Source organism: Phyllobates terribilis, unplaced genomic scaffold (genome assembly GCF_046119375.1).
Source record: "Phyllobates terribilis strain yellow unplaced genomic scaffold, ASM4611937v1 Scaffold_140__1_contigs__length_4765195, whole genome shotgun sequence".
NCBI lineage: Eukaryota > Metazoa > Chordata > Amphibia > Anura > Dendrobatidae > Phyllobates > Phyllobates terribilis.
This window is the reverse complement of record NW_027362900.1, coordinates 1,252,526-1,324,614: the sequence shown is the minus strand read 5'-3', so window position 1 is coordinate 1,324,614 and position 72,089 is coordinate 1,252,526.

The window sequence follows — 72,089 nt, the reverse complement described above, 5'->3', positions numbered from 1 at the left end:
CAACACTAAGCGTCAGCACACTGTGATTTGCAGATCTGTAAGATGCGTCCTTTGTGCTGTGAAAATACACAGCTGTGATATCTCACCAAATATTCATAGTGGGAACTTAAAATTATGTTTTTCTGCCATGATTAAGGATGGTTTGGATGTATGAAACATGTTGACCTTTTATTTCTATCTTTGTGGAATTAAGGCTGCATGAACCAGTCACCAACCATTATCTGTATATGTACAAATATTAAGTGCTACTGAGTGCTGTAGGAAAAACTTAGAATAGTGAGGTGATTTGATAGTCCTGCCACAAATAATCTGTTTCTACTGCACAATTAAAATCTCTGATAGTGGGAATGAACCTGATTGCCTGCAGTAGTGCACTCCTGAGAGCTGGTGCAGCAGAGAAAATGTCTTGGACATGAGAGTGGGAGGTCCTGATTATGGAGGATGTTAATATTAGCTCATTGGAGTGTAGATATGGTAGAGATGCAGGACTGTGCAGCAGTGTGGAGAGGTTTGTGGATGAGTGTAATGACTGGTACAGGGTGGAGGCACCAGTGTAACTGCTGGACAGAAATATGAGACTGACTGCTGCATTAAGGATAATGAGAAATACATTTAGTGAGAAGAAGAGCAATTAGTGAGTTACAAGTATTTGTGAATTCAAGACAAAAAGGAATCAGAGCAACAGTAACAGATTTTACTTTTTTTTAATTAATAATGAGATGAATAAAATCGTGAACATTATCAATAGACTAAATCAAAGTCAGGAAGATAGCCGAGGTCAGATACCAGGTGATCAGTAAATGACAAGTCAGACGAGCAGTATGAATACCGCGGAGCCCGATGACAGAGGCGTTACTGAAACTTGTCCAGGTTGACCAGTCAGAAGGCCACAGGTAGATGGTGAAGGTCCTTCTATACAGCTCCAGCAGTGATGATGGATCTGCTGGACTTCAGGGCGCTGGATGCTTAGGTGTCCCGTCTTTTAGATGGTTTTAGGGCAACAGTGACAGCATGCAAATGCGCGAGCAGCCCTGGATAATCCACGCCGGCAGGATGATAAGATCCGGCGGAAGATGGAACCTATGAGAAGAGAAATAAATATAATGTAAGTGATGGGACTCCATATTACATGATAATGCTGTGCAGTCACTGTGGCCGGACGGCAGAGGAATATTATCATACAGAGGTCAGGGGTCATTGTCAGCAATCATACATGTAACAATCCCATCACTGACAGATGACATCTACTCCACATGAATTATTCTCACTGACATCACACAACATGGAGTTGATTCTCACACTTACCTCGTCTCTTTTTCCCATTTTTTCCATTTTCTGAGTTTTGTTGCTCCATACTCAGATTTATTGCCGATTTTCTTTCTTCATGAGATGGAAATTCTGATGAAAAATTAAGAAAAAAAATCAGTAACAATATATTCTTATAGGATCTGCTTTGTCATAATATGGATAACATAAGAGACCTATAGTATTGTATAAAACCATGTGGGAATATTTGAGCCTTGAAGTCAACATTCACATTGCTGGTGCTGTAGACATGTACATACCTGGCAATGGGGACGAGGGTGGCAAGATGGTAACAGCATCGTCTGTATTACATACAGGAACAGATACTTTCTGCCTGTTTGAAGAAGAAAAACATGTAAATCTCAAGTAAACTCCGTATAAAAGGGGTTGTCTCACTAGAAGAACACCGACTATAAGGCCTAGTAGGACATATGACTGTCATAGTGGGGAAGGTCTTCTGCTCAAGACTACCTTTTATAGAGAGCTGAGAGGAAAACAACTACCAAGAATGGCCGGCATTTCATACTACATCTCTCCTACAGTGAGGGCAGCACTAAAAGTGCATGACCGGCCACAATTATGGGCTGTTATCTCCAACAATTCCGAAAGCTGAAAGCACAATGACCCATAACCATGGGGCGGTGGATGCTGCATTTGATATTATGGTATTTATGTCCTATATTTAGTGTTGTGCACATATATCAGCCTGGAGCTCCCAGTAATGACCCCATAATCTACTCACATTTCTGAGATGTTTGTGTTGGATTCTGGTGTACACTCTGGAGGGGCCTTGGGATCCTCGTTGTTCACCATCCCGTTAGTGGTGGTAGAGTGCTAAATGTGGATAACAATAAGTTATTAAATATACATACTTTTTAATTTTATAGATCCTTTTTTTGTACATATTTTGGATTTATCGATCACATACTTACTTTAGAAAGCCTCTCAGAAGATGATGATGCAAATATTCGGAAGATAAAGTTCTCATCGTCCTCACTTGTGCCCTCCTTATCCTCTGAGACCAGATGGTTGTTTTCATCAGAGTTATCTACAAGACATAGGTAAGGAAGGATTGTTAGAGGGTGTCAGTATAACACAGTCGCTATATCTCACTAGGTTACTAGATGATGCAACGTAATATACAGAATACATGAAAAAAAACTCCTGTACAAAATTAGGGAAATAGGGATACAGTACGAACCCATGGTCAACATAGCTGAGATCCATGAAACATGGATAACATAGTAGACCAGAAAAACCATGTGGAAATATTTGAGCCTTGAAGTCAACATTCACATTGTTGGTGCTGTAGACATGTACATACCTGGCAATGGGGACGAGGGTGGCAAGATGGTAACAGCATCGTCTGTATTACATACAGGAACAGATTCTTTCTGCCTGTTTGAAGAAGAAAAACATGTAAATTGTAAGTAAACACAGTATAAAATGAGTTGTCTCACTATAAGAACACTGACTATAAGGCCTAATAGGACATATGACCGTCATAGTGGGGAAGGTTTTCTGCTCCAAACTACCGTATATTCCGGCGTATAAGACGACCTGGTGTATAAGACGACCCCCCTACTTTCCTGTTAAAATATAGAGTTTAGGATATATTCACCGTATAAGACTACCCCTTTTCCAACGCATACCAAACACCAGTAAAAATAAAAAAAAAACAGATTTGAATTTAACAGGGTTCTTTTTTAATTTAAATTCTTATGACATGCAGGTATATAGCAGGAAAACTGTCACTCATAAACATATTAAAATAGGGGGGACCCCACGTCATTTTTTGGGGGGGTCCCCCATTCTAATAGCTAGTAAAGGCTAGGTATTCAGCTGGGGGCTGATATTAGTAGCCTGGGAAGCTCCGTGGGTATTACCCCCTTCCCAGACTTCAAACATCTGCCCCAGCCGTCTGCTTAACCTCCGCTAGAGGCTATAATGATGGTGGATCCCACGCCAATTTTCTTTTTAAAAAATCCTTTATTTTAACACTAAATGACAATTGAGGGGTTAATAAAGATGCAGTCCCTAAATTATTATTAATTTTGTAATTAATTTTTCCCAAAAATGTTGACGTGGGCTTCGCCATATTTTTGTGTCCAGCCAGGTACAGCAGGCAGGAACGGGCTGCCCCCAACCACCAGCTGCCTATTTGTACCTGGCCGGACACAACAATATAGGGAAGCCCTTTTTTTTTTAATTATTTCATGAAATAATTTAAAAAAAAAAGACGTGGGGCTTCGCCCTATTTTTGTGTCCAGCCAGGTACAACTAGGCAGCTGGGGGCTGGAATCTGCAGCGCAGGGAGGCCCAAGCTTTCTGCCCCCCCCCCCCCCCGCTGCAAATTGCAGTCCGCAGCCACCCCGGAAAATGGCGCGTTCATAGAAGCGCCATCTTCTGGCGCTGTACCCAACTCATCCAGGGCCCTGGTGCGGTGGCTCACTGGGTAATAAAGGGGTTAAGGCCAGCTTGGCATTATCAGCTGGCCCTAAGCCCGAAATTCATGGGGTCACGCCAATATTAGACATGACCGCCATGAATTTCTAGTAAAGTATTTAAAAAAACACAACACCCAGAAAAAAGTCCTTTAATTGAAATAAACACACAATTTTTTAATGTTCTAAATTAAACCATACTTACCATCACGCCCATTCCAGCTGAAGCCAACGATCTCCTGCAATAAAAGTAAAATAATAAAGCAACCTCATCCTTACCTCTCCATGGTTCCCAGGACCGGTCCAGCTCTGCTACATTCACATGACAGGCTGCACCGCAGCAGAACGCTGCCGTTCAGCTTGCCATGCCGCACACACTGAGAAGCGCAGGCATGCTTGTGCTCCTCAGTGTCTGACTGTGACGGCATAAAGATGAGCCGAGATCATGTCCAATGAACTCAGCTCACCTCATACACGTCACTGACAGTGTGGGAAAATTCTCCTGCTCCCCGCATGCGCAGTAGAAGTTTCCCACGCTGTCAGTGACGGACGTCCAGGAGGTGAGCTGAGTTCATTGTCGGCTCATCTTTATGCCGTCACAGCCAGACACTGCAGAGCGCAAGCATGCCTGCCCTTCTCAGTGTCTGCGGGATGACAGGCTGGATGGCGGCGTTCTGCTGCGGTCCAGCCTGTCATCTCGATGTAGCAGAGCTGAAGCTGTCCTGAGAACCATGGAAAGGTAAGGATGAAGTTGCTTTATTATTTTTCTTTTATTGCAGGGGATCGTTGGCTTCAGCTGGAATGGGCGTGATGGTAAGTATGGTTTAATTTAGAACAATAAAGAATTGTGTCTTTATTTCAATTAAAGGACTTTATTCTGGGTGTTTGTGTTTTTTTTAACTTTGACTATGGGGTTAGTAATGGGGGTGTCTTATAGACGCCTCTCCATTACTAACCTGGGCTTGATGTCAGCTGGCATTATAAGCTGACTTGAACCCCAGCCCTATTACCCCCTGCCACCGCTACAGGGCAGTGGGAAGAGCGAGGCTAAGTGCCAGAATTGGCGCATCCTATGGATGCGCCATTTCTGGGGCGGCTGACGGCTGGTGTTTCTAGCCTGGGAGGGGGCCAATATTCTTGGCACCCTTCCTGGGCTATTAATATCAGCCCCCAGCTGTCTGCCTAGCCTTTGCTAGCTATTAAATTAGGGGGGACCCCACGTCATTTTTTTTGGGGGGTCCCCCATTTTAATAGCTAGTAAAGGCTATGTATTCAGCTGGGGGCTGATATTAGTAGCCTGGGAAGCTCCGTGGGTATTACCCCCTTCCCAGGCTTCAAACATCTGCCCCAGCCGTCTGCTTAACCTCCGCTAGAGACTAAAATTAGGGGGATCCCACGCCAATTTTTTTTTCAATAAATCCTTTATTTTAACACTAAATGACAAGTACAGTAATCAACACTGTCACTGTACTTCATATATATGTGACTGACATGTTTCTATCTATCTAATCTATGTGTGATGCTCTATCTTTCTGTTATAAATTGTCGGGTACAGATGCTGAAATGCCGGCCGGCTTTTTTAAAGAGACGGTGCATGAAAACACTATTATTTGTTTTAATAAATCCTTTACACTAAATGACAAGTACAGTAAGCAACACTGTCACTGTACTTCATATATATGTGACTGACATGTTTCTATCTATCTAATCTATGTGTGAAGCTCTATTCTTTCTAAATTGTCGGGTGCCGGCTTATGCCGCTGCTGAATTGCCGGCTTTTCATATATTGTCACAGAAGCGATGCGAACTTCCCTGCTCCGGACACAGCGCAGCGCTTCTGTGACAAGTGAAAGCTGTCGGCACAGAAGCCCTGCGCTGTGTCCGGAGCTGGGAATACGCAGCGATGTGTCAGTTTCAGCACAGAAGCGCTGACTGTCTGGACCTACCGCCGCCGTATTTTAACTCCCTCCACCTTATATTAACTCCGACATGGCAGGGATACGGCCACGGCAGCTTATTAACACCCCCAGAGTATCCCCGCATGTCAATTTCTGAAAGTTCAAAAGCATTACCGGCGTATAAGACGACCCCAGACTAGACAGAAGATTTTTCAGTCTTCAAAAGTCGTCTTATACACCGGAATATACGGTAATTGATTTTCTATAATATATATAATTTACCTTGACATCACTACCCACCTAACTAAAATATTTGACCTCTCTCTTTCTTCAGGTATCTTTCCCTCCTCACTTAAACATGCCATCATAACCCTTTTACTGAAAAAGCCATCCCTGGACCAGAACTGCACTGCTAACTACAGACCGGTCTCTAATCTTCCCTTCATCTCTAAACTCCAGGAACGCCTGGTCCATTCCCGCCTAATCCGCTATCTCTCAGATAACTCTCTTCTTGACCCTTTACAATCCGGTTTCCGCTCCTCACACTCTCCTGAAATTGCCCTCACTAAAGTCTCTAATGATCTACTAACAGCTAAATATAATGGTCACTACTCCCTGCTGTTTCTCCTGGATCTCTCTTTTGACACTGTAGATCATCAGCTCCTCCTCACTATGCTCCGCTGTATAGGCCTCAAGGACACCGCTCCCTCCTGGTTCTTCTCCTACCTCTGACCGCTCCTTCACGGTATCTTTTGCCGGCTCTTCTTCCTCTAATCTTCCTCTTACTATCGGGGTTCCACAAGGATCAGTCCTAGGTCCGCTCCTCTTCTCCTTGTATACAGCTCCTATTGGACAAACCATCAGCAGATTTGATTTCCAGTACCATCTCAATGCTGATGACACCCAACTATACGCCTCTTCACCTGACATCACCCCCACTCTAATACAAAATACCAGTGATTGTCTGTCTGCTGTCTCCAACATCATGTCTTCCCTCTATCTGAAACTGAATCTCTCCAAAACTGAACTCCTTGTTTTTTCTCTCTCTACTAACCTACCTATACCTGACTTTTCAATTTTCTTGGGTTGCGCCACCATAACCCCCAAGCAGCAAGCTCGATGTCTTGGAGTCATATTTGACACACAACTTTCCTTTATCCCCCATGTACAATCATGTAATGCAGGTGCGGGAATACAACGCACAGAGACACAAGGCGAGAACAGTCTGAGATGAAAATAAACAATTTTATGCAACAGGTATTCTGAACAAGGGATTAGTAACAAGGGTAATGAACAGTAATTCAATATATCAGCAAAAGGCAAAATCTCTCAAAATAAGACGCAGTCTCTCAAAGTAAGGTGAAGCCTCTCAAAGTAAGGTGAAGTCTCTTAAGTAAGGTGCAGTCTCTTTAGTAGGGTGAAGTCTCTTAAGTAAGGTGAAGTCTCTTAAGTAAGGTGCAGTCTCTTTAGTACGGTGAAGTCTCTTAAGTAAGGCGAAGTCTCTTAAGTAAGGCGAAGTCTCTTAAGTAGGGTGATGCCCCCAGTCATGGGAGACACCACGTAAGTTCTTTAACTGTACATTTGGCCCTAGCGGGGGTCACCGGTTATTCCCGCTAGGCCGTGAGTCTCTTCCGCATAAATTCAATTAGATCACGTTGTGCTCCTTTAGTCCCAACCGTTCCCCTCCCAACCTGAGTATCTAAACCCAATTGTCCCCGGTACTGTGGGTGAACAGTGGAAGTGACGGCCCTGTTCACGTATGCAGCCCCTCCGCTTCCACTGGCGTGACTTTCCTGGGGCAACCGTCTCTCAACTCCTCTCTGCTTGGCTGTTGGAGGCAGTCTCTCGAGCCTTGGATAGGGGGGTCCAGGCCTCGTCTGTCGGCGGGCGACGTAGGGTTCCGCGAACTCACTCAGCACCGCAATTAGGTTCCTAGTCTCCTCAGCAGGCACAGCACTCAGGTAACATCCGCGAGATATCCGGAGCTCTTTTACCGGTGCCCGGCTGTGGCACCTGACAGGCCTCTGGCTTAGGCCTGTCACGCGGGGTTTCTCAGGACACAGGGAACACATCTGCTCCTTTCTGCTGCTTGGCGCCAAAGACCCCTCAGGTTTGGCGCGCTGGCCTCTTATTTTCCGGAACTCCTTCCTGGAAGTCACCTGATCAGGTCCAGTGTCTGAACTTGCTCTCCCTGCAACTTCCCTTGCATATCTTGGTTCCGCTTGACTGCGTCTGGCCAGTAGATGGCAGTCTCTTTCCATCCTTGAAATATCATGTAGAAGTTCTTTTACAAGCTCTCTTGACTGGGCTACAATCACTCACTCACTCATGTCACCTGCACCTTAAAAACATCTCCAGAACCCCACATTTTCTCACCTTTGATACTGCAAAAACTCTTACTGTCGCTCTTATTCACTCTCGTCTGGACTACTGCAACTCTCTTCTAATCGGTCTCCCTCTAAACAAACTCTCTCCTCTCCAATCCATTCTGAATGCAGCAGCCAGGGTCGTATTTCTATCAGGCCGCTTCACCAACGCCTCTAACCAGTGCCAGTCATTGCACTGGTTACCCATTCACCACAGAATACAATACAAACTCATCTCTCTCACCCATAAAGCCCTCCACAGTTCTGCACCACCCTATATCTCATCTCTCATTTCTGTCTATCACCCCTCCCGTGCCCTCCGTTCTGCAACTGATCTAAAACTGATATCCTTCTAAATCCCAACCTCGCAGGGGGAGGGGATTTTACCACCTACCTCCACCCTTTCTGGGATAAATTCCATACTGGAAATATTTTTCAAAATGCACAATATACATCTCTACATTATCTGCTAGAGGAGGTAGGCATAGTGGACCTATGGAGAATACGGCACCCTGATGTCAGACAATATTCCTGTTACTTCGCCTCCCATCATTCTTTGTCAAGAATAGACCAAGCTATTGGCTTTGAATCAATCATACCCTATATTAAATCGGTGAGGTATCTGCCAAGGAGTGTCTCTGACCACTCGCCTATACAGGTACAACTGCAGATGGGTGCTGTGAGGTCTCCGGGGGAATATACATGGCACATCAATCCTTTTTGGCTGCAACTAATTGGTCCTACTCTTAGCTCTAGAATCTTAGAATATTTTCGTTTTAATGATGGGTCGTCATCTACGAGATTTATATGGGATGCTATGAAAGCATATGTACGGGGAATATGCATAGGGGAGATCAATAAGATAAAATCCAAAATAAAGGAGTTAACCCAAAAATTGCAACAGAATGTTGGCGAAAAGGAGGCACAAGTAGAATGAAATGGGAAAATGCACAGAAAATATTGCCTGATCATTTGCTATCATTAGCTTCTCAGAAACAACTGTTTGTTAAGCAAAGATACTTTATAAAGCAAGGGTCTCAAACTCGGCTGGGTAGATGGGTCGCATTCTTTGCATGACAAAATGACATTTTTAGTGATATCATTTTTTTTTCTATACACCTTTTGAATTTGTCCTCATCTTATATTAACCCCTTTACAGCCCATGACATACTAATACGCGTCTGTGCCCTGGGCTTTAAGAGCCTGACCCGTATTAGTACGTCATGGCGATCGTGCGCGCACACAGGCTGTGCGGGTGCGATCGCCGCCGGGTGTCAGCTCCCAGCACATTAACCCCCGCAAAGCTGCGATCGAAGTCGATCGCAGCATTGCGGTGGCAAGGGGAGGTGATCGCAATACTCACCTCCTCTTCCGGCCTCCAGCGCTGTCTGCCGCGGCTTCCCGGGTGTTGCCATGATGACCCGATGTCGTCATGACAACATCCGGGTCACCAGACAGCAGGAAGATTGTTTGGTCATGCGCAGTGCATTACCGAACAATCTTCTCTCTGTGCAGCGCTGACTGCCTGCATGGCTCAGGGATGGTGCTCCATCCCTATGCTATGCAGGCGATCAGAATAAAAAAAGTGAAAGTCCCAGAGTGGGACAAAGTAAAAAAGTGTAAAACCTCTCAGAAAGTGAAAAACAATTTGTTAAAAAATTGTAAAAATATTTAAAAAAAAATAAAAAAAGAATCCACCAAAAATAAAAATATAATGTACCCATCAATAAATATTATTATGAAAAAAAAAAAAAAAACAATAAAAGTACACATATTTAGTATCGCCGCGTCCGGAATGACCTGACCTATAAAACTGTCCCACTAGTTAACCCCTTCATTGAACACGGTAAAAAAAAAAAAAAAACGTAACAAGAAACAATGCTTTATCATCATACCGCCAAACAAAAAATGGAATAACACGCGATCAAAAAGATGAATATAAATAAAAATGGTATCACTGAAAACGTAATCTTGTCCCGCAAAAAACAAGCCACCATACAGCTCCATAATCCGAGAATTCAAAAAGTTATAGCCCTCAGAATAAAGCGATGCAAAAAAATAATTTTTTCTATAAAATGTCTTTTATTGTGTAAAAGCGCCAAAACATAGAAAAACGATATAAATGTGGTACCACTGTAAACGTACTGTCCCGAAGAATAAAGCTACCTTATCAATTTTACCACACGCGGAGTAGAATAAAAAAAAAACAAAAAAAAAACAATTCCTGAATTGTAGGTTTTTGTTTATTCTGCCTCCCAAAAGCTGGAATAGAAAGCGATCAAAATATATCACGTGCCTGAAAATGGCACCAATAAAAACGTCAGCTTGTCCCGCAAAAAAAAATCCATCACATGACTCTGTCGGCCAAAATATGGAAAAATTATAGCTCTCAAAATATGGCGATGCAAAAACTAGATTTTACAAAATATGTGTCTCTTAGTGTGTGACAGCTGTCAATCATAAAAACCCGATATCATTCTGGTATCTCTGTAGTCGCACCGACCCGAAGAATAAGGTCGTCTAATCACTTATACCGCACGAGTAACAGCGTAAAAAATTAACACTAGGGCTGGGGTTGGGGTTAGGGTTGTGCTAATGTTAGGGTTGGGGTCAGGGTTGGGCTAGGGTAGGGTTAGGGTTGGGGGTAAGGGTTGTTTTTTTCTTATTAAAAAAAAAAAAGAAAAAAAGATGACGATATGGCAACTAGTGTTGAACACAAGTGCTCGCTACTTGAGTTTGCATCGGGTACTCGGGTATGCATTGAGTATCCCGGTTGCTCGAGTCTCCGCCCCACATGCTTCGCAGCCAAAATAACCTCGCGGGGATTGCCTGCCATGCTCGAGCGATCCCCGCATGTTTTTTTGGGGGTGTCTAATAACCGTGAAACATGCGGGAGGGGACTCGAGCATTTCACTTGAGCACCTGTGATACATGGTGCATACCTGAGTACCCGATGCAAACTCAAATAGCGAGCACTTGCGCTCAAGACTAATGACAACTTATTCAATATGATGACCTAATGTCATCAAATTTTGTGTCGTACCTCTGGGTTCAAAATGTTCACTATACCCCTTGATAAAATCCTCGAGGGGTGTAGTTTCCAAAATGGGGTCACTTGTGGGGGGTTTCAACTATTTAGGCACATCAGGGGCTCTTCAAACGCGACATGGCGTCCGCTATCGATTCCAGACAATTTTGCGTTCAAAAAGTCACACAGTGCTCCTTCCCTTCTGAACTCTGCCGTGCGCCCAAACACTGTATTTTCCTGACATATGGGGTATTGGCGTACTCAGGAGAAATTGCACAAAAGTTTTTGGGGTCCATTTTCTCCTCTTACCCTTGTGAAAATAAAAAAATTGGGGCTAAAACATCATTGTTGTGGAAAAAGTTTGATTTTTTTTATATTCACGGCTCCATGTTATAAACTTCTGTAAAGGACTTGGGGGTTCAAGGTGCTCACCACACATCTAGATAAGTTCCCTGAGGGGTCTAGTTTCCAAAATGGTGTCACTTGTGGGGGGTTTCTACTGTTTAGGCACATCAGGGGCACATCCGCTAATTATTCAAGCAAATTTTACAATCAAAAAGTCAAATGGTGCTCCTTCCCTTCCGAACCCTGCCGCGCGCCCAAACAGTGGTTTGCCCCCACATATGGGGTATCTGCTAACTCAAGAGAAATTGCACAACAAACTGCATAGTGCAATTTCTTCTGTTACCCTTATGAAAATGCAAAAGTGGGGGCTGAAAAACATTTTTTGTGGGAAAAATGTGAAAATTTTATTTTTACGGCTTAATGTTATAAACTTCTGTGAAGCACCTGGGGGTTCAAGGTGCTCACCACACATCTAGATAAGTTCCCCGAGGGGTCTAGTTTCCAAAATGGTGTCACTTGTGGGGGGTTTCCACTGTTTAGGCACATCAGTGGCACATCCGCTAATTATTCAAGCAAATTTTACAATCAAAAAGTCAAATGGCGCTCCTTCCCTTCCGAACCCTGCCGCGCTCCCAAACAGTGGTTTTCCCCCACATATGGGGTATCTGCATGCTCAGAAGAAATTGAGCAACAAACTGTATGGTGCAATTTCTCCTGTTACCCTTATGAAAATGCAAAAGTGGGGGCTGAAAAACATTTTTGTGGGAAAAATGTGAAAATTTTATTTTTACGGCTCAATGTTATAAACTTCTGTGAAGCACCTGGGGGTTCAAGGTGCTCACCACACATCTAGATAAGTTCCCTGAGGGGTCTAGTTTCCAAAATGGGGTCACTTGTGGGGGGTTTCCACTTTTTAGGCACATCAGGGGCTCCCCAAATGCAATATGGCGTCCGCTAATTATTCAAGCAAATTTTACATTTAAAAAGTCCTTCCCTTCCGTACCCTGCCGTGCGCCCAAACAGTGCTGTTCCCCCACATATGGGGTATCTGCTTACTGAGGAGAAATTGATCAACAAATTTTGGGGTCTATTTTTTCCTGTTACCCCTGCGAAAATAAAAAAAATTGGGTCTAAAGTAACATTTTTGTGAAAAAAGTTAAATGTTAATTTTTTTCTTCCACATTCCAAAAATTCCTGTGAAGCACCTGAAGGGTTAATAAAGTTCTTGAATGTGGTTTTGAGCACCTTGAGGGGTGCAGTTTTTAGAATGGTGTCACTTTTGGGTATTTTCTGTCATGGAGACCCCTCAAAGTGACTTTAAATATGATGTGGTCCCTAAAAAAATGGTTTTCTAAATTTTGTTGGAAAAATGAGAAATCGCTGGTCAACTTTTAACCCTTATAGCTCCCCAGTAAAAAAAATGTTGGTTCCAAAATTGTGCTGATGTAAAGTAGACATGTGGGAAATATTATTTATTAACTATTTTGTGTGACATATCTCTCTGATTTAAGGACATAAAAATTAAAATTTTGAAAATTGCAAAATTTTCAAAATTGTTGCCAAATTTCCATTTTTTCACAAATAAACGCAAGTGATATCGAAGAAATTTTATGACAATCATGAAGTACAATATGTCACGAAAAAACAATCTCAGAATCAGGGAGATCCGTTGAAGCGTTCCAGAGTAATTACCTCATAAAGTGACAGTGGTCAGAATTGTAAAAATTGGCCTGGTCATTAATGTGCAAACCACCTTGGGTTGTAAAGGGGTTAATGACTCATCCTGGTCCTCATCTTGTAGTAATGCCTCATCTAATGCCTCATCCTGGTCCTCATCTTGTAGTAATGTCTCATCCTGGTCCTCATATTTTAGTAATGACCCATCCTGGTCCTCATCTTGTAGTAATGCACCATCCTGGTCCTCATCTTGTAGTAATGCCCCATCCTGGTCCTCAACTTGTAGTAATGCACCATCCTGGTCCTCATCTTGTAGTAATGCCCCATCCAGGTCCCCATCTTGTCGTAATGTCCCCCATTCAGGTCCCCAACTTGTCGTAATGAACCCCATCCAGGTCCCCATCTTGTCGTAATGTCCCCCATCTAGGTCCCCATCTTGTTATAATGTCCCCATCTTGTAGGAATGTTCCCCATCCAGGTCCTCACATTGTAGAAATGTTCCTATCCAGGTCCCCACATTGTAGGAATGTTGCTATCCAGGTCCCCACATTGTAGATATGTCCCAATCCAGTTCCCCATATTGTAGATATGTCCCCATCCAGGTCCCCACATTGTAGGAATGTCCCTATCCAGGTCCCCACATTGTAGATATGTCCCCATCCAGGTCCCCATATTGCAGGAATGTCCCCATTCAGGTCCCACATTGTAGGAATGTCCCCATCCAGGTCCCACATTGTAGGAATGTTCCTATCCAGGTCCCCATATTGTAGGAATGTCCCCATTCAGGTCCCACATTGTAGGAATGTCCCCATCCAGGTCCCACATTGTAGGAATGTTCCTATCCAAGTCCCCATATTGTAGGAATGTCCCTATTCAGGTCCCACATTGTAGGAATGTCCCCATCCAGGTCCCACATTGTAGGAATGTTCCTATCCAGGTCCCCATTTTGTAGGAATGTCTCCATTCAGGTCCCACATTGTAGGAATGTCCCCATCCAGGTTCCCATATTGTAGGAATGTCCCCATTCAGGTCCCTATATTGTAGGAATGTCCCCATCCAGGTCCCACATTGTAGGAATGTCCCCATCCAGGTCCCCATATTGTAGGAATGTCCCCATTCAGGTCCCACATTGTAGGAATGTCCCCATCCAGGTCCCATATTGTAGGAATGTTCCTATCCAGGTCCCCATATTGTAGATATGTCCCCATCCAGGTCTCTACATTGTAGGAATGTCCCTATCCAGGTCCCCACATTATAGATATGTCCCCATCCAGGTCCCCATATTGCAGGAATGTCCCCATTCAGGTCCCACATTGTAGGAATGTCCCTATCCAGGTCCCCACATTGTAGGAATGTTCCTATCCAGGTCCCCATATTGTAGGAATGTCCCCATTCAGGTCCTACATTGTAGGAATGTCCCCATCCAGGTCCCACATTGTAGGAATGTTCCTATCCAGGTTCCCATATTGTAGGAATGTCCCCATTCAGGTCACTATATTGTAGGAATGTCCGCTGTTCCATTCTTCACATACATATATAAGAAAAAAAAAAGTCTCTTCTCACCTGTCCTCCGTTCCCTCGGTGTCCTTTCTGCATATGCGGGCGCAGGCACCATAGACCCCTTGACGATCGCGGCCTGGTCCAGGAGCTTCCGGCAGCTGCGCTTTAGTTCAGTGTATTGCTGCGCAGAGACCAATGCCTGCCACCGGCCTATCAGAGGCCAGCAGCTGACATCTGCCCATGTTAGTGATGTCATGCACCGCTGCGCTGGGACGCGGATGTCCGCTGCTGGCCTCTGATAGGCCGGTGGCTGGCATTGGTATTGTATCATGCAGAGAGCCGGTCTCTATGCAGCAATACACTGAACTAAAGTGCAGCTGTCGGCAGCTCCTGGACCGGGCCGCGATCGGGGTCTATGGTGCACACAGGCCGCATGAACCAGTCTGAAGGGCCACATGCGACCCGCGTGTTTGAGACCCCTGGTTTAGGATGAGTCTGTCTCTCATACTCTGCTGACCTCACCCCTCCTTGGATAAACCCCCTTTCCACTGCCCCCTTTACTTTTTCCCTGCCCCTCTTCAGGGACGCCTGGAGCTGGTGCTCACACACTATCATACAGGTCACCACTCAATAAAGGTAATATGAAGCAATTAAAGTAGTGAAAGAGGTTAAAACATAACCTTTAATGAATACGTAGGTAAAAAAGATATAAAACGTCACTAGGACCTAAAATCCAGTTAATGCCTGCCAATGGTAGTAAAACAAAGCTACCTATCATAAATATGTACTCGTTATAAACAGGAATTTATATGGCATGAACACCAAATGTATCCAACCTGTATATTTAACAAGACAGTGACAAGAAAAATGATAGAGCTGTCAATAACACATCTCAATAAGCGTGCAACATATCCGACGACCAGTCCTCACACTGTACTCACACAGTGGGTCCTCACACTGTATGCAGGAGGCTGTGTGGCTCCTCACACTATATGCAGGAGGCTGTGTGGGTCCTCACACTGTATGCAGGAGGCTGTGTGGGTCCTCACACTATATGCAGGAGGCTGTGTGGGGACTGATACTGTATATAGGAGGCTATGTGAGGGCTCATACTCATATAGGAGGTTGTGTGAGGGCTCACATTGTATATAGGAGGCTATGTGGGGCTCACACTGTACAGTATATGGAAGGCTATGTGGGGCTGTAAAAAGGAGACTATGTGGTGGCTCCTGTTCAGCAGCCACAGAATATTCATCTGACCACTGGACCACGGTTCTACAAATTGCTTGTCTCTATATACCAGTCATACTGTATATTCTCTTATATATATTGTACTGTATGTGGTATACTATGTATACTATGTGCACGGACATCAGATGAAGCACTCAAGGTAATTAGTGACTGCTAGATATGAGAGGTGTTCGACTAGAACTGTTCGCCAATCTCAAATTCGAGCTGTTTTGGGCGGTGTTCGAGTTGTTCGACGAACCCGAACGATTTGCAAAAAATTCGGCTGTTCGAGGTTATGTTCGATAACTGTTCGTGCACCAAAAGCGTGTCCTGCATGTCTGGCGCTATTTAGAGCACCAGTCATGCAGGGATTGTCTGCCACTCACTGTAATGCCACAGCCATGGTGGTTGTGGCATTACAGTGATTGCCCAAATCTATGGGAACAGTGCTCACAGTGAAACATGAAAAGCCGGTAATTCAGCAGCGGCATACACCGGTACCTGACAATTTAGAACAGAAAGAATAGAGAATCACACATAGATTAGATAGATAGAAACATGTCAGTCACATATATATGAAGTACAGTGACAGTGTTGCTTACTGTACTTGTCATTTAGTGTAAAGGATTTATTAAAAAAATAATAGTGTTTTCATGCACCGTCTCTTTAAAAAAGCCGGCCGGCATTTCAGCAGCGGTACCCGACAATTTAGAATAGAAGGAATAGAGAATCACACATAGATTAGAGAGATAGAAACATGTCAGTCACATATATATGAAGTACAGTGACAGTGTTGATTACTGTACTTGTCATTTAGTGTTAAAATAAAGGATTTATTTAAAAAAAAATTGGCGTGGGGTTCCCCGTACTTTTAGGCTCTAGCGGAGGTTAAGCAGACGGCAGGGGCAGATGTTTGAAGCCTGGGAAGGGGTTAATACCCACGGAGCTTCTCAGGCTATTAATATCAGCCCCCAGCTGAATACCTAGCCTTTACTAGCTATTAAAATGGGGGACCCCTCAAAAAAAATGACGTGGGGTCCCCCCTATTTTAATAGCTAGCAAAGGCTAGGCAGACAGCTGGGGGCTGATATTAATAGCCCAGGAAGGGTGCCATGAATATTGGCCCCCTCCCAGGCTAGAAACACCAGCCGTCAGCCGCCCCAGAAATGGCACATCCATAGGATGCGCCAATTCTAGCACTTAGCCTCGCTCTTCCCACTGCCCTGTAGCGGTGGCAGTGGGGTAATAGGGCTGGGGTTGATGTCAGCTTATAATGCCAGCTGACATCAAGCCCAGGTTAGTAATGGAGAGGCGTCTATAAGACACCCCCATTACTAACCCCATAGTCAAAGTTAAAAAAAAACACAAACACCCAGAATAAAGTCCTTTAGTTGAAATAAAGACACAATTCTTTATTGTTCTAAATTAAACCATACTTACCATCACGCCCATTTCAGCTGAAGCCAACGATCTCCTGCAATAAAAGAAAAATAATAAACCAACATCATCCTTACCTTTCCATGGTTCCCACGACGGCTTCAGCTCTGCTACATTCACATAACAGGCTGGATCGCAGCAGAACGCTGCCATCCAGCTTGCCATGCCGCAGACACTGAGAAGCGTAGGCATGCTTGCGCTCCTCAGTGTCTCGCTGTGACGGCATAAAGATGAGCCGAGTTCAAGTCCAATGAACTCGGCTCACCTCAGGCACGTCACTGACAGCGTGGGAAAATGCTCCTGCACTCAGCGCTTCAGCGTGAGAATTCTCCCACGCTGTCAGTGACGTGCATGTGGTGAGCTGAGTTCATTGGACATGAGCTCACCTCATGCACGTCACTGACAGCGTGGGAGAATTCTCACGCTGAAGCGCTGAGTGCAGGAGAATTTTCCCACGCTGTCAGTGACGTGCATGAGGTGAGCTGAGTTCATTGGACATGAACTCGGCTCATCTGGATGCCGTCACAGCCAGACACTGAGGAGCGCAAGCAAGCCTGCGCTTCTCAGTGTCTGCGGGATGACAGGCTGGATGGCAGCTTTCTGCTGCGGTCCAGCCTGTCATCTCGATGTAGTAGAGCTGAAGCTGTCCTGGGAACCATGGAAAGGTAAGGATGAGGTTGCTTTATTATTTTTCTTTTATTGCAGGAGATCGTTGGCTTCAGCTGGAATGGGCGTGATGGTAAGTATGGTTTAATTTAAAACAATAAAGAATTGTGTGTTTATTTCAATTAAAGGACTTTATTATGGGTGTTGTGTTTTTTTTAAATACTTTACTAGAAATTCATGGTGGTCATGTCTAATATTGGCGTGACCCCATGAATTTTGGCCCTAACTCCTTTATTACCCAGTGAGCCACCGCACCAGGGCCCTGGATGAGTTGGGTACAGCGCCAGAAGAGCTTCTATGAACACGCCATTTTCCGGGGTGGCTGCGGACTGCAATTTGCAGCGGGGGGGGGGGCAGAAAGCTTGGGCCTCCCTGCGCTGCAGATTCCAGCCCCCAGCTGCCTAGTTGTACCTGGCTGGACACAAAAATACGGCGAAGCCCCACGTATTTTTTTTTTTTAATTATTTCATGAAATTCATGAAATAATTAAGAAAAAAAGGGCTTCCCTATATTGTTGTGTCCGGCCAGGTACAAATAGGCAGCTGGTGGATGGGGGCAGCCCGTTCCTGCCTGCTGTACCTGGCTGGACACAAATATAGTGCGAAGCCCCACGTCAATTTTTCTTTAATTATTTCATGAATTTCCTGAAATAATTTAAAATTGGAGCTGTCCTGGGAACCATCGAAAGGTAAGGATTACACAGTTTTAGGCGCTCCCTAAAAACACATCTGTTTAGGGTGGCCTATCACGTTCCCTAATCAAAGTCCTTTTATATTCTCATAGCCCATTCCTTATTTCTCCAAACATAAGTCTCCACCCAACCAAAAAGCACCACAAACTGGCAGGTGATGAGCTCAGCCTTCATCTATCCCTCATCCCCTCAAGATGGCTGGACCATCCTTGTAAATAAGCCATTGTACTTTGTGTCACCCCCACCTCATTGTAGATTGTAAGCTCTTAGGAGCAGGGTCGTCATTATTTTTGCTGTAATTATTGTACTATCTTTAGCTATGTTACTTATGACTGTTGTACATGAACCTGTGAATTGTTAAGCGCTGCGGAATATGTTGGCGCTATATAAATAAAGATTATTATTATTATTATTATTAAGGATGATGTTGCTTTATTATTTTTCTTTTATTGCAGGAGATCGTTGGCTTCAGCTGGAATGGGCGTGATGGTAAGTATGGTTTAATTTAGAACAATAAAGAATTGTGTCTTTATTTCAATTAAAGGACTTTATTCTGTGGGTTGTGTATTTTTGTAACTTTGACTATGGGGTTAGTAATGGGGGTGTCTTATAGACGCCTCTCCATTACTAACCTGGGCTTGATGTCAGCTGGCATTATAAGCTGACATCAACCCCAGCCCTATTACCCCACTGCCACCGCTACAGGGCAGTGGGAAGAGCGAGGCTAAGTGCCAGAATTGGCGCATCCTATGGATGCGCCATATCTGGGGCGGCTGACGGCTGGTGTTTCTAGCCTGGGAGGGGGCCAATATTCATGGCACCCTTCCTGGGCTATTAATATCAGCCCCCAGCTGTCTGCCTAGCCTTTGCTAGCTATTAAAATAGGGGGGACCCCACGTCATTTTTTTGGGGGGGTCCCCCATTTTAATAGCTAGTAAAGGCTAGGTATTCAGCTGGGGGCTGATATTAGTAGCCTGGGAAGCTCCATGGGTATTACCGCCTTCCCAGGCTTCAAACATCTGCCCCAGCCGTCTGCTTAACCTCCGCTAGAGACTTAAATTACGTGGAACCTCACGCCAATTTTTTTTTTAATAAATCCTTTATTCTAACACTAAATGACAAGTACAGTAACCAACACTGTCACTGTACTTCTTATATATGTGACTGACATGTTTCTATCTCTCTAATCTATGTGTGAAGCTCTATTCTTTCTGTTCTAAATTGTCGGGTACCGCTGCTGAATTGCCGGCCGGCTTTTTTAAAGAGACGGTGCATGAAAACACTAATATTTTTTTAAATAAATCCTTTACACTAAATAACAAGTACAGTAACCAACACTGTCGCTGTACTTCTTATATATGTGACTGACATGTTTCTATCTATCTAATCTATGTGTGATGCTCTATTCCTTCTTGTCTAAATTGTCGGGTACCGGTGTATGCCGCTACTGAATTGCCGGCCGGCTTTTTTAAAGAGAGCGTCTTCTGAGCAGTTTGTCAGCTTTTGGACACCTTTGAAGGTGTTTTCTATGTGTTTCTATGTGTTTTTGTTTGCCTTCCATTGGTTTTAACGGTGTTCGACGGTGTTCTAAGGTGTTCGACGAACAGTTCGACGAACAGTTCCTCGAACATCCTGGTGTTCGACGAACCGAACCCGAACACTACGGGGGTGGCTCAACACTAGTGACTGCTACATCATATACTATTATGTGGAGTTGAAGTTTACAATGATGATTTCATTGATCAAGTATGTATGAAAGCATATACAAAATAATAATTCATAGGTATCTATCTAGCAGACCCGGGCTTACGTGTGACCACCTTTACTCTGCTGATATGTTATTTTAGGAGTGTAGAAAAACACAGCATACTACACAGGGGCGGACACAGACTGTAGTGGGCCCCTGTGCAAGAATTTTTTGGGGGCCCCTCCCGCCCTTCATAGGGGGCATGAAGGCCCCCCAGTGCATCTCTCATCCCCCCGTGCATCTCTGATTCCCCCCACTCCAAGTTAATTAATTGTATGTAAAAAAAATACAACTTGTTATACTTACCCCCAGGGCCGCCTCCAGGTTTTTGTGGGCCCTGGGCGACAAAGTTTCAGTGGGCCCCTTTAACACATACCATGATTCATGATGCACAGATACCGCAGAGAAATATATATATATAGTACAAGGCCAAGGATTTCACTTACTACATTACATGAGCGATATCTATTGTAAATTCTACAATAGCTCAGAAACCGGCGAATCCTCACAACGCACAGTGCAGACCGGACAGTATAGTCCTCCATACAGTATTATGGGCACCATATCATGCTCCATACAGGATACTGACCCCCTTATAATGCTCCATACAGGATACTGGTCCCCATATAATGCTCCATACAGGATACTGGTCCCCATATAACGCTCCATAGAGGATACTGGTCCCCATATAACGCTCCCTACCGAATACTGTCCCCCATATATCGCTCCATACAGAATACTGACCCCCATATAACGCTCCATACAGAATATTGGCCCTCATATAACGCTCCATGCAGGCTGTTCCCCCCTTATAATGCCCAATTACACAAGAGATATCTATTGTAAATTCTACAATAGCTCAGAAACCGGCGAATCCTCACAGGGCACAGTGCAGACCGGACAGTATAGTCCTCTATACAGTAATATGGGCACCATATAATGCTCCATACAGGATACTGACCCCCTTATAATGCTCCATACAGGATACTGGTCCCCATATAATGCTCCATACAGGATACTGGTCCCCATATAACTCTCCATACAGAATATTGGCCCCCATGTAAGGCTCCATGCAGGCTGTTCCCCCCTTATAATGCCCCATGCAGGATGACACCCGTCTTTTAATGCGCTTTGCAGGATGTCACATCTACCCCCCATAAAATGCCCCATGCAGGATGTCACCTCTTCCCCCCATATAATGCCCCTTGCAGGATGTCACTTCCCCCCTTTTCAATGCCCCATGCAGCATGTCAGACCACCCCCTGCCTTATAATGCCCCATGCAGGAGGTCACCTCCCCCTCCTTATAATGCCCCATGCAGGATGTCAATTCCCCCCTCCCCCTCTTATAATGCCCCATGCTGGATGTCACACCGCCTCCCTTATAATGCCCCATGCAGAATGTCACTCCCCCCCTCCCTTATAATGCCCATGCAGGATGTCACTTCCCCCCTTCCCCTCTTATAATGCCCCATGCAGGATGTCACTTCCCCCCTTCCCCTCTTATAATGCCCCATGCAGGATGTCACTTCCTCCCTTCCCCTCTTATAATGCCCCATGCAGGATGTCACTTCCCCCCTTCCCCTCTTATAATGCCCCATGCAGGATGTCACTTACCCCTTCCCCTCTTATAATGCCCCATGCAGGATGTCACATCCCTCCCCCCCACCCCCATATAATGCCCCCATGCAGGATGTCAATCCCCCCCTCCCCCATATAATGCCCCATTGAGGATGCCAATCCCCCCCTATATAATGCCCCATGCAGGATGTCACACCACCTCCCCCATATAATGCCCCATGCAGGATGTCACACCCACTTTCCCTCCACCATTAAATGCCCCATGTCCCCATACATATAAAAAAAAAATCAAATACTCACCTCACTTCTTACTTGCTGCTAATCCGGACTCCAGCGTTGCGCGCGTCTTCCCGCTCTGTGATGTGACAGCTCAGGAGAGAGCGCGCGGTGTAAAGACGTCACCGCGCCCTCTGACCTGAGACGTCACAGTCAGAGGACGCGGCAGACGCTGCGGAGGCACGGGGAGGGGTAAGTATTGTGCCGGCGCCGTCACATGACCGGAGATGTCCCTGCGCTCATCATGGGGCCCATGCTGAGCGCAGGCACATCTCTGGTCATGTGATGGCGGGGGGTCCTGCGGGGGGGGCCCCATGAGGAGACGCACAAGAGGGGGGCTCCGAGGGGGCCCCGACCGGCCGGGCCCCATGCTGGAGTCAGGGCAGTCATGCCATGATGGCGGCCCTGCTGGAGGCTGGAGGGGCCCCCTCTCCCTCGGGGGCCCCCGTTCAATGAACCGGCTGCACGGGCGGTAGGTCCGCCCCTGGTACTACATCTCTAAAAAGGTATATCTGCTTTAAAAATAGTAATACATAAGAATAATATGTACTATGTCTGACCACTACAAACACTCATCTGAACTGGTCCAAGTGCTGTCAGCTTTTTTCACGGGCAACACTTAGACAATACGATCGTGTGAATATAGGCTTATGATGCATCTGGTAATAAACATGTTAAGGATGGGCCGCTACTCATGGGCCACTGCTGTGTGCTTGCCCCCCAGGCTAAAATGTGCCAGCCAGCCCCTGCTGCACCGGGTGCCAGAAAACCTAGATACACAGTTGGAATAGGTATCTTGCAAAGTAAGGATGGGGTTTAGTGTTTTATTTTATTGACTCTGTGCATTTATATTTTGTATCAATAATATGATATGGTTATATGTATCTTCTGGATATCAGGAGGGCTTATCCCTGTGCATTGACTCTCTCCTTCTCCTTCGATGTCCTGTATAGGCCAAAAAAAACTACGCGTTTCGAGGACTCACAGTTCCTCTTCACAGTTCCTCTTCGTCAGCTTCTCGCTGGTAGTCAAACTGGTAACCTAATAAAGTCCAAACGCCCCCCACAAAGATAATACAACCAAAGAAATGGAGGAAGATCCAATACTATCAAGACGGTGCCAAAGGACATATGGAGGTGCAATAGAACTAAGATAGAATTCCAATAAGAATAGACTATGTGTGAAAAAAATAATAATAAAAAAGACTTTGTTCAAACTTTCAAAATTAGTTAAAAATGAATAAAAATGATATACTTATATTTCTGATGGCTATAAAAAACAGTCTGTTAATCAGTGTATATTACCAGGATAGTATAAATTCGGCACTTAGTACCATCCAGAGATAAAAAGGAAAAAATGAAGGAGAAAAATGAAAACATTGTATTGTATCTCCAATAGGGGTATCAATGTATAGAAACAAATACATATATAAAATAGGTGGATTCAAAGGAATATATCCAAAAGACATATTATATTGATAAAATATAAGGAGGTTCATAAAAGTGCAATGTAAATGTTCAATTGGTACTAGGATAAAAAATACATACAGTATATACCGCTGCGAGTTAAAGGCATACAGCTGACTCTCGTGATTAAGGCCCTTCAGAGCCAAGCTATTTAATGTGAAGATCCATTTGGATTCCATCCGCGACATTAATCTCAGGTAATCACCTCCCCTCCATTTTCTGGGGACTAATCGGATCCCACAAAACTTAGTGCCCTTATAAGATTGGTTGTGGAACTTCCGGTAGTGCCGGGACAGTGGATGCCCTTCAAAACCTTCATTCAAGTATGGCCCGGACTGCATCCCCCCATAGGGGGCTTAAGGGGAGGGCCACATGACTCAGGAGGTCTGCTAGGCCGTAATTTGGGGCGGTAAGAGGTTAATGTAAGGAATAGAGTTTTGGGCGTGAATTTGTAGGGGAGGAGTATAGGGGCAGGGGGATAGTACAGGGTTATCTGATTGGCTAGTGGGGGGTATCTCTGTGGGGGGTATATAAGGTGAGGGGTGGTGGGGGTAGTCCATTCGGGAAAAGTTTAACATACCTGAATCTACGTCGGGTCCTGAGGAATGGAGGCTCTTTTCCAGGAGATCCGTTACTTGGCTGAGAGCAGGGGACAGCTGTGGCTCCAGGATCAGCTGCAGCGATGGAACACTGAAGAGACGGCCGGAGAGGTGGCTGCTCCCGCAGCACCTCAGAGAGGTGCAAGGAGGTCCAGGCCACCGGAGAGACTCAGCCCGGAAGGGACTCCCCGGACCAGGCGCCGGTTGCAAAGCCCCTCCAGGGACTCCTCTGAATCACAGGCACAACCCCAGCCCCCATCTGCCGCACGCCGCTCTGGAAGAATCTCTCAGCGTCGGCATCATCCAGAGGCCGGGGTGAGTGATGTCATTGGCTCCGCCCCCCCCTATCCAGGAAGTGCGGGCTGCTCAGGAGAGCAGGGCCTCTGCTGCTGAAGGAGGGAGAGATACATTATATGAACGGCCGGGGCATCCACTTTGGGCCCAGCGAGCAGCCAGGGGAAGGAGAGCTGAGCCTGAAGGATGCCGGACCCAGGGAGCAGAAGGAGGCAGGAGGGTGAATAGGTCAGCCAGAGCTATTTCAGGTGAGCGGCAGGCACAGCCGTGCCGGGCCCATGCAGCGGGGAAAGCAAAGCAGTACCGGTCAGTTGGAGCTGACCCAGAAGAACGGCAGGTGCAACCGCACCGGGCCCAGGCGTCAGGATCAGCAGGAGCCCGGCGGCGGAGATCGGGAAGACCAGTGTGGGGGGCCAGGAGACGACCCACCCGGGATGTCGGTAGCACCGAGGACCGGTGCGATGTCCATGGGAGAGGGCAGATTGCTGCTAGGGATGCGGGCTGCAGGCGTGCAACTGAAGTCTCTCCTCCTCCCAGACAGCGCGCTATTGTGGATAGGAGGTCCAGGTCTAGCGGTGGGTTGACTCCGTCGGGATTACCTGGCGATGTCCCCGAGCCTGACTCTGCCTGTGAAGAAGAGGGCCAGATTTCATCTCGCAGTGAAGAGAGTGGGGACAATCGCGGCGGAGGACATGAAACGGCTGTTCCGAGGCTTCCTCGTAGTCGGCCTGGTAAGTCACATGGTTTAAATGCGCCTCGGGGGAATGCGGATGATGTAGATCAGAGGGAGCGGTATTTTCAGAGGGGCTTGGCGGCTGACAGGGTGACGGGTAGTGACGTTGTGTCGGAATTTCTTAGCATGGAGCTGGGTTTTTTGTCACCTGCGGCAGGTCCTAGCGGAGTTTGGCAGGGTGGTGCTGGAGGTTCAGGGCCAGTTGCGGAGACCCCGGCAGTTGTGAGTGGAGGTATTCCCGCGCCAGTTGCAGATAATGAGACGGTTGCGGCACCAGCGGCTGCGGCGACTCCAGTGGATACAGTGCGGTTGGATGACAGAGCGAGGGGCGAGGTTTATGTGTGCTTTGATGGCCCCTTGGGAGCTTATTTAAAGCAGGAGGTGCGAGAAAAAATATGGAAGGATGAGTACGTGAAAATTTTTTCTTTGTTACCGTTTAATTTGGACAGGGTTAAGCCAGATGAGAGTAAGAAGGATGAGGAGGAGCGCAGGCGTTATCGTCTGATTCCTCGCACTTTTCAAAATTGGCTGCAGGCGTTTACCACACTAGCGAGTGTCATTGGGGAGAAAGCTCCGGAGAACTGTTCTGCATTATTTTGTTATTTAGATTCGATTAGTGAAGCATACCGTGTTTATGGTGGGACGGCCTGGCTGAGGTATGATGAACAGTTTAGGCAAAGAAAGGCAGTCCGTCCGAGTTTACGGTGGGACCACAAGGAGATTAGTTTGTGGTTGCGATTGATGGCAGCACCAAGGTCGGCCTCGCAGTCCTTTCCTGGGAGTAGCGGGGGTTCTGCCAATTCAGCGGCATCCTCGTCAGGCTCCAGGAAGGGGCTGTGCTGGCAGTTTAACGAGCAGGAATGCCGTTTTGGCACAGACTGTAAGTTTAAGCACGAATGTTCAGGCTGCGGAGGGTCCCACAGCCATTCCAAGTGCTTTAAGAAAGGAAAGAAAAAATCAAGCGACTCTTTTTCAAAAAGGGAGGACAGCAGTGAGAATAGATCGGATGCTTCCGTTTCTAAGTAGGTATCCAGATAAGGAAGCAGCTGTGTTGTTGAGGGATGGTTTTAATTTTGGCTTCAGGATTCCGTCTGCAGTTGTGCCACGTACGGTGCGGCCTAAGAATTTGATTTCGGCTCGGATGCATGCGGCAGTTGTTAAGGAAAAATAGGATAAGGAAATTAAGTTAGGTCGCATGGCTGGTCCTTTTTTTGGAACCTCCGTTGCCGTGTTTATGTGTTTCTCCTCTGGGCGTTGTGCCCAAAAAGGAGCCTAACAAGTTTCGGTTAATCCATCACTTGTCGTATCCTCATGGTAGTTCAGTTAATGATGGTATTGATCCAGATTTGGCATCTGTATCGTATGTTTCTTTTGACAAGGCCGTGGACTGGGTGCAGAGGCTGGGAAAAGGATCTCTCATGGCAAAAACTGACATTGAGTCCGCTTTTCGTCTGCTTTCGATACACCCAGACAGTTTTAATTTACTTGGTTGTTTTTGGGACGGTCATTATTACGTGGATTGTTGTCTACCGATGGGATGTTCAATCTCGTGTTCCTACTTTGAAAAGTTCAGTTGTTTTCTTGAGTGGGTAGTTAGGGAGGAATCTGGCTTGGACTCCGTATTGCACTATTTAGATGACTTTTTGTGTATTGGGCCAGCTGGGTCCTCAGTTTGTTCTTTGCTGCTTAGGACGGTTGAACAGGTAGCATCTCGCTTTGGCATTCCGTTGGCCCCGGAGAAAACGGAGGGCCCCTCCACGGTTTTGAAGTTTTTGGGCATTGAATTGGATTCCGTCAGAATGGAATGCCGCTTGCCAGAGAACAAGTTGTTAGATCTGAAGTCTTGTGTCCAAGAGGCTTTGCAGGCAAAGAAATTGTGCCTGCGCCAACTGCAATCTCTTTTGGGTAAGTTAAATTTTGCGTGCAGGATTTTACCTTTGGGAAGAGTTTTTTCACGTAGGTTGGCTCAGGCGACAGCAGGCATTAAACATCCGTTGCATTTTGTAAGATTGAATTCGGAACACAAGGCGGATTTGTCCATTTGGGTGGATTTTCTTCAATCTTATAATGGCAGGTCGGTTTGGATGGATCAAGTCGTTTCTAATGTGGATCTGGTTTTGTTTACAGACGCGTCAGGTTCTTATGGTTTTGGGGCCTATTTCGGTGGAAAATGGTGTGTGGGAGAGTGGCCGGAATCATGGAAGGATGCAGGATTGACAAGAAGCATGGCATTGCTGGAAATGTTTCCTATTGTGGTGGCTTTGGAGGTTTGGGGCTCTGAGCTGAGGAACAAGAAAGTGTGTTTCTTCTGTGACAACTAGAGTGTAGTGCATTGTATTAACAACTTGTCAGCTGTTTCATTGCCGGTTCTGTCTCTTTTGCGCCATCTAGTGCTCCGTTGTTTGGATTGTAATGTCTGGTTTTGTGCTGTTCATGTACCGGGTGTTCAGAATTCAATAGCTGATGCATTGTCTCGCTTCCAGTGGGATCGTTTTCGGGAACTGGCGCCGGACGCGGAGCAGTTGGAAACCGATTGGCCCCGGTGGTTGTGGGATCTAGTGTCCGTGCAGCGTTGAATTTGGTGAGGTGTTCTGTTAATCCCAGTACTTGGTCTCGATATGTTTCTGCGTGGCGTCTTTGGCAGGAGCTAGAGGAGTCGGCAGGTGAGCAGGTGACGGAAGCGGACCATCCCTATTTATTGTTGTACATGATCGGCAGGGCATTTCAGGAGGGTTTATCGGGCTCAGCTGTAGCTGGTAGGTTAGCAGGTTTGGCCTTCTTCTTTAAGTTAAGTGGTTGGAGGGACTTTACCAAGGATTTCTTGGTTCGCCAGGCGATGAAGGCATTTCGGAGGAGCTATCCGGTACGTGATTTGCGGTGCCCGGTATAGTTTGAAATACTGGATCAGCTTTTGCGTTGCCTTAGCGGTGTGTGTAGTTCTGAATATGAATGTCAGCCATTTGGGGCTGCCTTTGTTCTGGCATTTTTTGGGGCATTTAGGATAAGCGAATTGGCGAGCAAGAATGTTAAGTGTCATGGCGGGCTGTTATCGAAGGAAGTAGTGTGCTCGGAGGAGGCAGTACGGTGTTATTTGAGGCGGTCAAAAACCGATACAGCTGGTAAGGGTTGTTTGGTGGAATTGTGGGCTGTGGATGGTTTGTTTGAATGCCCGGTGAGATGGGTTTCTGCATTTCTGGAGGTGAGAGGTCCATCATCGGGTGCCTTTTTGTTACATCAAGATGGATCTGCATTATCGGTGTATCAGTTTATTACCATCTTCAGGCGGGGTTTAGCTAGTTGTGGTCTGAATGGTTTGGAGTTTGGTTCTCATTCGTTTCGGATTGGGGCCGCCACTGAGGCTGCTCGCTGGAGTTTGGGGGTTAAAGCTGTGAAAAAGATTGGTCGCTGGGAGTCGGCGAGGTATCGGTCTTATGTCCGGCCTCATATGTTATCAGATTTTTCCCCAATTTTTTGATACTGTTATTATGTGGTAACGAGTTTCTTTTCTTCTTTACATTCCCCCCCCCCCTTTGTTTTATGTTTCAGGACCCCCTCGGTTGATCTGGGTGCTAGGTCGCTCGTATGTATATTGGGGTTCCATTCGGGCCGACGCAAGACCGGCGGGGCGCCAGTTGGGCATAACGAAGGAGGTTGCGACGGTTCGGTGGATCGGTATCAGGGGTTTGCTGTGGAGCCGGGTAATGCCCGAATTTCATTTTTATGCTAATTTGGATAGGCCTCCGGATATACTCGTTTTGCATGCGGGTGGAAATGACTTGGGCTCCAGGACGTCTAGAGACTTGATCCGTGACGTCAAGTTTGACTGCCTGAGGCTTTTGGAAACCTATCCGGGATTAGTGCTCGTATGGTCGGACATCGCCGCACGCCTGGCATGGCGACACGCCAGGTCAGTCGAAAGGATAAATAAAGCTCGGAGCAAGGTGAATAGGGAGGTTTCCCGATTCATTGCTCTGCATGGGGGGGTTGTGGTTCGTCATCGGGATCTGGAAGTTCCGTTTAGGGAATTTCTGCGGTCTGATGGGGTCCATTTGAATGATATTGGCATAGATATGTGGGCATTAGCATTGATGGAGGGAGTTGAAAAGGCACTTTTGGTATGGCGGGACTCTCAGGCATAAGGTGTCATGCCTGCTCGCTATGGCGGAAAAGGAGGGGGGTTTTGAAGGCGGTTGCTTACATCGAAGGAGGACGGGGGAGCCCACTGCAGGGATGGGTGACTCCCATCGGTGTTAAGCGGGTATTAAAAATTTAAAACGGGTCCCTACTGAGCGAGGTCTCAGCGGGACATTTCTGGATGGGCAACAGTCAGCTGGGTCCCCCTGGGCCGGTTGCGGTGCGGCTAGGGGTGGCATGGTGGAGCTGTTTGTTGCAGTTTTAAAAATGTATGGGCAACAGTCAGCTGGGTCCACCTGGGCCGGTTGTGGTGCGGCTGGGGGTGGCATGGTGGAGCTGTTTGTTGCAGTTTTTCTCCAAAAAATGGTGGAGCCTTTAATTCCCCCTCCTCCTTTTCAGAGTTAATTTAATGTTAATTAATGTTATTTATGTTTACATGCTGTGATATAATAAATGAGGCTGCTGTGGCCATTATATCCAATGTCACAGTGTGGTGGTTTTTATTTATAGTAAGTGGGGGGGTTCAGTGGGCTGTGTATAGTAGGCCGTATAGTCATACATTCCGAAGTCATGTTGATAAAGTGTTCCTTCAGCCTTTTGATAACTTGCGCTTTGTACAGACATCTCCTCCTGACAAGGTATAAAAAGGGTGTGGCTTAGGGTGTGGATAGGGGCGTGGTCAGACTACGCGTGCCGCATGGTTTCGCCCTCTTTCTAGTCCTCGTAGGTTGGCGGTATGCTTGTACTGAGGAGATCTGGGATATCAGTGATTAGGTCCCATATTGTGCACTGTAAGGTCTGGAAAAGCTCCTTCTATCCGTCTCTGTAGCACCAGAGGAAGAACAGAGGGGAAAAGACAGGATTTTCTACATGTCGCGTTATGTAGATGTTCTGCAGATTTATCACAACCGTCCACAAGAAGAAACTGCCATCACAGAGCCGCCTTTAGCTGTTGGAAAAGTTTAAACTTAGTTTTGAATAGTTGCTATAGGCAACAAGGACTTTCTATTTATGCTGGGTCACATGATGCTGGTGCTGGGTGATGTCATGTGACGGAATGTTGTGGGTGATGATGTCACAGAGGGCGTTGTGATGTCACCCTTGGGGTATATAAGGGGGCTCCATCCACCTGGAGCTCATATCTCATTGGCCATATCTTGGTGCTGAGATACCCCCTGGAGACAATGAGGATCGCCATATTGTTTCTGTGCTGTACCCTGTTCTACCCTGTGAATTACCATAGGCTGCCGGTGAGTACCTGTCTATTATTACATATGGAGGACGCTTAGAATCAGCTGCGGCAGGGGAAGGGGATGGGGAGGGGGGTCCTGTAAGAATTTACCTGCGGGAATAAGAGGTTATGGCAGGGAAAGAAGCTTAGGAAGTGACAGTCAGAGGGGATATAAGTGTGGGGTGACCCCTCTGACTCCCACATTCCTGCCTTGTCCTTGTAGTGATTAATGACTTTGGTGTTGTCCCTTATATATCACTTTGCAGTCACCAGTGATCGCTCCGCACTGTGATCCTAAACTACAGTCTCATTTACCTTTTTGCAAACGCCCAGAAGGGGAGGAGTGACATCACACCCATGTGAGCAGATCCCGCCCACTTTTACTGCAGTCGTAATGCGAGCTAGCTGTATTCTGTTTTCATGGAAATGTCAGCAGCTGCTCCCCCTAGTGTTTACAAGATGAAAACATCAAAAGAGTTAAAATATTTTTTTCAGATTTTATACCATTGAAACCTTTTTAAATATATATGTGTATTTATATATAAATATAAATACTTTTCAATTTTACAATTGTAAAAAAATTGCTGACACTTTCCCTTTAAAAGATCTAAAGACGTTCTGCTTCATGTGCCATTGTGACCAATCACAGCACAGATTATATTTTTTAAACTTTTCTTGAAAAACTGAAGCTGCTCCGTGATTGGAAATCATGTGGAAGGGTTCTCTTTTAGACATTTAGTTAGGTCCAAAGTATCAGTGACATGATGGATAGAACTGTGCAATGATGTCACAGAGGGCTTTGTGACGTCACCCCTGGGTATATTAGAAGCCTCGGCCCATCTGCAGCTTGTATCTCATTGACCATACCTTGGTGCTGAGAGACCTCTGGAGATGATGAGTATCATCCTATCATTTCTGTGCTTTACGTTGCTCTACCCCCCACATTACAGTACACTGAGGGCGAGTATGTTCTCATCAATATGGAGGTCACAAGGATCAGCTAATGAGAATATCGCCTCTTGCAGGACTTCTCATACTGGACACGTGACCGTGCGTCATATGAAAGTCCAACTGTAAATAATATTCCATGGACCCTGGAGGTGAATCCCAAACTTCTTCCTGATCTTCTCAATGGGATATTTCTGAAAGTTGCTTGATAATGTATCCATCACTGTATAATAACAAGGGCTCTCGGTTTGACTGGATTGGGTATAAATATACAGGACTTTATTATGTTTTTTTTCTTTATTATAGGATGACCCACTACCCGTGGATCTCAGGAGAAGCACCTATCAAGCTTCCATCAATCTTCCTCTTTGGCTCTTCCGTGACGTAGTTTTTCTTGCGGTGATGACACTACTGACAATACTAGAGTATTTGGCCTTAAGTCTTGTCCTGAGCAAGTGGGCAATGTCTGAACCTGGTGAAACAATCAGAAAACTCCTGAGAACAAAACCATTCTGAAGGAACAAAGTGCTTGTAAGGAGCCGATTTGCATCCCTCAGATTCAGGAGCAAGACTCCAGGAGAACACCTGTCCTGCCCAATGGCAAATGTTCTACTCCATCCATGGCTCCTGCACCGCAGGATGCGAAAAAGGTTCCCTGTTGCAACTATAAAGTGGCGTTCAGTGATATTGTCTGGGTCAGAACGATCCCTCACAACAATATAGGAAGAAGAGCTCGAAGTTCCACGGAGCATAAAGAGAGGTTACTGATTTTTCAAAGAAGCCAACAACCCAGAATTCCAGAGCCAAGAGCACCAGAACCTAGAACACCAGAACCTACCATGTCAGAACCTAGTATGTCAGAACCTAGAATGCCAGAGCCTGAAATGCCTACAACACCTCCACCCAAAATCAAGAGGAGAAGATGTTTCCTTAGATGTCTTAGAGGCGAGGAAGATTGAGAAGGCAACTGCTTGAACTTTCCCATTGCTCGTGTTTTCATCACAGGTTAGTCCTATACATGCTGTCTGATGGGCACCATCTTACTACATACAATGCAGCATTGCACCTGAAATCGAATGGATATTTTGTCACACACTTGCACTTTAGCACCTTATCATATGGCGCATATATCTATGAACGCTTTGCTAAGTATCACTGTCTAGTATGTGCTTCTGATGAACCTATTTTAGGAAAACGTGTCGAGGTTTGGCATACTATGTACTTGAGTTTGGCGTACTATGTGCTTGTTGGTAAATTCTATTGCCATCTATAATCTACTAGATATTATAATGTCTCTGGTGGGATGCCCCATGCCGAATTGTTGATAACTGACTATGAGCATTGTCCTATATTTCTCATCTACTATGGTTACAGGTTGATGTGAAGAGAGCTGTGCCATTGGTAGCGATTTTTCTACTGACTTGTCAGTTATATTTATGTTAGTTTAGCAAATTTCTGCTTGTAGGGTCTAATGTTTTAGCATAGTGTATGTTCTGTGAGCTAAATTGTCCTACTTATGCACTAGATAGATTATAAATTGTGATGCTTATGTACTAGATAGATTATTAGTTTAATCGGTGATTTTTTAAATATTTTTTAACATCAGGAGACTCAAGAATCGCATCTTACAGAAGACAAGAAGCCTAAATGCCGAAGGGTGATGACCTGTTGATGGCCCACAGCTGGAGGGTCATTACCTCTTGATGGCACAAAACTGGACAGAAGATAAAAACATTTGATGGCACACAGCTGGAGGGTGATGACCTATTGATGGCCATAGCCAGAGGGTCATTACCTGTTGATGGCACACAGCCGGACAGAGGATCATTACCTGTTGATGGCATACAGCTGGATGGTCATTACCTGTTCATGGCACACTGCCAGATGGTCATTACCTGTTGATGGCACACAGCCGAAGGGTGATGACCTATTGACGGCCATAGCCAGAGGGTCATTACCTGTTGATGGCGCACTGCCGGATGGTCATTACCTGTTGATGGCACACAGCTGGAGAGTGTTGACCAGTTGATGTTGAACTGCCGGATGGTCATTACCTATTAATGGCACACAGCCGGACTGAGGATCATTACCTGCTGACGGCACACAGCCGGTCAGAGGATAAGATCTTTTGATTGCATACACCGGGTCCCTCCCTGATAACAGGGAACCCTGGGGAATACTGGTCATCTTGATCCCCCACTGACTATATACTTGCTCCACCTCAGCCTACACCATCATGGAGGACACTTCCACCTGTGTCCACTGTAAGGTTGGACTTTCTTTTATAATTACAGCAGATTAATAAACATCATAAAGCTGTAAAACTATCAAGTAATTTATTATAAATTATTATAAAGAAATATAAAGTGTAATAGATAGCTATAGAGGGCACATAAGACGACTAACTATAGAAAGCATGGTATCGCCTGATATATACTGTATATTCTAGATGGCGCTATTACACTAAATACATCACAACCTCCAGGGTGATATTACCGTACAATGCGAGATCACTAATAATGGCCACAGATTATGAGAAAATGACCAGCTCCATAGTCCTGGAGTTATTATAAATGTCTCTAGTGTGAGGCAGGGACTGGACGAGTGTTGGAGGGAGGTATATTCCCCCAGGACGTCCTTTATGTATCCATGCTGTAGAATCTGCCGTATACTTCTGTTCTAGCAGTCAGACATTTCACTCTGCAGATCACAGGCTCAACATTGTGTAAAACTACCACCGTATATAAGAGCACTCAGAATAAAAACTAGCCGCATGCTGTGCACTGCCCACGTCATGTGTACCGGATACAGGACCTGCAGGACTTGGTACGGCCATTATAGTTGATAGATTAATGATACCTGTGCAGATGAAGGGAAAAAAAATATGTGCAACAACAGGAGAAGAAAGTCTCAAAATGTAATTTGAAGAGTATAATAGAGAAATGGGAAACTTCTGGAGATGCAGATAAGTGGTACCAGGGCGAAACGTAAGTGTAGTCAGACAAGGGAAAAGTGCAAATGATCCAGCGTAAAGGTTTGTTTAGTAGAAAAAATATTAAAACTTAGCTTTTATTAGCCATATAAAACACTGCTCTACAAAGAATACAGCAAATGTGCAACTATCATAGCTTACAGACCTACACGTTTCAACAAATCATGTCTTAATTATGGCCCTACTACTAGAATGCCAAAAAGGCATATATATATATATATCCACGTGCCTGTATGACCTCCCTACAACGCCTGGGCATGCTCCTGATGAGGTTGCGGATGGTCTCCTGTGGGATCTCCTCCCAGACCTGGACTAAAGCATCCGCCAACTCCTGGACAGTCTGTGGTGCAACGTGACGTTGGCGGATGGAGCGAGACATGATGTCCCAGATGTGCTCAATCGGATTCAGGTCTGGGGAACGGGCTGGCCAGTCCATAGCTTCAATGCCTTCATCTCGCAGGAACTGCTGACACACTCCAGCCACATGAGGTCTGGCATTGTCCTGCATTAGGAGGAACCCAGGGCCAACCGCACCAGCATATGGTCTCACAAGGGGTCTGAGGATCTCATCTCGGTACCTAATGGAAGTCAGGCTACCTCTGGCGAGCACATGGAGGGCTGTGCGGCCCTCCAAAGAAATGCCACCCCACACCATTACTCACCCACTGCCAAACCGGTCATGCTGAAGGATGTCGCTCTCCACGGCGTCTCCAGATTCTGTCACGTTTGTCACATGTTCTCAGTGTGAGCCTGCTTTCATCTGTGAAGAGCACAGGGCGCGAGTGGCGACTTTGCCAATCCTGGTGTTCTGTGGCAAATGCCAAGCATCCTGCATGGTGTTGGGCTGTGAGCACAACCCCTGTCTGTGGACGTCGGGCCCTCATACCACCCTCATGGAGTCGGTATCTAACCGTTTGTGCAGACACATGCACATTTGTGGCCTGCTGGAGGTCATTTTGCAGGGCTCTGGCAGTGCTCCTCCTGTTCCTCCTTGCACAAAGGCGGAGGTAGCGGTCCTGCTGCTGGGTTGTTGCCCTCCTACGGCCCCTTCCACATCTCCTGGTGTACTGGCCTGTCTCCTGGTAGCGCCTCCAGCCTCTGGACACAGCCAACCTTCTTGCCACAGCTCGCATTGATGTGCCATCCTGGATGAGCGGCACTATCTGAGCAACTTCTGTGGGTTGTAGAGTCTGTCTCATACTACCACGAGTGTGAAAGCACAACCAACATTCAAAAGTGACCAAAACATCAGCCAGAAAGCATTGGTACTGAGATGTGGTCTGTGGCCCCCACCTGCAGAACCACTCCTTTATTGAGGGTGTCTTGATAATTGCCAATAATTTCCATCTATCGTCTATTCCATTTGCACATCAGCATGTGAAATTGATTGTCAATCAGTGTTGCTTCCTAAGTGGACAGTTTGATTTCACTGAAGTTTGATTTACTTGGAGTTATATTCTGTTGTTTTAAGTGTTCCCTTTATTTTTGGAGTAGTGTATATAGATACATACAGTGAGTACGGAAAGTATCCAGACTCCTTTAAATTTTTCACTCTTTGTTTCATTGCAGCCATTTGATAAATTCTAAAAAGTTCATTTTTTTTCTCATTAAAGTCCACTCTGCACCCCATCTTGACTGAAAAAAACAGCAATGTAGAATTTTTTTGCAAATTTATTAAAAAAGAAAAACTGAAATATCACATGGTCATAAGTATTCAGATCCTTTGCTCAGACACTCATATTTAAGTCACATGCTGTCCATTTCCTTGTGATCCTCCTTGAGATGGTTCTACTCCTTCAATGGAGTCCAAATGTGTTTAATTAAACTGATAGGACTTGATTTGGAAAGGCACACACCTGTCTATATAAGACGCCACAGCTCACAGTGCATGTCAGACCAAATGAGAATCATGAGCTCAAAGGAACTGCCCAAGGAGCTCAGAGACAGAATTGTGGCAAAGGCACACATCTAGCCAAGGTTATAAAAGAATTTCTGCATTACTCAAGGTTCATAAGAGCACAGTGGCCTCCATAATCCTTAAATGGAAGAAGTTTGGGACCACCAGAAGTCTTCCTAGACCTGGCCGTCCAGCCAAACTGAGCAATCGTGGGAGAAGAGCCTTGGTGAGAGAGGTAAAGAAGAACCCCAAGATCACTGTGGCTAATATGGTTGAAAAACTTCACTCAGAGACTAAACCACGCAAAATGACATACTTTATTATGTAGACATGGGGTTATATAGTATTCTACTTCTAGGTGGGATTAGTAAAATTCATTGCTCCTTCTGATAACTTGGCACACTGCAACTTGCTCATCCATGTATCTCCTGGCATCAGTAACACCTTAGGAATTTTGATGGGAGGGGTGAAGTCGTCTCTCAGCGCCATCTTTGCCAATTCGACATGAATCTCTCTGTTATAAGCCATGCACATACATACGTCATTCCCAGGAAATCATTTAGTTGTTCATGTCTACAATAAGGCTGTGTGCCCACGATGCGTTTTTTAAGCATTTCCGCAGCGGCAATTCCGCTGCAGAAACGCTTAAAAAACGCTTGGTAGAAGGCCTGCCATGCTCTCCAATGATAATCCGCATGTGCTATGCACATGCTGCAGAAATTTCCGCTGCGTCTTATCATTGCGGAAAAAAACGCAGCATGACCAATTATTTTGCGGAAGCGCTGCGTTTTCGCCGCCATTGACTTGCATTGGAACGCATGGAATCCGCATCACTGGATCTGTACATGCGCATTCCATGCGTTTCAATGTGCGGATGGTACCCGGGTCTGGAGAAGAGGAGACTCTACTCCGGACCCAGGTACCATAGTACCTGTAAAAAAAAGAATAAAATAAAAAATAAATATTATACTTACCTTCTGATGGCCCCCGGTGTGCTTGTCTTGGCTTGCCGGCAGATCGCGGTGGACTCAAGGACCTGCGCTGACGTCATTTAGTCATGTGACGGCAGGTCCTTCAGTGTACCGCGAGCTGCAGGCAAGCTGAGACGCATCGGATAAAGACGCCGGGGGCCATCAGAAGGTAAGTATGACATTTATTTTTTATTTTTTAACATTCTTTCGGACACACTATATAAATCCATGCCATTTGCATGGATTTATATAGTGTGACCAAGTTGTCAAGCACTTTCCAAGTGATGTTAAAATCACTTGGAAAGCGCTTTTCAATGCTCATGCGGAAATGCATGTGAAGAAAGCTTCACATCCGCTTATCCCTGGCAGGAAAAACGCATGTAAAATCCGCATGTACAATCCACATGTAAAATCCGCATGTACAATCCGCATGTAAAATCCGCATGTACAATCCACATGTAAAATCCGCATGTACAATCCGCATACATTTTTTCTGCCAGGGAGATGCAGAAACGCTAAGGAAAAATCCGGAGCATTTCTGCATCGTGGGCACATAGCCTGAGAACAGAAACTGTTATAAATCATTAACTATTAACATAATCAATGTGCATATACACATTTGCATACATACATACACATAGATTATTCCATCATCTCTATATTAATTCACACTGATTAGGTAATCTATTAAAATAAACTAATTGATTTTCTATAATATATATATTTTACCTTGACATCACTACCCACCTAACTAAAATATTTGACCTCTCTCTTTCTTCAGGTATCTTTCCCTCCTCACTTAAACATGCCATCATAACCCTTTTACTGAAAAAGCCATCCCTGGACCAGAACTGCACTGCTAACTACAGACCGGTCTCTAATCTTCCCTTCATCTCTAAACTCCAGGAACGCCTGGTCCATTCCCGCCTAATCCGCTATCTCTCAGATAACTCTCTTCTCGACCCTTTACAATCCGGTTTCCGCTCCTCACACTCTACTGAAACTGCCCTCACTAAAGTCTCTAATGATCTACTAACAGCTAAATCTAATGGTCACTACTCCCTGCTGTTTCTCCTGGATCTCTCTTTTGACACTGTAGATCATCAGCTCCTCCTCACTATGCTCCGCTGTATAGGCCTCAAGGACACCGCTCCCTCCTGGTTCTTCTACCTCTGACCGCTCCTTCACGGTATCTTTTGCCGGCTCTTCTTCCTCTAATCTTCCTCTTACTATCGGGGTTCCACAAGGATAAGCCCTAGGTCCCCTCCTCTTCTCCTTGTATACTGCTCCTATTGGACAAACCATCAGCAGATTTGATTTCCCTTACCATCTCAATGCTGATGACACCCAACTATACACCTCTTCACCTGACAGCACCCCCACTCTAATACAAAATACCAGTGATTGTCTGTCTGCTGTCTCTAACATCAAGTCTTCCCTCTATCTGAAACTGAATCTCTCCAAAACTGAACTCCTTGTTTTTTCTCTCTCTACTAACCTACCTATACCTGACTTTTCAATTTTCTTGGGTTGCGCCACCATAACCCCCAAGCAGCAAGCTCGATGTCTTGGAGTCATATTTGACACACAACTTTCCTTTATCCCCCATATACAATCATGTAATGCAGGTGCAGGAATGCAACGCACAGAGACACAAGGCGAGAACAGTCTGAGATGAAAATAAACAATTTTATGCAACAGGTATTCTGAACAAGGGATTAGTAACAAGGGTAATGAACAGTAATTCAATATATCAGCAAAAGGCAAAATCTCTCAAAATAAGACGCAGTCTCTCAAAGTAAGGTGAAGCCTCTCAAAGTAAGGTGAAGTCTCTTAAGTAAGGTACAGTCTCTTTAGTACGGTGAAGTCTCTTAAGTAAGGCGAAGTCTCTTAAGTAGGGTGATGCCCTCAGTCATGGGAGACACCACGTAAGTTCTTTAACTGTACATTTGGCCCTAGCGGGGGTCACCGGTTATTCCCGCTAGGCCTTGAGTCTCTTCCACATAAATTCAATTAGATCACGTTGTGCTCCTTTAGTCCCAACCGTTCCCCTCCCAACAGTGAACAGTGGAAGTGACGGCCCTGTTCACGTATGCAGCTCCTCCGCTTCCGCTGGCGTGACTTTCCTGGGGCAACCGTCTCTCAACTCATCTCTGCATGGCTGTTGGAGGCAGTCTCTCGAGCCTTGGATAGGGGGGTCCAGGCCTCGTCTGTCGGCGGGGGACGTCGGGTTCCGCGAACTCACTCAGCACCGCAATCAGGTTCCTAGTCTCCTCAGCAGGCACAGCACTCAGGTAACATCCGCGAGATATCCGAGCTCTTTTACCGGTGCTCGGCTGTTGCACCTCACAGGCCTCTGGCTTAGGCCTGTCACGCGGGGTTTCTCAGGATGCAGGGAACACGTCTGCTCCTTTCTGCTGCTTGGCGCCAAAGACCCCTCAGGTTTGGCGCGCTGGCCTCTTATTTTCCGGAACTCCTTCCTGGAAGTCACCTGATCAGGTCCAGCGTCTGAACTTGCTCTCCCTGCAACTTCCCTTGCATATCTTGGTTCCGATTGACTGCATCTGGCCAGTAGATGGCAGTCTCTTTCCATCCTTGAAACATCATGTAGAAGTTCTTTTACAAGCTCTCTTGACTGGGCTACATTCCTCCCTCCTTTTTGCTCGCCAGTCCTCGGGCGAGTGGGTTTCTCGCAGAACTGATGCCTCCTTCCAGGCAGTGCAAGCTCAGACAGGAGTTGGGCACACTCCTGCGTTTTCTGTTGGATTTGAGACCAGATGAACTCTTCCTGAGCATACTGGTTAGGAGGGATTCCGGCATTAGCCCGCTCAGTTCTGCGGAGCTCTTCTTGCGGAGGTGACTCCGGGAGATCCGAGGAATCAACCACTGGGGATTGCAAATCATTTCCCGACTCATTTGGAATTCCACTCGGGGTTGGCATCAACGGTTCTGATGGGCCCAACTGCATTGTGGCCCATCCTTCTTCATCCCCTAAGGTTCCTGCATGTGGCACTTCTGCCAATACGTCTGGGGGCCCAACTCCGTTACAGACTTCTGCTTCAGAGGAGCAAGGTCGCAGGATATTACGGTGCAACACCCTGGGTGTCGCGGCGTTATCCCCTTGGGGCCTAACCTCGTAGACTGGGTTGTCTGGGTGAACTTTCTTCACCACCCGATATGGTATCGCCTCCCAACGATGGTCCAGTTTACTTCCAAATCGTTTAGCCCTCACCAGCACTCGGTCTCCTGGCTGAAGTGATCCACCTGTCGTCGGGGGCCGAACTGCATGCTCTACTTCCTGAAACTTCTGAGCAACCAGTCTTCTCACTGTATGGAGCCGACGCCGGTGTTCTCGAATCCAGGTACTAGGGCTACCGCCTGGGCCGGGCTCTTCTGAGTCTAACTCCAGTTGTGTGATTTCTCGGCCACTTCTTCCAAACAGCAACATGTAAGGGGTATAGCCGGTGGTCGCATGAACTCGATTATTATACACCCACACCAGCTCGGACACATATTCGGGCCACTTCATCTTTTTGTCCGCTTCCAGCGTTCGCAACATTTGCAACAGGGTTCGGTTAAAGCGCTCGCATGCGCCGTTCCCTTGCGGGTGGTAGGGCGTTGTTCGGGAACGGTCGATTCCATAGATGCGGTACAACTCATCTATCACTCGCCCTTGGAAGCTGGCCCCCTGGTCAGAATGTATTCGCTTCGGGCACCCATAAATCTGGATGAAATCTTGACAGATGGCCTTAGCTGCGGCTTCTGCCGTCTGGTCTTTAGTAGGCGTCACTACTGCGAACTTGGTGAAGTGATCAGTCATGACCAAACAGTGTCCATAACCATTGTATGAAGTTCCTATCATCAAGTAGTCAATCATCAAGACCTCCAAGGGGGCAGAAGTTCGGATGGTCTGAATGGGAGCTCTTTGTTCAGGTGGCTTATTCAACTCACACTGGCGACATGCTCGGCAGACTCCCTCGACGTCTTGCTGCAGTTGAGGCCAATACACCAGCCGTTGCAACCACCGAAAGGTCTTTTCTACTCCGAAGTGAGCACCTCTTCTATGAGCTTCTTGGGCTAGCTGTGTTACTAGCGCTCCTGGAACTACCACCTGCCAGGTAACATCAAACTCTCGAGGCAGCTGGATTCTTCGGCATAGCAAGCCGTCCTTCAGGAGAAGCCTCTCCCACTGACCTAGGATTTGTAGGGTAGTTGGAAGTGAAGCAGCTCTGGTTTCCTGGTCGGGTCTTTGATTAAGGGCGACCCATTCCCTCAATTTTGCTAACTCCGGATCGGATTGCTGCAGATGTATCCATTCGTCTCTTGAACAGCCCAGAATCTGAGTGGGCTTCGGCTCCTCTCTGGTCTCTTGGGCAGCGACGAACTGGCTGAAATCCGGAATCTCGTCGCCTTCGAGCTCATCTCTGTCCTCTTTCGGCCCCGCCTGAGTGACCCGGGACAGGGCATCGGCATGGGTGTTCAGAGCCTTGAACCGATAGGCAATCTTATACTGGTATTTGGACATCCTTGCGACCCACCGCTGTCCTAACGCGCCCAGTTTGGCGTTCTCCAAGTGGGCCAAAGGGATGTTATCTGTCCGCACTTGCACTTCTGACCCTGACAAGTACTCAGCAAATTTCTCGGTCATGGCCCACACCTGTGCTAGTAGCTCCAGCTTAAACGAACTGTAGTTCTCCGGATTCTTCTCCGTATCTCGGAGTGACCTGCTGGCATACGCTCTTTTCCTCCTTGTACTTGAGCCAGCACTGCTCCCAGTCCATGCAAGCTTCCATCGGTGTACAACACGAAAGGCTGCGAAAAGTCGGTGTAGGCCAAGATTGGGGCATCTGTTAGTGCCATTTTCAATGCTCGGAATGCCTCTTCTTGTCGTGGGCCCCACTGGATGGGCTGTCGCTTGGCTCCCCCAGCTGTTCCTCTCAGCAATTCATTGAGCGGGATCGCAATCTTAGCGAAGTCTTTAATGAATCTGCGGTAGTATCAAGCAAGCCCCAGGAACGCCCTCAGTTCCCTTAGGTTGGCGGGCGTGGGCCACTTCTGCATGGCAGCTACTTTCTCTGCAGTGGGGTGTACTCCTGCACTGGACACAGTGTGCCCCAGATACTCAATTTCTCGTTTGAAGAGACGACACTTTCGAGGCTTAATTTTCAGGCGGTGTCTCTGAAGCCATTCTAACACTTGTTCCAATCGGCGGAGATGATCTTCAAACGTAGCGGAATAGATAATTATATCGTCCAGATATATTAAAGTGGCTTCAAAGTTGAGGTCCCCCAAGCATCTCTCCATCAGCCGTTGGAAGGTCCCTGGCGCATTTGTTAGTCCGAACGGCATCCGATTGAACTCAAACAGGCCCATAGGGAGAACAAAAGCGGTCTTCGGATGATGCTTCTCAGCTACTGGGACCTGCCAATAGCCACTGGCCAGGTCGAGGGAAGAGAAGAATTTGGCGCTTCCTAGTGCCGATAGAGACTCTTCGATTCGGGGACGTGGATAGGAGTCCCGGACTGTACAGGCATTCAGCTTTCGATAGTCCACGCAAAATCTCAGGGTACCATCCTTCTTTCGGACCAGCACGATTAGAGCTGCCCAGGGGCTCTGACTTTCATGGATCACACCGTTCTGCAACATGTGGGCCAACAGCTCTTTCACCTCCTGGTACATTTGAGGCGGGATCTGCCGATATCTCTCTCGCATGGGAGCAGTATTTCCGGTGGGTATTTCGTGCTGAATGTCCCGAGTGCACCCGAAATCATCTTCATGCTGTGCAAACACTCCCTGATATCGCTGTAGAAGTTGTTCGATCTGCCTTACTTGTCCAGCAGAAAGCTCAGTCAGACTAGCCTCCATTTCTTCCAGAAGGTGGCGTCCAGCCAACGGTTCTCTTCCATTCTCCTGGCTGTTGAGGGACACCTCCAGGGTCCATGGTTTTCCTTCCACAGGTGCCAGCCTTATAGCGTCCGCTCTAGTAAGGGCCTCTGGCATTATGTACACTCGTGCCACCTCTTGTCGGGGCAACAACTGTAAACTGGTGCCACCTAAATTGATGCAGCGCACGGGTACTCGGCCGTGCCGCACGGTGGCCAGGTTTCGAGCAATCAGGAGTCCAGAGGGCGCTTCTTCTCCTTCCATCGGTTCAGTTTGAATGTCCATGCCCTCTAAGGACACATGTGCCAGCACCGGCAACGTGAGTACAGTCTGTCCCACCGGCAGTGTCATTGTGGCTTCGGGCGGTATCGATACCTTGCCAAGGTACTGAGAGGTAGCGGGCAATTTTTGAATCTGGCTGACCCGCACGAGGTGTTGGAACACTCTCTTGCTAGCTGGGTCTCGAGTGGCGCGGGTCCAGTTGTTTTTGCTACAGCCCTCAGCCAAGAACTGTCCGACTTCTTTCAGCACATTCATGCCCAGGGTTACAATGGGCCCATCGCCTCCGGGCCCTGTGGTTAGTACGATCCCTTTTCGACCGAGGTCCTTTCCACATGCCCGCATGGACATCCATACTACTCCCGCTACTGGGATAGGTAGTTGATTGGCCGCCACCAATTTGACAGTGGGTTCCCGGCAGGAACGAGTGACTTCAGACTTCAGGAAAGTGACTTTGGAAATACGTCTCAGGCATAGTGGTCACTTGAGACCCTGTGTCCATCAAACAGCGGATCCGCTGCCCATTGAATTCAGCCCAGATGATGGGCCTCTCGGAGACAATGTCTTCAGAGCTCCTTCTTCTACTCTCTGAAGCACGAGACCCCACGGTATGCTCCACAACCATGGGGCATTTTAGTTTAACGGCTGTCCCCTCCTCCTCCTTTCTCGGTTGGGATAGTCTTTGGAGATATGCCCCCTACCTTCGCAAATCCAGCACTCCGGTCCTCTTTCTGCCGATAGGTCGTGTACATGCCGTGCTGGGGCCGGGTAGGAACGTCTCTCTCGTTCTGGTCTCCGTCCGCGTTGAGCAGTACGGTCCGTCGGCAAGGGGGCAGTAGGGGGCTTTCTAATAGCATTCAGCTCACCCCGAATGTCTCGAATTTCCTGACGTATTTCCCGTACCCAATCAGGCTCTTGGTTGGTGAATCCAGGAGCAATTGCCTCTTGACTTCTAACTGTGGCTTTGAGAACAGGAACTTCTCTCTCCAGCACTCTAGCTTCAGCCCCTACCAGTCCTCGGTTCCCATCTCGAGCTTTCTTAGTGACATGGGCCGTCTCTTCCTGCAACGCATTAACATACTGATTTACTGTCTCATTTTCCCCTTGGACCCGCTGGAACAACAGTAAGCGCAAGTGTTCCAAATCTGTAGTGTCACCGTACATGTCCTCTAAAATTTTATCACTTTATCCACGGTGTCACGGTCCCCAGGTGGGCGGTACATCACAATCTGTCGGGCCTCTCCATCAAGGGTTAGGAGGGCCAGCTCCGCCTGGGCTAGGGGATCAAGGGGGTACATCCGTAGCATACTTCTCAGTCTTTCTACCCAGTCCCACAGTGACATGCCATCCCCTGAAAACTTGGGAAGATGGCTGAGCATAGCCCCCAGGGGTATATGGGTCCGACCGGACCCAGCCACAGACTGATCCCCCATCTCTGCGTCTGAATGTTGCATCATGCCGACTACGCCAAATGTAATGCAGGTGCGGGAATGCAACGCACAGAGACACAAGGCGAGAACAGTCTGAGATGAAAATAAACAATTTTATGCAACAGGTATTCTGAACAAGGGATTAGTAACAAGGGTAATGAACAGTAATTCAATATATCATCAAAGGCAAAATCTCTCAAAATAAGACGCAGTCTCTCAAAGTAAGGTGAAGCCTCTCAAAGTAAGGTGAAGCCTCTCAAAGTAAGGTGAAGTCTCTTAAGTAAGCTGCAGTCTCTTTAGTATGGTGAAGTCTCTTAAGTAAGGTGAAGTCTCTTAAGTAAGGCGAAGTCTCTTAAGTAGGGTGATGCCCTCAGTCATGGGAGACACCACGTAAGTTCTTTAACTGTACATTTGGCCCTAGCGGGGGTCATCGGTTATTCACGCTAGGCCGTGAGTCTCTTCCGCATAAATTCAATTAGATCACATTGTGCTCCTTTAGTCCCAACTGTTCCCCTCCCAACCTGATTATCTAAACCCAATTGGCCCCGATACTGCGGGTGAACAGTGGAAGTGACGGCCCTGTTCACGTATGCAGCTCCTCCGCTTCCGCTGGCGTGACTTTCCTGGGGCAACCGTCTCTCAACTCCTCTCTGCTTGGCTGTTGGAGGCAGTCTCTCGAGCCTTGGATAGGGGGGTCCAGGCCTCGTCTGTCGGCGGGCGACGTCGGGTTCCGCGAACTCACTCAGCACCGCAATTAGGTTCCTATTCTCCTCAGCAGGCACAGCACTCAGGTAACATCCGCGAGATATCCGGAGCTCTTTTACCGGTGCCCGGCTGTGGCACCTCACAGGCCTCTGGCTTAGGCCTGTCACGTGGGGTTTCTCAGGACGCAGGGAACACATCTGATCCTTTCTGCTGCTTGGCGCCAAAGACCCCTCAGGTTTGGCGCACCGGCCTCTTATTTTCCGGAACTCCTTCCTGGAAGTCACCTGATCAGGTCTAGCATCTGAACTTGCTCTCCCTGCAACTTCCCTTGCATATCTTCGTTCAGCTTGACTGCGTCTGGCCAGTAGATGGCAGCCTTTTTCCATCCTTGAAACATCATGTAGAAGTTCTTTTACAAGCTCTCTTGACTGGGCTACAATCACTCATCACTCATGTCACCTGCACCTTAAAAACATCTCCAGAACCCCACATTTTCTCACCTTTGATACTGCAAAAACTCTTACTGTCGCTCTTATTCGCTCTCGTCTGGACTACTGCAACTCTCTTCTAATCGGTCTCCCTCTATACAAACTCTCTCCTCTCCAATCCATTCTGAATGCAGCAGCCAGGGTCGTATTTCTATCAGGCCGCTTCACCAACGCCTCTAACCAGTGCCAGTCATTGCACTGGTTACCCATTCACCACAGAATACAATACAAACTCATCTCTCTCACCCATAAAGCCCTCCACAGTTCTGCACCACCCTATATCTCATCCCTCATTTCTGTCTATCACCCCTCCCGTGCCCTCCGTTCTGCAACTGATCTAAAACTAACATCCTCCTAAATCCCAACCTCGCAGGGGGTGGGGATTTTACCACCTACCTCCACCCTTTCTGGGATAAATTCCATACTGGAAATATTTTTCCAAATGCACAATATACATCTCTACATTATCTGCTAGAGGAGGTAGGCATAGTGGACCTATGGAGAATACGGCACCCTGATGTCAGATCGAAGTCGATCGCAGCATTGCTGTGGCAAGGGGAGGTGATCGCAATACTCACCTCCTCTTCCGGCCTCCAGCGCTGTCTGCCGCGGCTTCCCGGGTGTTGCCATGATGACCCGATGTCGTCATGACAACATCCGGGTCACCAGACAGCAGGAAGATTGTTTGGTCATGCGCAGTGCATGACCGAACAATCTTCTCACTGTGCAGCGCTGACTGCCTGCATGGCTCAGGGATGGTGCTCCATCCCTATGCTATGCAGGCGATCAGAATAAAAAAAGTGAAAGTCCCAGAGTGGGACAAAGTAAAAAAGTGTAAAACCTCTCAGAAAGTGAAAAAATTTGTTTTTAAAAATTGTAAAAATATTTAAAACAAGATTAAAAAAATAATCCACCAAAAATAAAAATATAATGTACCCATCAATAAATATTATTATGAAAAAAAAACCAAAACAATAAAAGTACACATATTTGGTATCGCTGCGTCCGGAACGACCTGACCTATAAAACTGTCCCACTAGTTAACCCCTTCATTGAACACGGTAAAAAAAAAAAAAAAACGAAGCAAAAAACAATGCTTTATCATCATACCGCCAAACAAAAAATGGAATAACACGCGATCAAAAAGATGAATATAAATAAAAATGGTACCGCTGAAAATGTAATCTTGTCCCGCAAAAAACAAGCCACCATACAGCTCCATAATCCGAAAATTGAAAAGTTATAGCTCTCAGAATAAAGCGATGCAAAAAAATAATTTTTTCTATAAAATGTCTTTTATTGTGTAAAAGCGCCAAAACATAGAAAAACAATATAAATGTGGTACCACTGTAAACGTACTGACCCCAAGAATAAAGCTACCTAATCAATTTTACCACACGCGGAGTAGAATAAAAAAAAAAAAAAAAATAAATTCCTGAATTGTAGGTTTTTGTTTATTCTGCCTCCCAAAAGCTGGAATAGAAAGCGATCAAAATATATCATGTGCCTGAAAATGGCACCAATAAGAACGTAAACTTGTCCCGCAAAAAAAATCCATCACATGACTCTGTCGGCCAAAATATGGAAAAATTATGCCTCTCAAAATATGGCGATGCAAAAACTAGATTTTACAAAATATGTGTCTTTTAGTGTGTGACAGCTGTCAATCATAAAAACTCGATATCATTCTGGTATCTCTGTAGTCGCACCGACCCGAAGAATAAGGTCGTCTAATCACTTATACCGCACGAGGAACGGCGTAAAAATAAACACTAGGGCTGGGGTTGGGGTTAGGGTTGTGCTAATGTTAGGGTTGGGGTCAGGGTTGGGCTAGGGTAGGGTTAGGGTTGGGGGTAAGGGTTGTTTTTTTTTTATAAAAAAAAAAAGATGACGATATGGCAACTAGTGTTGAACACAAGTGCTCGCTACTTGAGTTTGCATCGGGTACTCGGGTATGCATTGAGTATCGCGAGTGCTCGAGTCTCCGCCCCATATGCTTCGCGGCCAAAATAATCTCGCGGGGATTGCCTGCCATGCTCGAGCGATCCCCGCATGTTTTTTTGGGGGTGTCTAATAACCGTGAAACATGCGGGAGGGGACTCGAGCATTTCACTTGAGCACCTGTGATACATGGTGCATACCTGAGTACCCGATGCAAGCTCAAGTAGCGAGCACGTGCACTCAAGAATAATGACAACTTATTCAATATGATGACCTAATGTCATCAAATTTTGTGTCGTACCTCTGGGTTCAAAATGTACACTATACCCCTTGATAACATCCTTGAATGGTGTAGTTTCCAAAATGGGGTCACTTGTGGGGGGTTTCAACTATTTAGGCACATCAGGGGGTCTTCAAACGCGACATGGCATCCGCTATCGATTCCAGCCAATTTTGCGTTCAAAGAGTCACACAGTGCTCCTTCCCTTCTGAACTCTGCCGTGCGCCCAAACACTGTATTTTCCCGACATATGGGGTATTGGCGTACTCAGGAGAAATTGCACAAAAGTTTTTGGGGTCCATTTTCTCCTCTTACCCTTGTGAAAATAAAAAAATTGGGGCTAAAACATCATTGTTGTGGAAAAAGTTTGATTTTTTTATATGTTCAAGGTGCTCACCACACATATAGATAAGTTCCCTGAGGGGTCTAGTTTCCAAAATTGTGTCACTTGTGGGGGGTTTCTACTGTTTAGGCACATCAGGGGCACATCCGCTAATTATTCAAGCAAATTTTACAATCAAAAAGTCAAATGGTGCTCCTTTCCTTCCGAACCCTGCCGCGCGCCCAAACAGTGGTTTGCCCCCACATATGGGGTATCTGCTAACTCATGAGAAATTGCACAACAAACTGAATAGTGCAATTTGTTCTGTTACCCTTATGAAAATGCAAAAGTGGGGGCTGAAAAACATTTTTTGTGGAAAAAATGTGAAAATTTTATTTTTACGGCTTAATGTTATAAACTTCTGTTAAGCACCTGGTGGTTCAAGGTGCTCACCACACATCTAGATAAGTTCCCTGAGGGGTATAGTTTCCAAAATGGGGTCACATGTAGGGGGTTTCCACTGTTTAGGCACATCAGTGGCTCCCCAAATGCAATATGGCGTCCGCTAATTATTCAAGCAAATTTTACATTTAAAAAGTCAAATGGCGCTCCTTCCCTTCCGTACCCTGCCGTGGTTTTCCCCCACATATGGGGTATCTGCTTACTCAGGAGAAATTGATCAACAAATTTTGGGGTCTATTTTTTCCTGTTACCCCTGCAAAAATAAAAAAAATTGGGTCTAAAATAACATTTTTGTGAAAAAAGTTAAATGTTAATTTTTTTCTTCCACATTCCAAAATTTCCTGTGAAGCACCTGAAGGGTTAATAAAGTTCTTGAATGTGGTTTTGAGCACCTTGAGGGGTGCAGTTTTTAGAATGGTGTCACTTTTGGGTATTTTCTGTCATAAAGACCCCTCAAAGTGACTTTAAATATGATGTGGTCCCTAAAAAAATGGTTTTCTAAATTTTGTTGGAAAAATTAGAAATCGCTGGTCAACTTTTAACCCTTATAGCTCCCTAGTAAAAAAAAATGTGGTTCCAAAATTGTGCTGATGTAAAGTAGACATGTGGGAAATGTTATTTATTAACTATTTTCTGTGACATATCGCTCTGATTTAAGGGCATAAAAATTCAAATTTTGAAAATTGCTAAATTTTCAACATTTTTGCCAAATTTCCATTTTTTTCACAAATAAACGCAAGTGATATCGAAGAAATTTTACCACAATCATGAAGTACAATATGTCACGAAAAACAGTCTCAGAATCAGGGAGATCCGTTGAAGCGTTCCAGAGTAATTACCTCATAAAGTGACAGTGGTCAGAATTGTAAAAATTGGCCTGGTCATTAATGTGCAAACCACCTTGGGTTGTAAAGGGGTTAATGACTCATCCTGGTCCTCATCTTGTAGTAATGTCTCATCCTGGTCCTCATCTTGTAGTAATTCACCATCCTGGTCCTCATCTTGTAGTAACGCCCCATCCTGGTCCGTAACTTGTAGTAATGCACCATCCTGGTCCTCATCTTGTAGTAATGCCCCATCCAGGTCCCCATCTTGTCGTAATGTCCCCCATTCAGGTCCCCAACTTGTCGTAATGAACCCCATCCAGGTCCCCATCTTGTCGTAATGTCCCCCATCTAGGTCCCCATCTTGTTATAATGTCCCCATCTTGTAGGAATGTCCCCCATCCATGTCCCCACATTGTAGAAATGTTCCTATCCAGGTCCCCACATTGTAGGAATGTTCCTATCCAGGTCCCCACATTGTAGATATGTCCCAATCCAGTTCCCCATATTGTAGATATGTCCCCATCCAGGTCCCCACATTGTAGGAATGTCCCTATCCAGGTCCCCAGATTGTAGATATGTCCCCATCCAGGTCCCCATATTGCAGGAATGTCCCCATTCAGGTCCCACATTGTAGGAATGTCCCCATCCAGGTCCCACATTGTAGGAATGTTCCTATCCAGGTCCCCATATTGTAGGAATGTCCCCATTCAGGTCCCACATTGTAGGAATGTCCCCATCCAGGTCCCACATTGTAGGAATGTTCCTATCCAGGTCCCCATATTGTAGGAATGTCCCCATTCAGGTCCCACATTGTAGGAATGTCCCCATCCAGGTCCCACATTGTAGGAATGTTCCAATCCAGGCTCCCATATTGTAGGAATGTCCCCATTCAGGTCCCTATATTGTAGGAATGTCCCCATCCAGGTCCCTATGTTGTAGGAATGTCCGCTGTTCCATTCTTCACATACATATATAAGAAAAAAAAAAGTCTCTTCTCACCTGTCCTCCGTTCCCTCGGTGTCCTTTCTGCATATGCGGGCACAGGCACCATAGACCCCTTGACGATCGCGGCCTGGTCTAGGAGCTTCCGGCAGCTGCGCTTTAGTTCAGTGTATTGCTGCGCAGAGACCAGTGCCTGCCAACGGCCTATCAGAGGCCAGCAGCTGACATCTGCCCATCTTAGTGATGTCATGCACCGCTGCGCTGGGACGCGGATGTCCGCTGCTGGCCTCTGATAGGCCGGTGGCTGGCATTTGTATTGTATCATGCAGAGAGCCGGTCTCTGCGCAGCAATACACTGAACTAAAGTGCAGCTGTCGGCAGCTCCTGGACCGGGCCGCGATCGGGGTCTATGGTGCCTACAGGCCGCATGAACCAGTCTGAAGGGCCACATGCGACCCGCGTGTTTGAGACCCCTGGTTTAGGATGAGTCTGTCTCTCATACTCTGCTGACCTCACCCCTCCTTGGATAAACCCCCTTTCCACTGCCCCCTTTACTTTTTCCCTGCCCCTCTTCAGGGACGCCTGGAGCTGGTGCTCACACACTATCATACAGGTCACCACTCAATAAAGGTAATATGAAGCAATTAAAGTAGTGAAAGAGGTTAAAACATAACCTTTAATGAATACGTAGGTAAAAAAGATATAAAACGTCACTAGGACCTAAAATCCAGTTAATGCCTGCCAATGGTAGTAAAACAAAGCTACCTATCATAAATATGTACTCGTTATAAACAGGAATTTATATGGCATGAACACCAAATGTATCCAACCTGTATATTTAACAAGACAGTGGCAAGAAAAATGATAGAGCTGTCAATAACACATCTCAATAAGCGTGCAACATATCCGACGACCAGTCCTCACACTGTGCTCACACAGTGGGTCCTCACACTGTATGCAGGAGGCTGTGTGGGTCCTCACACTATATGCAGGAGGCTGTGTGGGTCCTCACACTATATGCAGGAGGCTGTGTGGGGACTGATACTGTATATAGGAGGCTATGTGAGGGCTCATACTCATATAGGAGGTTGTGTGAGGGCTCACAATGTATATAGGAGGCTATGTGGGGCTCACACTGTACAGTATATGGAAGGCTATGTGGGGCTGTAAAAAGGAGACTATGTGGTGGCTCCTGTTCAGCAGCCACAGAATATTCATCTGACCACTGGACCACGGTTCTACAAATTGCTCGTCTCTATATACCAGTCATACTGTATATTCTCCTATATATATTGTACTGTATGTGGTATACTATGTATACTATGTGCACGGACATCAGATGAAGCACTCAAGATAATTAGTGACTGCTACATCATATACTATTATGTGGAGTTGAAGTTTACAATGATGATTTGATTGATCAAGTATGTTTGAAAACATATACAAAATAATAATTCATAGGTATCTATCTAGCAGACCTGGGCTTATGTGTGACCACCTTTACTCTGCTGACATAGGCGGATTATAATGAGGGCAATCCGGGCGAGCGCCCGGGGCCCCGAGCCGGCACGGGGCCCACGGCTCCAGGCGGGGTGTCTAATGCCGGATTGCCCTCGTTATATGTGCGGGCCGCCGCGGCACATAGCGGTAGCAGTGGCGGGAAGGGGGGGGCCCGGACCGCTCCCCCAGCAGCGGCCGCCGCTACTTCTTCATCGGCCGGGCCAGCACTGCAGCAGTTAACTTCCCTGTGCTGGCCCGGCCGCGTCACTGCTAGGAGACACGGCCCTGTGCGCGGCTGTGTCTCCTAGCTGTGACGTCACGCAGTGCGCCCCAGCCTGCAGTGCTGCACCGGAGAAGAGAGAGAGCAGGCAGGAGGAATGGAGCCGGGGTATGGTGAGTGTGTGTGTATGTGTGTGTGTGTGTGGGCAGATGTGTGTGTGGGCAGGTGTGTGTGTGTTTGTGGGCAGGTGTCTGTGTGGGCAGGTGTGTGTGTGTGTGTGGGCAGGTGTGTGTGTGTGTATATGTGTGTGTGTGTGTATGTGTGTGTGTGTGGGCAGGTGTGTGTGTGGGCAGGTGTGTGTGTGTGTATATGTGTGTGTGTATATGTGTGTGTGTGTGGGCAGGTGTGTGTGTGTGTGGGTAGGTGTGTGTGTGTTTGTGGGCAGGTGTGTGTGTGGGCAGGTGTGTGTGTATATGTGTGTGTGTGTGTGTGTGTGTGTTTGTGGGCAGGTGTGTGTGTGTGTGTATATGTGTATGTGTGTGTGTGTGTGTGGGCAGGTGTGTGTGTGTTTGTGAGCAGGTGTCTGTGTGGGCAGGTGTGTGTGTGTGTGTGTGGGCAGGTGTGTTTGGGCAGGTGTGTGTGTGAGCAGTTGTGTGTGGGCAGGTGTGTGTATGTGTGTGTGTGTGTGGGCAGGTGTGTGTGTGTGTGGGCAGGTGTGTGTGTGTGGGCAGGTGTGTGTGTGTGTGAGCAGGTGTGTGTGTGTGTGGGCAGGTGTGTGTGTGTGGGCAGGTGTGTGTGTGTGGGCAGGTGTGTGTGTGTGGGCAGGTGTGTGGGTGTGTGTGTGTGGGCAGGTGTGTGTGTGTGTGTGTGTGTGGGCAGGTGGGGGGGCAGGTGTGTGTGTGTGTGGGCAGGTGTGTGTGTGTGTGGGCAGGTGTGTGTATATGTGTGTGTGTGTGGGGGCAGGTGTGTGTGCGTGTATATGTGTGTGTGTGTGGGCAGGTGTGTGTGTGTGTGTGTGTGGGCAGGTGTGTGTGTGTGTGTCTGTGTGGGCAGGTGTGTGTATATGTGTGTGTGTGTGTGTGTGTGTGTGGGCAGGTTAGAAAGTCTTGCCCTGTTGAACACTACACCTGACTTGAGGCCACCACCTCTTGGTTGTCCAATGTTCTTGCTTCTCTAGGGCTCTTCTCAGATATTCATTATACCAGCTCCCCAGAATACCAAAGCTAGGGTGGGTGACCGCGAGCCCTGGTGGTGGTCATAACTGTGGCCACCCAGGGGCAATACTCCATAACAACAATCCCCTGAGGTGGTGTAGGATGTAAGGACCTATTCACACTACATTCAGCGCTGCATTCAGGTCTTTACACAAGGCTTACAACTGAATCCCTGAAATTCAGGATTGTGCTGTCTGAAATGAGACATCTGAAAGCAGAGCAAATGGAGCCTAAAGATTCAGACTTTAGCCTCGGTTTGCCTTTGTTCAAATCAATGGCTATGTCAAGGTACATCTGAATGCCATTTTTCAGGGACTTAGATAGAAGCCTGGAAAGAGGAGATGAATGCATTGCAAAATTCAGTGTGAATAGGCCCTTATATCTGGAGTCTTGATATTGATGCCACAAGCATTTTACTTGTTTTTAACTTAAAAAAAAAAAATACACACACACAAATTATACACACACACACACACACACTATACATACACACACATTATACACACACACTATACATACACACACACACACACACACACTATACATACACACACACTATACATACACACACATTATACACACACACACTATACATACACACACACAGATGTGTGTGTGGGCAGGTGTGTGTGGGCAGGTCTGTGTGTATGTGGGCAGGTGTGTGTGTGTATGATGTCTGTCTGTTTGTGTGTGTGGGGGAGCAGATGTCATTGTGTGATGTCTGTTTGTATGTATTTTTGTGTTTCAAATGTGTTTATGCGTGTCTGTATATGTTTGTGTGTGTGTATGACTGCATGCGGCCTCCTGCTGAGTATAGTTGGCGCCGTGCGGCCTCCTGATGTCTCTGGGGGGGGCGCCGTGCGGCCTCCCGCTGTGTATAGATGGCTACGTGCGGCCCCCCGCTGTGTATAGATGGCTACGTGCGGCCCCCCGCTGTGTATAGACGGCGCCGTGCGGCCCCCCGCTGTGTATAGATGGCTACGTGTGCCCCCCGCTGTATATATATGGCTACGTGCGGCCCCCCGCTGAGTATAGATGTCGCCGTGTGGCCTCCTGCTGTGTATAGATGGCGCTGTGCGGCCTCCTGCTGTCTCTGGGGGGAGCGCCTTGCGGCATCTATACTCAGCAGGAGGCCGCACGTAGCCATCTATACACGTATACTCAGCAGGAGGCCGCACGTAGCCATCTATACAGTGCCATCTATACACAGCGGGAGGCCGCACGGCGCCATCTATACACAGCGGGAGGCCGCACGGCGCCATCTATACACAGCGGGAGTCTCAGTGCTTTGCAAGAGCAGTCAATAAATTCTGCTTGACTAATTCTGAGCACCATAAAGTCTGGTTCGCTTCTAACCTGCTGTCTTCATTTTCAGCTTGCTGAATTCTAACTCATTTACTGTCATTCGAGACGATGCCTTTGCTGGTCTCTTTCACCTTGAATACCTGTAAGTGCTCCACTTAATGTCATATTTTTGATTCTGTTCTTCTTCATCTTTTGGCATGTGCAATTGTATGAGCAAGTATTCATATGAATTTATGACCTACTTAAACCTTCGAGGACCTTAAATTTTATTCAATCAAATTTTTTTCCAGTTTAAAACTATGGGACATATATGTGCCTTGGTCCTCAAAGGGTTTTAAAGGGGCTGCAAACATAAATACAAAAAAAATAATTCAATTAGTGCTTTTTGTGTTCATTTAATTTTTATTTGAAGTCCATTGTTTTTATATACCTTGAAATTAAGCCCTACCCCATGGAATGAAGCCCTACCTACATAACATCTGAGAGCTACATGGATCCCACTTGTGAGGTGCCTGTCCGTCACTGCTATTCAGTTTTAGGGTCCACTCACTAAGCCATATATTCTCTCATGCAAGAGAATAGGGCCAATTATGCTAATGACACTCGGCTCAACCTCTGTCAGAGCTTCAGCTGAGTGTGATCCGATTCTCTCGCAGCACAGATATGGAGAAGATGGAGAACTTAATTTCTCCATCTTCTCCATAGTCTCTGTGAGTGTTCATCGGACTGCACTTGGATGACATCCGAGTGCAGTCCAATGTTTTACGTGCACCCATAGACTTGTATGGGTGCACATGGTCCGAATATCGAATGAGATTATTTTCTCATGCCAATAATCGCAGATCTGCACTGTCCCATAGTATAACATAGGGCCGAGTCCTATCCGATAAAACATCACATAGCATTCGGCCGTGTTATACGACAGTGTGAGCGAGCCCTTAGAGTCAAGGAATATTTGCATGCAGATGATGATATTACTCTCCAAGTGTATATTTTTTTAGGCGAGTTCATAGTAAATGCTTTGCCTTTTTGACATGTGATCAACTAAAGAACAAGAAAGATTTAGGACCTCCCCTATAGAGAAACGGAAAATAGTTTGGAGGACTTGCATGTCCTTTTTTATTTATTATGAGAAAATCATAAAAGATCCTGTTTTTAAACCATGCTGTGACTTTCTGCTGAGGGAGAGGGAGAGAGCTGCCCTATTCAGAGTCTGTAATAAGACCTGCTGACAAAAGTGTTGAAGATACAGTCTATTGTGAATTAACAATGAAAAAAAGTTAATTTCACAAATGGCTTGTATTTTTTTTAATACAAACTTTTTTGTGTTTACAGCTCCTTTAAAGGGAATCTGTCATCAGGTTTTTGCCACCTAATCTGAGAGCAGCATAATGTAGGGTTAGAGGCACTGATTCCAGTAATGTGTCACTTACTGGGCTGCTTAGTGTTGTTTTGATAAAATCATTGATTTGTCAGAAGGTAATTGACTGGTAAGTTCTGTAGGACCCCACCCCCATCACTGATCAGTAGATTTCTGTGTACACTGAGCATGGGCAGAAAGCTGCCAATCAGTGGTGTGGGCGGGGCTATACAGAGCGCAGCATTCAGAGAGCTGCTAGATCTACAGCAGATAAAACGGTGATTTTCTCAAAATGACAACAAGCAGCTGAAAAAGTGACACATCGCTGGAATCAGGGTATCTGCCCCAATATTGTGCTGCTCTCAGATGAGGCAGCACAATTAATATTATGCCAAATTAATTTCCCGTGAACTATCACATGATCTATCACAGGGGATCATGTGACATGTCACGTGATAAATCAGGTGTGGGGGGGGGGGCCCGCGCCTTCTAAACTGCCCGGGGCCCTTGCTACTCTTAATCCACCCCTGTCTGCTGATATGTTATTTTAGGAGTGTAGAAAAACACAGCGTACTACACAGGGGCGGACACAGACTGTAGTGGGCCCCTGTGCAAGAATTTTTTGGGGGCCCCTCCCGCCCTTCATAGGGGGCATGAAGGCCCCCCCCGTGCATCTCTCATCCCCCCGTGCATCTCTGATTCCCCCCACTCCAAGTTAATTAATTGTATGTAAAAAAAATACAACTTGTTATACTTACCCCCAGGGTCGGCTCCAGGTTTTTGTGGGCCCTGGGCGACAGAGTTTCAGTGGGCCCCTTTAACACATACCATGATTCATGATTCCCAGATACCGCAGAGAAATATATATATATAGTACAAGGCCAAGGATTTCACTTACTACATTACATGAGCGATATCTATTGTAAATTCTACAATAGCTCAGAAACCGGCGAATCCTCACAACGCACAGTGCAGACCGGACAGTATAGTCCTCCATACAGTATTATGGGCACCATATCATGCTCCATACAGGATACTGACCCCCTTATAATGCTCCATACAGGATACTGGTCCCCATATAATGCTCCATACAGGATACTGGTCCCCATATAACTCTCCATACAGAATATTGGCCCCCATGTAACGCTCCATGCAGGCTGTTCCCCCCTTATAATGCCCCATGCAGGATGACACCCCCCTTTTAATGCGCTATGCAGGATGTCACATCTACCCCCCATAAAATGCCCCATGCAGGATGTCACCTCTTCCCCCCATATAATGCCCCTTGCAGGATGTCACTTCCCCCCTTTTCAATGCCCCATGCAGCATGTCAGACCACCCCCTCCCTTATAATGCCCCATGCAGGAGGTCACCCCCCCTCCTTATAATGCCTCATGCAGTATGTCACACACCCACCCTCTATATAATGCCCCATGCAGGATGTCAATTCCCCCCTCCCCCTCTTATAATGCCCCATGCAGGATGTCACACCGCCTCCCTTATAATGCCCCATGCAGAATGTCACGCCGCCCCTCCCTTATATTGTCCCATGCAGGATGTCACTTTCCCCCTTCCCCTCTTATAATGCCCCATGCAGGATGTCATTTCCCCCCTTCCCCTCTTATAATGCCCCATGCAGGATGTCACTTCCCCCCTTCCCCTCTTATAATGCCCCATGCAGGATGTCACTTCCCCCTTCCCCTCTTATAATGCCCCATGCAGGATGTCAATTCCCCCCTCCCCCATATAATGCCCCATTCAGGATGCCAATCCCCCCCCCTATATAATGCCCCATGCAGGATGTCACACCACCCCCCCCATATAATGCCCCATGCAGGATGTCACACCCACTCTCCCCCCACCATTAAATGCCCCATGCCCCCATACATAAAAAAAAAAAAAAAAATACTCACCTCACTTCTTACCTGCTGCTGATCTGGACTCCAGCGTTGCGCGCGTCTTCCCGCTCTATGATGTGACAGCTCAGGAGAGAGCGCGCGGTGTAAAGACGTCACCGCGCCCTCTGACCTGAGACATCACAGTCAGAGGACGCGGCAGACGCTGTGGAGGCACGGGGAGGGGTAAGTATGGTGCCGGCGCCGTCACATGACCGGAGATGTCCCTGCGCTCAGCATGGGGCCCATGCTGAGCGCAGGCACATCTCTGGTCATGTGATGGCGGGGGGTTCTGCAGGGGGGGGGCCCATGAGGAGACGCACAAGAGGGGGGTTAAGAGGGGGGTTCCGAGGGGGGCCCTGACCGGCTGGGCCCCATGCTGGAGTCAGGGCAGTCATGCCATGATGGCAGCCCTGCTGGAGGCTGGAGGGGCCCCCTCTCCCTCCAGGGTCCCCGTTCAATGAACCGGCTGCACGGGCGGTAGGTCCGCCCCTGGTACTACATCTCTAAAAAGGTATATCTGCTTTAAAAATAGTAATACATAAGAATAATATGTATTATGTCTGACCACTGCAAACACTCATCTGAACTGGTCCAAGTGCTGTCAGCTTTTTTCACGGGCAACACTTAGACAATACGGTCGTGTGAATATAGGCTTATGATGCATCTGGTAATAAACATGTTAAGGATGGGCCGCTACTCATGGGCCACTGCTGTGTGCTTGCCCCCCAGGCTAAAATGTGCCAGCCAGCCCCTGCTGCACCGGGTGCCAGAAAACCTAGATACACCTTTGGAATAGGTATCTGGCAAAGTAAGGATGGGGTTTGGTGTTTTTAAGTGATTTTATTGACTCTGTGCATTTATATTTTGTATCAATAATATGATATGGTTATATGTATCTTCTGGATATCAGGAGGGCTTATCCCTGTGCATTGACTCTCTCCTTCTCCTTTGATGTCCTGTATAGGCCAAAAAAAACTACGCGTTTCGAGTACTCACAGTTCCTCTTCGTCAGCTTCTCGCTGGTAGTCAAACTGGTAACCTAATAAAGTCCAAACGCCCCCCACAAAGATAATACAACCAAAGAAATGGAGGAAAATCCAATACTATCAAGACGATGCAAAAGGACATATGGAGGTGCAATAGAACTAAGATAGAATTCCAATAAGAATAGACTGTGTGTGAAAAAAATAATAATAAAAAAGACTTTGTTCAAACTTTCACAATTAGTTAAAAATGAATAAAAATTATATACTTATATTTCTGATGGCTATACAAAACAGTCTGTTAATCAGTGTATATTACCAGGATAGTATAAATTCGGCACTTAGTACCATCCAGAGATAAAAAGGAAAAAATGAAGGAGAAAAATAAAAACATTATATTGTATCTCCAATAGGGGTATCAATGTATAGAAACAAATACATATATAAAATAGGTGGATTAAAAGGAATATATCCAAAAGACATATTATATTGATAAAATATAAGGAGGTTCATAAAAGTGCAATGTAAATGTTCAATTGGTACTGGGATAAAAAATACATACAGTATATACCGCTGCGAGTTGAAGGCATACAGCTGACTCTCGTGATTAAGGCCCTTCAGAGCCAAGCTATTTAATGTGCAGATCCATTTGGATTCCATCCGCGACATTAATCTCAGGTAATCACCTCCCCTCCATTTTCTGGGGACTAATCGGATCCCACAAAACTTAGTGTCCTTATAAGATTGGTTGTGGAACTTCCGGTAGTGCCGGGACAGTGGATGCCCTTCAAAACCTTCATTCATGTTGATAAAGTGTTCCTTCAGCCGTTTGATAACTTGCGCTTTGTACAGACATCTCCTCCTGCCAAGGCATAAAAAGGGCGTGGCTTGGGGTGTGGATAGGGGCGTGGTCAGACTACGCGTGCCGCATGGTTTCGCCCTCTTTCTAGTCCTCATAGGTTGGCGGTATGCTTGTACTGAGGAGATCTGGGATATCAGTGATTAGGTCCCATATTGTGCACTGTAAGGTCTGGATAAGCTCCTTCTATCCGTCTCTGTAGCACCAGAGGAAGAACAGAGGGGAAAAGACAGGATTTTCTACATGTCGCGTTATGTAGATGTTCTGCAGATTTATCACAACCGTCCACAAGAAGAAACTGCCATCACAGAGCCGCCTTTAGCTGTTGGAAAAGTTTAAACTTAGTTTTGAATGGTTGCTATAGGCAACAAGGACTTTCTATTTATGCTGGGTCACATGATGCTGGTGCTGGGTGATGTCATGTGACGGAATGTTGTGGGTGATGATGTCACAGAGGGCGTTGTGATGTCACCCTTGGGGTATATAAGGGGGCTCCATCCACCTGGAGCTCATTTCTCATTGGCCATATCTTGGTGCTGAGATACCCCCTGGAGACAATGAGGATCGCCATATTGTTTCTGTGCTGTACCCTGTTCTACCCTGTGAATTACCATAGGCTGCCGGTGAGTACCTGTCTATTATTACATATGGAGGACGTTTAGAATCAGCTGCGGCAGGGGAAGGGGATGGGGAGGGGGGTCCTGTAAGAATTTACCTGCGGGAATAAGAGGTTATGGCAGGGAAAGGAGCTTAGGAAGTGACAGTCAGAGGGGATATAAGTGTGGGGTGACCCCTCTGACTCCCACATTCCTGCCTTGTCCTTGTAGTGATTAATGACTTTGGTGTTGTCCCTTATATATCACTTTGCAGTCACCAGTGATCGCTCCGCACTGTGATCCTAAACTACAGTCTCATTTACCTTTTTGCAAACGCCCAGAAGGGGAGGAGTGACATCACACCCATGTGAGCAGATCCCGCCCACTTTTACTGCAGTCGTAATGCGAGCTAGCTGTATTCTGTTTTCATGGAAATGTAAGCAGCTGCTCCCCCTAGTGTTTACAAGATGAAAACATCAAAACAGTTAAAATATTTTTTCAGATTTTATACCATTAAAACCTTTTTAAATATATATGTGTATTTATATATAAATATAAATACTTTACAATTTTACAATTGTAAAAAAATTGCTGACACTTTCCCTTTAAAAGATCTAAAGACGTTCTGCTTCATGTGCCATTGTGACCAATCACAGCACAGATTATATTTTTTAAACTTTTCTTGAAAAACTGAAGCTGCTCCGTGATTGGAAATCATGTGGAAGGGTTCTCTTTTAGACATTTAGTTAGGTCCAAAGTATCAGTGACATGATGGATAGAACTGTGCAATGATGTCACAGAGGGCTTTGTGATGTCACCCCTGGGTATATTAGAAGCCTCGGCCCATCTGCAGCTTGTATCTCATTGACCATACCTTGGTGCTGAGAGACCTCTGGAGATGATGAGTATCATCCTATCATTTCTGTGCTTTACGTTGCTCTACCCCCCACATTACAGTACACTGAGGGCGAGTATGTTCTCATCAATATGGAGGTCACAAGGATCAGCTAATGAGAATATCGCCTCTTGCAGGACTTCTCATACTGGACACGTGACCGTCCGTCATATGAAAGTCCAACTGTAAATAATATTCCATGGACCCTGGAGGTGAATCCCAAACTTCTTCCTGATCTTCTCAATGGGATATTTCTGAAAGTTGCTTGCTAATGTATCCATCACTGTATAATAACAAGGGCTCTCTGTTTGACTGGATTGGGTATAAATATACAGGACTTTATTATGTATTTTTTCTTTATTATAGGATGACCCACTACCCGTGGATCTCAGGAGAAGCACCTATCAAGCTTCCATCAATCTTCCTCTTTGGCTCTTCCGTGGCGCAGTTTTTGTTGCGGTGATGACACTACTGACAATACTAGAGTATTTGGCCTTAAGTCTTGTCCTGAGCAAGTGGGCAATGTCTGAACCTGGTGAAACAATCAGAAAACTCCTCAGAACAAAACCATTCTGAAGGAACAAAGTGCTTGTAAGGAGCCGATTTGTATCCCTCAGATTCAGGAGCAAGACTCCAGGAGAACACCTGTCCTGCCCAATGGCAAATGTTCTACTCCATCCATGGCTCCTGCACCGCAGGATGCGAAAAAGGTTCCTAGCTGCAACTATAAAGTGGCGTTCAGTGATATTGTCTGGGTCAGAACGATCCCTCACAACAATATAGGAAGAACAGCTCGAAGTTCCACGGAGCATAAAGAGAAGTTACTGATTTTTCAGAGAAACCAACAACCCAGAATTCCAGAGCCAAGAGCACCAGAACCTAGAACACCAGAACCTAGCATGTCAGAACCTAGTATGTCAGAACCTAGAATGTCAGAGCCAGAAATGCCTACAACACCTCAACCCAAAATCAAGAGGAGAAGATGTTTCCTTAGATGTCTTAGAGGCGAGGAAGATTGAGAAGGCAACTGCTTGAACTTTCCCATTGCTCGAGTTTTCATCACAGGTTAGTCCTATACATGCTGTCTGATGGGCACCATCTTACTACATACAATGCAGCATTGCACCTGAAATCGAATGGATATTTTGTCACACACTTGCACTTTAGCACCTTATCATATGGCGCATATATCTATGAACGCTTTGCTAAGTATCACTGTCTAGTATGTGCTTCTGATGAACCTATTTTAGGAAAACGTGTCGAGGTTTGGCATACTATGTACTTGAGTTTGGCGTACTATGTGCTTGTTGGTAAATTCTATTGCCATCTATAATCTACTAGATATTATAATGTCTCTGGTGGGATGCCCCATGCCGAATTGTTGATAACTGACTATGAGCATTGTCCTCTATTTCTTATCTACTATGGTTACAGGTTGATGTGATGAGAGCTGTGCCATTGGTAGCGATTTTTCTTCTGATTTGTCAGTTATATTTATGTTAGTTTAGCAAATTTCTGCTTGTAGGGTCTAATGTTTTAGCATAGTGTATGTTCTGTGAGCTAAATTGTCATACTTATGCACTAGATAGATTATAAATTGTGATGCTTATGTACTAGATAGATTATTAGTTTAATCGGTGATTTTTTAAATATTTTTTAACATCAGGAGACTCAAGAATCGCATCTTACAGAAGACAAGAAGCCTAAATGCCGAAGGGTGATGACCTGTTGATGGCCCACAGCTGGAGGGTCATTACCTCTTGATGGCACAAAACTGGACAGAAGATAAAAACATTTGATGGCACACAGCCGGAGGGTGATGACCTATTGATGGCCATAGCCAGAGGGTCATTACCTGTTGATGGCACACAGCCGGACAGAGGATCATTACCTGTTGATGGCACACAGCCGGATGGTCATTACCTGTTCATGGCGCACTGCCGGATGGTCATTACCTGTTGATGGCACACAGCCGGAGGGTGATGACCTATTGATGGCCAAAGCCAGAGGGTCATTACCTGTTGATGGCGCACTGCCGGATGGTCATTACCTGTTGATGGCATACAGCCGGAGGGTGATGACCTATTGATGGCCATAGCCAGAGAGTCATTACCTGTTGATGGCGCACTGCCGGATGGTCATTACCTGTTGATGGCACACAGCTGGAGGGTGATGACCAGTTGATGTCGCACTGCCGGATGGTCATTACCTGTTGATGGCACACAGCCGGACAGAGGATCATTACCTGTTGATGGCACACAGCCGGTCAGAGGATAAGATCTTTTGATTGCATACACCGGGTCCCTCCCTGATAACAAGGAACCCTGGGGAATACTGGTCATCTTGATCCCCCACTGACTATATACTTGCTCCACCTCAGCCTACACCATCATGGAGGACACTTCCACCTGTGTCCACTGTAAGGTTGGACTTTCTTTTATAATTACAGCAGATTAATAAACATCATAAAGCTGAAAAACTATCGAGTAATTTATTATAAATTATTATAAAGAAATATAAAGTATAATAGATAGCTATAGGGGGCACATAAGACGACTAACTATAGAAAGCATGGTATCGCCTGATATATACTGTATATTCTAGATGGCGCTATTACACTAAATACATCACAACCTCCAGGGTGATATTACCGTACAATGCGAGATCACTAATAATGGCCACAGATTATGAGAAAATGACCAGCTCCATAGTCCTGGAGTTATTATAAATGTCTCTAGTGTGAGGCAGGGACTGGACGAGTGTTGGAGGGAGGTATATACCCCCAGGACGTCCTTTATGTATCCATGCTGCAGAATCTGCCGTATACTTCTGTTCTAGCAGACAGACATTTCACTCTGCAAATCACAGGCTCAACATTGTGTAAAACTACCACCGTATATAAGAGCACTCAGAATAAAAACTAGCGGCATGCCGTGCACTGCCCACGTCATGTGTACGGGATACAGGACCTGCAGGACCTGGTACGGCCATTATAGTTGATAGATTAATGATACCTGTGCAGATGAAAGGAAAAAAAATATGTGCAACAACAGGAGAAGAAAGTCTCAAAATGTAATTTGAAGAGTATAATAGAGAAATGGGAAACTTCTGGAGATGCAGATAAGTGGTACCAGGGCGAAACGTAAGTGTAGTCAGACAAGGGAAAAGTGCAAATGATCCAGCGTAAAGGTTTGTTTAGTAGAAAAAATATTAAAACTTAGCTTTTATTAGCCATATAAAACACTGCTCCACAAAGAATACAACAAATGTGCAACTATCATAGCTTACAGACCTACGCGTTTCAACAAATCATGTCTTAATTATGGCCCTACTACTAGAATGCCAAAAAGGCATATATACAGTACAGACCAAAAGTTTGGACACACCTTCTCATTTAAAGATTTTTCTGTATTTTCATGACTTTGAAAATTGTACATTCACACTGAAGGCATCAAAACTATGAATTAACACATGTGGAATTATATACTAAACAAAAAAGTGTGAAACAACTGAAAATATGTCTTATATTCTAGGTTCTTCAAAGTAGCCACCTTTTGCTTTGATGACGGCTTTGCACACTCTTGGCATTCTCTTGATGAGCTTCAAGAGGTAGTTACTGGAAATGGTTTTCACTTCACAGGTGTGCCCTGTCAGGTTTAATAAGTGGGATTTCTTGTCTTATAAATGGGGTTGGGACCATCAGTTGTGTTGTGCAGAAGTCTGGTGGATACACAGCTGATAGTCCTACTGAATAGACTGTTAGAATTTGTATTACGGCAAGAAAAAAGTAGCTAAGTAAAGAAAAACGAGTGGCCATCATTACTTTAAGAAATGAAGGTCAGTCAGTGTGAAAAATTGGGAAAACTTTGAAAGTGTCCCCAAGTGCAGTTGCAAAAACCATCAAGCGCTACAAAGAAACTGGCTCACATGAGGACCGCCCAAGGAAAGGAAGACCAAGAGTCACCTCTTCTTCTGAGGATAAGTGTATCTGAGTCACCAGCCTCAGAAATCGCAGGTTAACAGCAGCTCAGATTAGAGACCAAGTCAATGCCACACATAGTTCTAGCAGCAGACACATCTCTACAACAACTGTTAAGAGGAGACTTTGTGCAGCAGGCCTTCATGGTAAAATAGCTGCTAGGAAACCACAGCTAAGGACAGGCAACAAGCAGAGGAGACTTGTTTGGGCTAAAGAACACAAGGAATGGACATTAGACCAGTGGAAATCTGTGCTTTGGTCTGATGAGTCCAGATTTGAGATCTTTGGTTCCAACCACCATGTCTTTTTGCGACGCAGAAAAGGTGAACAGATGGACTCTACATGCCTGGTTCCCACCGTGAAGCATGGAGGAGGAGGTGTGATGGTGTGTGGGTGCTTTGCTGGTGACACTGTTGGGGATTTACTCAAAATTGAAGGCATACTGAACCAGCATGGCTACCACACCATATTCCAGCGGCATGCTATTCCATCCGGTTTGCGTTTAGTTGAACTATCATTTATTTTTCAACAGGACAATGACCCCAAACACACCTCCAGGCTGTGTAAGGGCTATTTGACCAAGAGGGGGAGTGATGGGGTTCTACGCCAGATGACTTGGCCTCCACAGTCACCAGACCTGAACCCAATCGAGATGGTTTGGGTTGAGCTGGACCGCAGAGTGAAGGCAAAAGGGCCAACAAGTGCTAAGCATCTCTGGGAACTCCTTCAAGATTGTTGGAAGACCATTTCCAGTGACTACCTCTTGAAGCTCATCATGAGAATGCCAAGAGTGTGCAAAGCAGTCATCAAAGCAAAAGGTGGCTACTTTGAAGAAACTAGAATATAAGAAATATTTTCAGTTGTTTAACACTTTTTTTGTTAAGTATGCAATTCCATATGTGTTAATTCATAGTTTTGATGCCTTCAGTGTGAATGTACACTTTTCAAAGTCATAAAAATACAGAAAAATCTTTAAATGAGAAGGTGTGTCCAAACTTTTGGTCTGTACTGTATATATATATCCACGTGCCTGTATGACCTCCCTACAACGCCTGGGCATGCTCCTGATGAGGTTGCGGATGGTCTCCTGTGGGATCTCCTCCCAGACCTGGACTAAAGCATCCGCCAACACCGGGACAGTCTGTGGTGCAATGTGACGTTGGCGGATGGAGCGAGACATGATGTCCCAGATGTGCTCAATCGGATTCAGGTCTGGGGAACGGGCGGGACAGTCCATAGCTTCAATGCTTTCATCTTGCAGGAACTGCTGACACACTCCAGCCACATGAGGTCTGGCATTGTCCTGCATTAGGAGGAACCCAGGGCCAACCGCACCAGCATATGGTCTCACAAGGGGTCTGTGGATCTCATCTCGGTACCTAATGAAAGTCAGGCTACCTCTGGCGAGCACATGGAGGGCTGTGTGGCCCTCCAAAGAAATGCCACCCCACACCATTACTCACCCACTGCCAAACCGGTCATGCTGAAGGATGTCGCTCTCCACGGCGACTCCAAACTCTGTCACGTCTGTCACATGTGCTCAGTGTGAACCTGCTTTCATCTGTGAAGAGCACAGGGCGCGAGTGGCGACTTTGCCAATCCTGGTGTTCTGTGGCAAATGCCAAGCGTCCTGCATGGTGTTGGGCTGTGAGCACAACCCCTATCTGTGGACGTCGGGCCCTCATACCACCCTCATGGAGTCGGTATCTAACCATTTGTGCAGACACATGCACATTTGTGGCCTGCTGGAGGTCATTTTGCAGGGCTCTGGCAGTGCTCCTCCTGTTCCTCCTTGCACAAAGGCGGAGATAGCGATCCTGCTGCTGGGTTGTTGCCCTCCTACGGCCCCCTCCACATCTCCTGGTGTACGGGCCTGTCTCCTGGTAGTGCCTCCAGCCTCTGGACAAAGCCAACCTTCTCGCAACAGCTCGCATTGATGTGCCATCCTGGATGAGCTGCACTATCTGAGCAACTTCTGTGGGTTGTAAAGTCTGTCTCATGCTACCACGAGTGTGAAAGCACAACCAACATTCACAAGTGACCAAAACATCAGCCAGAAAGCATTGGTACTGAGATGTGGTCTGTGGTCCCCACCTGCAGAACCACTCCTTCATTGAGGGTGTCTTGATAATTGCCAATAATTTCCATCTATCGTCTATTCCATTTGCACATCAGCATGTGAAATTGATTGTCAATCAGTGTTGCTTCCTAAGTGGACAGTTTGATTTCACAGAAGTTTATTTACTTGGAGTTATATTCTGTTGTTTTAAGTGTTCCCTTTATTTTTGGAGCAGTGTATATAGATACATACAGTGAGTACGGAAAGTATTCAGACTCCTTTAAATTTTTCACTCTTTGTTTCATTGCAGCCATTTGATAAATTCTAAAAAGTTCATTTTTTTTCTCATTAAAGTACACTCTGCACCCCATCTTGACTGAAAAAAACAGCAATGTAGAATTTTTTTGCAAATTTATTAAAAAAGAAAAACTGAAATATCACATGGTTATAAGTATTCAGATCCTTTGCTCAGACACTTATATTTAAGTCACATGCTGTCCATTTCCTTGTGATCCTCCTTGAGATGGTTCTACTCCTTCAATGGAGTCCAAATGTGTTTAATTAAACTGATAGGACTTGATTTGGAAAGGCACACACCTGTCTATATAAGACCTCACAGCTCACAGTGCATGTCAGACCAAATGAGAATCATGAGCTCAAAGGAACTGCCCAAGGAGCTCAGAGACCGAATTGTGGCAAGGCACAGATCTAGCCAAGGCTATAAAAGAATTTCTGCATTACTCAAGGTTCATAAGAGCACAGTGGCCTCCATAATCCTTAAATGGAAGAAGTTTGGGGCCACCAGAAGTCTTCCTAGACCTGGCCGTCCAGCCAAACTGAGCAATCGTGGGAGAAGAGCCTTGGTGAGAGAGGTAAAGAAGAACCCCAAGATCACTGTGGCTGAGCTCCAGAGATGCAGTAGGGAGATGGGAGAAAGTTCCACAAAGTCAACTATCACTGCAGCCCTCCCCCAGTTGGGCCTTTATGGCAGAGTGGCCAGACGGAAGCCTCTCCTCATATGAAAGCCCGCATAGAGTTTGCTCAAAAACACATGAAGGACTCCCAGACTATGAGAAATAAGATTCTCTGGTCTGATGAGACGAAGATAGAACTTTTTGGTGATAATTCTAAGTGGTATGTGTGGAGAAAACAAGGCACTGCTCATCACCTGCCTAATACAATCCCAACAGTGAAACATGGTGGTGGCAGTTGTTAGAACGCTCCTGTTAGTTTTTTCTATTTTGTGGTCACGTGACCTTCTGCCTATTTATTCCAGCTCCACCCTTCAGGCTTTGCTGGACTTTAGTGTTACTTTGACTCTTAATCTAGCCAGGTGCTTTGTACCTACTGTATCTCTCTAGTTTGTTTGGTCCTTGGACCACTAAGTACTTTTGTCTGTTTGTCTTCTTCTGCTACTACTTCTGCCAGGAGGTGTCCAATTTTGTCCCAGTCCTTAGTTCTTTTAGGGACCCCTCCCTTTAATCTATAGGTCTGCGTTCAGACTAGCCGCGGACGAAGGCGGGTCTGTTCACAAGGAACAGGTTGCCCGCTGCATCGTAGGGAATCAGCTTAGTCCTATTGTATGGACAGATTTCCTCTCTTTCCTTAGTTCTTGTAGCAGATCATAACAGCAGTATCATGCTATGGGTGTGTTTTTCAGCTGCAGGGACAGGACGACTGGTTGCAATTGAAGGAAACATGAATGCGGCCAAGTACAGAGATATCCTGGATGAAAACCTCTTCCAGAGTGCTCTGCACCTCAGACTTGGCCAAAGGTTCACCTTCCAACAAGACAATGACCCTAAGCACACAGCTAAAATAACAAAGGAGTGGCTTCAGAACAACTATGTGACCATTCTTGACTGGCCCAGCCAGAGCCCTGACCTAAACCCAATTGAGCATCTTTGGAGAGACCTGAAAATGGCTGTCCACCAACGTTTACCATTCATCCTGACAGAACTGGAGAGGATCTGCAAGGAAGAATGGCAGAGGATCCCAAAATGCAGGTGTGAAAAACTTGTTGCATCATTTCCAAGAAGACTCATGGCTGTACTAGCTCAAAAGGGGGCTTCTACTCAATACTGAGCAAAGGGTCTGAATACTTATGCCAATGTGATATTTCAGTTTTTCTTTTTTATTAAATTTGCAAAAATTTCTACATTTCTGTTTTCTTTCAGACAAGATGGGGTGCAGAGTGGACTTTAATGAGAAAAAAATGAACTTTTTAGAATTTACCAAATGGCTGCAATGAAACAAAGAGTGAAAAATTTAAAGGGGTCTGAATACTTTCCGTACCCAGTGTACATGCATGGAAATAAATGCAGAATTATATTTCTTAATACTGCAGTATCAGATCCTGTCTTGAATTTAACCCCTGTGGTATCCAATGTGAAAATCCACAGGGACTCCCGGTTCAGAAGTTTGCACTTATGATCCCCCCCTCGTGTGGATCTATATACCTTCTCTATCTCCATATATTTAAAGAATGAGGTGTCACCTTTATGAACTCTCGCAAAATGCCTCGATACTGCTGATGTATTTATGGCTTCCAAATTAATCGCATCAGAAAGATGTCTTCTGATACGGACTTTCAGCGCACCTGTGGTACAACCCACATAGTGGACCTTACACAAGGTGCATTCTATAAGGTATATAACCCCTGATGAATTACAATTGAGGAAATCATGAATTTTATATTCTCTATCATTACTTAAGGACATAAAACTATCTGTTTTAACCGCGTGTAGACACGCTTTGCACCGATTGGCTCCACATCTGAAGAAACCTTTTGTGCTGAGCCAATTTGGTTGTACAGTATTAGTCTCACTGGTGTATAAGCTAGGAGAAAGGATGGTTCCCAGAGCGGGCGCTTTCCTGGCTACAAAGCGGATGGCATTAGAAAGTAGGTTTTTTAGTTTCTTGCTCTGATATATAATAGGGTTATACTTTTTAATTCTAGATGTAATTTTCTTATACTGAGGACTATAGGTGGTAGAAAACGTTACCCTAGTATCCAATGTGTTAATGTTATTTTTCTGTTTATTTCGGAGTATATCTTTCCGATTTATATTGGAGACAATTCTACTCGCTTTTCTTAAAGACCACTCGGGATAGCACCTATTGGATAGTCTGTTACAATTTTTTTCTGATTCCTTCTGAAAAGTGATGTTATCTGAACAATTTCGTATTGTTCGTATTAGCTCACCGTAAGGGATATTTCTCTTAATATGTGGCGGATGACAACATTTAGCTGATAGAATAGAATTTGAGGCTGTAGATTTTCTGTGGGGATTAATTTTGACCAATTCTTTCTCCTTGGTAGCCTCAAGTTCGAGATCCAACAAAGTAATTTTGGATGAATGGTAGAACTAAGTGAATTTAAGATTAAAATGATTGCAGTTGATGTACTGTACAAATTGTACCACCTCCTCCTGTGTGCCCCCCACACCAGGAGGAGGTCATCAATAAATCTACCGTACCACACAATGTGTCCACTATATGTGTTATCATTATGGTAAATGAAAAGCTCCCCCACCTACACATCACTATGTTCGCTAGCGAAGGAGAAAACTTACTGCCCATGCTGACTCCTCTTTTCTGTAAAAAAAAAACTTTTATCAAAGCTAAAATAATTACATTCTAAGAGGAACTGTACTGCTATGACCAGAAATTCTTTTATTTCTATAGTGTACGAACTGTATGTGTCAAGGTGGTAGGTTAAAAATGCTAAAGCAATATGGTGTGGAATTGAGGGGGTATAATGCCACCACATCACAGGACAATCATCCAAAGTTTTTTGGCCATTCAAATTTATCAAAAATGGTCACTATGAATTTTGAATCCCTAATGTAACTCGGAGTTTCCTGAACCAGAGGCTGTAGGTAAAAATCCATCCAGGCACTTAATTTTTCACCATTGGAACCAATCCCCACCACTATGGGTCTTAACCCCTTTACAGCCAAGGGCTTACTAATACGTACTGTACCTGCGCCCTGGGCTTTAAGAGCCAGGTACGTATTTGTACGCCCTGTTGATTTCGGCCACACACAGGCTGTGCGGGCGCGATCGCCGCCGGGTGTGAGCTGATTTTTGCTATGTGCTGGGAGCGGTCATGCACGGCTCCCAGCACATTAACCCCCGCAATGCTGCGATCGAAGTCGATCACAGCATTGCGGAGGTAAGTACTGCATACTCACCTCTTCCCCGC